This window comes from Arvicola amphibius, chromosome 3 (assembly GCF_903992535.2).
Source record: "Arvicola amphibius chromosome 3, mArvAmp1.2, whole genome shotgun sequence".
Classification (NCBI taxonomy): Eukaryota; Metazoa; Chordata; class Mammalia; order Rodentia; family Cricetidae; genus Arvicola; species Arvicola amphibius.
In genome coordinates this window covers 54,906,135-54,978,013 of record NC_052049.1, presented here as the reverse complement: position 1 = coordinate 54,978,013, position 71,879 = coordinate 54,906,135, and the positions used below count along the sequence as shown (strand labels likewise).

The 71,879-nt window shown below is 46.0% G+C and overlaps 1 protein-coding gene across 1 annotated transcript; it reads right to left on the bottom strand.

The window, feature by feature from the left end:
* Positions 1-11,763: 11,763 nt before the first annotated feature.
* On the bottom strand, positions 11,764-56,567 carry Thbs4 (thrombospondin 4). Its single transcript, XM_038322807.1, has 22 exons — positions 56,480-56,567; positions 52,578-52,781; positions 38,519-38,766; positions 36,162-36,270; positions 35,313-35,395; positions 34,933-34,984; positions 34,514-34,716; positions 33,068-33,205; positions 31,565-31,633; positions 28,516-28,668; positions 24,541-24,645; positions 24,196-24,303; positions 23,790-23,949; positions 21,968-22,086; positions 20,669-20,721; positions 17,885-18,078; positions 16,635-16,813; positions 15,596-15,644; positions 15,316-15,512; positions 14,314-14,486; positions 12,454-12,593; positions 11,764-11,924 (listed from the first exon to the last, which is right to left on the bottom strand). The coding sequence occupies exons 1-22, from the start codon at positions 56,565-56,567 to the stop codon at positions 11,863-11,865; spliced, it is 2,886 nt and encodes a 961-aa protein (XP_038178735.1). The 3' UTR covers positions 11,764-11,862.
* Positions 56,568-71,879: the final 15,312 nt, after the last annotated feature.

The following is a 71,879-nucleotide window of genomic DNA, read 5'->3' as shown; positions in this document are numbered from 1 at the left end:
GAGTAAATCCCTGGAGCCTGGTAGCAAGCAGAGGTCTTATTCCATTTCCCAGATGGTTGAGAGGTAGGGCTGGGATGTTGCCAGCTGGCTGAACAAACTCAGGACTCTCTTCTTCACTCTTCCGGTGCCAGCGGGTTCTTGGGCCAGCTCTGCAAGATGTGCCCAGACACACGTCATTCCAGGTCCCTGGAGACATGCCAGGAATCGAGCTGTTGGTTTTTCTCATCATAGCTAAAGCCATGCCTCGGGGCTTCTCAGAGGCACAGAGACCCACGCCCCTCTCTTTCTTATCCAGTCTTAATGACAGCCAGTACTTCTGACACCACACAGTGCCCCTCGCGCAATAATACAGATAGATGTTGGCTATGGAAAGGCTAAGACAGGGATACAGAGGCCGCAGTGTTCAAGGGGGCTGTACTTTAGACACAGAGAGCTGATGTACTCGAGAGTCTCTTTGGGGGATCAGATAAAAAGTTTAATAAATGCTGAACACAGCGCTGTCAGATGTAGGTCTGGAGGGTGGGCAGTTTGGAACTGCTGGTATGTCTCCTGCTGGTGACATACAGCCCACTTCGAACAGGTATTCAGTCCAAAAGTGTGGCCCAATCCCTCATTGCACCCTTTACTTTCATTTTGGAAGCCACACACCAGGGTGGTCAGAGGAGGAGGTGGTGCCCTTTCCCTGTGGAACTCAAAGGGCTCCTGTCCAGGCACAGTTGGACACTTGACTTTGCCTGGCCCAGTGAACTCTGTTCTGGAAACTGTTCCCCATTTGTGAGTGAGTGCCCATCAGGATGGTATCGGCCTTCTGGATTTGTTACCTGGGGGAAGGTTTCCTTGGCTCTTGTCTTCTTGAAAGAAAATATTCTGCTAAGAAACTGTATAAGCAGAATTTTATTTAGCAAAGCAATAAATAATACACTCCAGAGATCGGAGGAGATGATCCAAAGAGGTTTTAGCAGCCCACTGTGTTCTGCAATGTGGATCTTAAGGAGATTTCTATAAATATTTACTAGATGGTGGCAAGGTGACCCCTTCCCCCTTTCGAACTGTGTTGGACCAGATCACTCTTCTAAGTCCATGATCCTCTTATAAAGCTCCTGAGGTGGGAGTTAAAACCATAACACAAATCATATCATGATTCTCTCGTGGTCTTTTTAGAGTGCAGAGCCCTTTGTTAGGATGTGTGTGCTGCAATTAGGGAAACGCCTGGCGATTAGTTCCTGACACCATAGGAGGAAGCTGGCTGTAGCTTCGAGGATGTTTAACCACCATAGGGGCAGCATGACCATCGGGAGGCAGTTTCCTTGGGTCCTCACGTCTACCTCCCTGCCTGCCTGACTGCAGGCAGATGCTGAGACTCCATTGTAGCCCTGCGGACCCTGCTCAGACTGAATGTCTCTTCCAGTTTTTGTTGTTGTTGTTTATTGGTTATTAATGGATGCTTGTGTTTTATCTTCTACAGTTTCTGTTGAATGCGTTATTTTTGGCTACCCTAATTCTCCAAAACCGTTCCTATCTATCCTCTTTGATGCTGCCTTCTGTTTTTGTGATATAGATGGATGTGTCTCTTTACGTATTTTAAATATTACATTTCTCTATCTCTGTGCATGTCCGTCTCTTTCTCTCCTCTGAGCTGTTTTTATTCTGATTGGTTGATCTGTGGTCTTTTAGAGAGATGAATTAAAGATGGAATAGGAAGTCCTCAGGCATTCCCACTCTATCGCCGCACAATGGATTGTCACCATAACGCTGTCTTTGTCCTCTCTGACCACCTCCCAAGCCTGCTTCATATGTTAAGCTGGTTGATGCTTATATTTAATTATACCTGCCCTATTATTTTGCTGAACTTTTAATCCCTCCCCTTCTCTGGCTCTTTTTTTTCCCCCTTCTCACACAGATAAGCTTGTTGTAAGTCTTTTTCTATGTGTACCTTCTATATAGTAACTTCTTAAAGTAAATACGAACAGATGAATTATCAGGTCAAAGTCTGTGGGCATTTTCAGCACTGTCCTGGTGCTAGCTATCCCTTCCTTAAAGGTAGAGGCACAACGTCAGTGCAGAAACAAATGAAGACGGCTCCCCAGCATGAGGCTTTGGAGTGTTTGCTGTTTCGATAACCTATCATTAATTGCTGAGAGGTTGGACATTCTTTCATATGGAATGTGAGGAACAGAGACCCAAGGAACACCAGGAAATTGCCCAGCCATAGAAAAGAGCCTTAAAAGCCTATTGTGCAAAGGCAAAGCCACCCTGTGTTAGCTGGAGTCCATGACTGAGACAGCTGAGTTTCTGAAGTTCCACACGAAGCGTTGTGTCCATAAGCACAGTCGTCAGGAGAGGGGCCTTGGCTTGCAGTACAGCCTCACAAAGACTGGACCTGAAAAGGCTAAGTGATGTGATGAACCATCCTGCCTCCATCTAGGGAAGAGGGGCGACGTAGTCAGACCCTGGTGGGAGACTGCCTAGCTTGAAAATCTTGGGGCAAGTCATGAATCCTCTGTGGTGCCTGTCAAATGGGGATGAACGTGACAGTGACTATCTCACAGGGGGTTTGCCCCTACTCAATGAACTGACACAGAACGAGCACCTCAGGTGTGCTTGGCACATATCAAGCGTATAGTGAAAGATACCTACCTTTGGAAGAGACGAAGACAGGCTGCTTCAGGTAGGGGAGAGTTCTCTGTGACTTTAGGTTTCCACAAAGCAGGTGACAAATGTTGGGAAGGCTCTGGGTGTTGGGGGTGGGGATCCCGGAGCTGAGAAGGGATCGGATTTGGCGAGCTGAGTGTCTGTGAATTGCATCTGCCCTCTGGGCAGGTGGCACATGGTGAGCCTAGCAGACCTCAGTCAGCCAGCAGGCATGACAGCTGTGCTCGCTGAAATGGAAACACACTTCTGTGCGAGCAGGCTGTTTGCGGAGCATGTTCCTGGCAGCTTTCGCCAGTGTGCAGAGGAACGGGGTGAAACCCTCAAGTGTGGCTCCGTCAGGGAGGGCAGGAATGGGCGAATCCACCTTGCCACCCCTCGACTCGTGCAGGGTGTGCAAAACAGACTCTGGCTGCCTTCCGTTTCTGGCTGTACTGAAGAATAGGAGGAGGAGGAAAACGAAAAGGTCACAGGCAGGGGCTGTGTGTGGTGCATGGGTGGGGGTTGAATGAAGGGGTAAAAATGAGTGAGACCCAGTACTGGTATTACTCCCTTATTCTAGTTTGCATTTACTTATTTCACTTCTAATTATCATGATGGTAAGTTTTAATCATCAAGTTGTGAAGGATTCCCTATCAAAGTGGCCTGCGAGCATGTCTATGGGCCACTGATTTGATTGCAAATGTCAGCTATTTGGGAGGAGCTAGCCCACTGTGGGCAGTGCCATCCCCTAGGCAGGGGACCGTAAACTATAGGGTGGAGGGCTGAGCACAAATAAGCCTGTAAGCCTTCATTCTTTCTCTGCCCTTGCCTGTGGGCATGACTGTCTACTTCAGCTTCCTGTCTTGTCTGACTTCTGCTCAGTGATGGACTGTACCCTGGAACTGTGTTCTATAACAAACTCACCCTTTCCTAAGTAGCTTTTTTTGTTAGGAAATTTTATCACGGCACCAGAAATGAAACTAGAATAGCTATTCTTGCTAATTTCTTTACCCCTTTGAAGGTGTTTTGCCTGACTTCTTTTTGTTTGTTTTTTTAGAGATAGGTCACTGCCTGGAACCCACAGTCTTTGTCTCGAGCTCTCAAGTCCTAGGGTTGTGGGCATAAGTCACTACTCACAGAGGAAAGTCTGTCTGGAGGGTGAGTGTCTTTCTTTCAGAGTGATGCTGGAAATTATGTGTGTATGTGTATATGTGTATGAGTGAGTGTGCGTGTGTGTGTGTGTGTGAGAGAGAGAGAGAGAGAGAGAGAGAGAGAGAGAGAGAGAGAGAGAGAGAGAGAGAGAGAGAGAGAGAGAGAGATATTTGAGATTTCACAAGTCTGGATTAAGCAAAATCTGCGTGAATTTCCAGCTGACTTTGAGTTTTCTTAAGAGACATTGTGTGATCTCCCAAGTTTTAGATGTTTGCTCAAGTCAACAGTACCCCCACCCCCACCCTGGGGCCTAGTCTCTCTCTCTCTCTCTCTCTCTCTCTCTCTCTCTCTCTCTCTCTCTCTCTCTCTCTCTCTCTCTCTCCATTAGTGTCAAACAATCTTTTCTGGATCAGATGCTGCCTTGGTTTCCTTTTTCTTGGAAACACACTGTCTGGGGCAGGGAGTTTTAGGCTGAGGTTCCATTTAGACTCAGCTAAAAACTCATGGCTAAACAAATAAAGGTTCTTCCAATAGATCAACTCATATCTAACTTTAAAAAATGATGTTCAGTTGCTTGTCTGTCTACATTCCATATGCATGTGCATGCTGTGCCCTTGGAGGCTAGAAAAAGGTGTTGGAGTTATAGGTAGTTGTGAATTACCATTTGGATGCCAGGAACTGAACCTGGGACCTTTAGCAAGGACAAGAAGTGCTCTTAACCACTGAGCCATCAACAAAATTCACTTCTGAGAACTCCACAACCAAGTCATACGTGCACACACATAAACATAAAAAATTGTAAAAAATAAACAAAAACCCACCAGAAACAAAACATACACATATAGAGAAAAAAATATTGACGCAAAAACAAACCAAGGAACTCTTAATGTTTTAAATTTGCATTTTTCTGTGGGACTGATTTATAGCTATCTTGTGGTGTGTGTGGCCCATGGGCCATGGGTTGGTTATGTCTGTGAGAGCCAGAGATCAAGGCTTGAAGGCTTCCAGCCTAAGGTAACTAAGTACGAGATGATGAAGGCTTTCCTTGAACAGAGGCCTAGCCTAAAGCCTTGGTGTCACGTGTCATTCTGGCCACTGCAGGGCCTAGCGTGGTGCCTGGTGCACCCCAGAGCCGATTGCTCAGCGGGCCTGGAAAGAATGAATGAGTGAATGAGAGTGGACAGACGAATGGCTCTGTGCTCATGGCGATGAGTCTAGAGAAATAATTTCATACACCGCATTCTTCTTACTCTCGGGGGAGGAGCTTTCCCAGGATGCCTGTGGTATAGAAGGGGTCCTGGAGTAGAAGGGAACATGCTAGGGAGGACAGGGAGAGGGGGAGAGGGAAGGACCTCTCCAAAGGCTCCAAGGCTCACTCCAAAGTAAACTTGTCTGAAATGACCAAAAGGAATAATTTGTTTGCACAATTTAAAAAATTACCTTGAAGAGCAATGAGAACAAGGCTATTTCTAGAGGATTGCTGCCCCCTAGTGGATCACATGCAAAGAGCCATACACTGGCAACCTCTTGGGGACTTGATGCTGTGGGTCTTTACAAGTCCACAAACCTTTCTATTTATCTTCTATCTATCTGTCCTATTTGTCTGTCATCTATCTATCTATCTATCTATCTATCTATCTATCTATCTATCTATCTATCTATCATCTATCTATCATCTATCTATCCATCTATCATCTATCTATCCATCTATCCATCTCTCTCTCTCTATCTCTCTATCTTTCATCTATCTGTCTATCATATATCTGTCTATAATCTATCTATCATCTATCATCCATCCATCTATCCATCCATCCATCCATCCATCCATCCATCCATCCATCCATCCATCTATCTAATCTACCTGTTGTGTGTATTGTGTGCAAGACATACATAGCATGACATGTGTGCAGCAAATGCATGCTGTGTGTGTGTGTGTGTGTGCACTTATGCATTCATGTGCCGTGGTGTGCCTGGTGAGTCTGCTTTCACCATGGGTTTCTGGGCTTGAGCTCACTTTATTGAGCTGATGCACCAAGCACTTTTCAGAGGTGAGTCATTTCACCAGCCTGTTCACAAACACATTATTTAGAGGGGGTGGGGTGGGGAGCATATGGAGTGGAACATGTCCTGGTCCTTATCCTCCAGGGGCTTTCAGAAGAGCCCAGGACTGAGGGACTCTGGAGGGTTGTTTTCTCGTGCAGCAATCCACTGAACGCTGGAGAGGATGAGAGATGTGAGATGTGAGATGTGAGAGCAGATGAGAATGGTGGCCAACAGCATATGGAAAAAAGCTGATTACCACCTAGGCCTACCCCAGCACTGGGAGGTAGAGGGGGAGTGTGAGTTCAAGGCCAGCCAGGCTGCATAGCAAGATATTTCTCCAAACAATACAAACAAGTTGACCAAAAACCCTTTCAACTCAAGCGCTCCTTCCGCATGTTTTTCCTAGACACTAGATATCTGCTAATTTCCGCTCTGGTGAGCATTAGAAAACAAGCAACAAAGAATGGCTGTCGAGGAAATGTGGCGACAGACGCTCACACTCAGCTAGAAAACTCCTTGTGGACATATTTGCTCTCAACAGTGGGTTCCTATTGTGTCTTATGGTTTGAATGTGAAATGTCCTAACTCGGCGTAGGCCTTGAAGGGTGTGCCATCCTCTGGCTCCTGCCTGGCACTCTCTTTCCTGCTCTGGTAGCCGTGATGGACTGGAACTGTGAGCAGATATCACAGCCCTTTCCCCCTAAAGCTCCTCCCATCAATCTGTCACAGTGCCAGTCACACTATAGATTCCAGAAGCAGCCCCTGCACCAAGGCTCCGGCAGGTTAACAGCTGAAGCCAAGGTCCCAGGCCCTAGGAAGTCACAACTTCAGTCTGGTGACCTCTGAAATGGGCCTTGTTTTAAGTCTCCCTTGTGTGACTCTCAGCTTGGACACGAGGTGTTAAAGGTATGCTGTGTTTTAATTTTAGTTACATGTATACATGTGTGTGTGTGGGGGGGGGGGTCTTGCATGTGAGAGCCAGAAGAGAGCATTGGACCCCTCGGAGCTGGAGATACAATTAGTTGTGAACCACCAGACTTGGGATACTTGATTCGATCCAAGGGCCTCTACAAGGGCGATACATATTCTTAATTACTGAGCCATTTCTCCAGCCCCGCACTTAAGATTTCCTTAGCTCATATTCTGCCACTCATTGGTTTTTCTAATTAGTTATAAAATTAGTCAGTTGTTGAGATAGGGGCTCTTATACTCCGGGCTGGCGTCTACTTTGCTATGTAGAATATGACCTTGGATTTCTGATCCTCTTCCCTCCCCTCCCTGCCCCAAGGGCTGCAGTTACGTGTGTGTGTGTGTGTGTGTGTGTGTGCGCGCGCGCGCGCGCGCGCTACCACGCCCAGGTTATGTGATGCTGGAGCTTAAACCCAGAGGGCTGTGCATGCTGGATAAGAACTCCACAACCCGATCCAAACCCCAGCCTCTTACTCTTCCTTGACTTTCATGATCATCACTTCTTTCTCTTGCAATAATAACGAAAGTTGAGAGAGTCCCTCTGGAATGGCAGGTTGCTTTGAAGGCTCCCCTCTCTGTACCCGAATCTGAGACTGTCTGCTTCTACCTCTAGTGACTGGAGGATGGACAGGCAGGGCCCCTAGAGCCACCTTTGAAGCTGGCTGGGCTTTTAGATTTGAAAAGTGCATGCCATTAATAGTTAGCTCTCTCCACCTCATGCTGTGGATCAGGATGTAAATCAGCTATTGCTCCAGTGCCAGGCCTGCCCGCCCGCCCGCCCACCCGCCCACCTGAAGCTGTGCTCCCTGCCGTGATGGTCATGGGCTCCAACCTTCTGGAGCCTTGAGTCCCCAACTTAAATGTTTTCTTCTATAAGTCACCCTTGTCAGGATGTTTCAACAGTCACAGAAAAGTAACGAAGACAATTGACCTCTGAGGTCGTTCAGATGTGGGACCCGTCCCTTGGAGACAGTGACCCCCTTCCTCCTCATGTTTCCCTGAGTTCAACCGTTCCATTTGGATGGGTTGTAGACCCAGGCTTCTCATTCCAGCAATGCTGTGGTAGATGAGCCAGTGACCGACAAGCTCTTCTGACTTTTGTGCACCCCCAGATAAGCTCATAAGAGTGGGAGCTTGGGGCTTGGGGAAGTAAACAAAAGAAAAATAAAAGATGACATAGGTTCAGACAGACTTGAGGCTCCTACATGGCCTTCAAAGTACAGGGTTAGGTGTAACCACAGTCATGCCAGGAGGGATCTGTGGACCTATGTCCCTTCTGGTCCCCCATCCCTCTGCTCCTGTGTTATTCATTGTTTCTTCATTGTAACAACATGTATGAGATGATCTATTTGCAAAGAGTGAAGGCTTGTTTCTCATGCTTTCAGGTGGTCTTAGCGTAAACAATCTACTTCCACCCTAGAGAGAACTTAGTTTGAGGAGAGAAGCAATGCTCTATCCGTGAAGCGTCTATGTTTACTGAGGCAGGCCAGACAGGCAGAGGGGACGGGGGCAGCCACAGCAGGGCTGGAGGCTGACACATCTGTGGGCTGTGTTACCTGGAACACGGGGTGACCGAGAGGAGCACTAACTGACCTTTGCTTCATTGTAACGGCATCTGCATGTCATCAGTGTGACGGGATCACCTGTCACACCACACACTGGATGACACATGCAAGGGCAGGTAAAATGAGCAAAACTTAGTTCAGAAAATGCCGTTGTTGCTAGGACCCCACGTGAGGCTCTAAAAAGCACCTTGCCTCCTTCCGGTTTGTGTTCCCAGTCATGTCGTAGTTCTCAAGTTGCCTTACTTCTGGATCAGGTTTTGGTTTTGTTTATTTATACTTATTTAGTAACTTACTTCCCTATTAGCCTTCTAATTTGGACCATAAACCAATGCTTGAAGGAATTTAAGTAATAGTGACTTTCTATACCTCTGCCATCTTGACTCTGTAGCTCACCTCAGAAGTGGAGCTGTGGGCATTCATTTATGCTGTGAAACACAGGCTAGTGCCCTGGGTGGGAGATGGAAGGGTTTCCTGTCCTTCTTAGGCACAAACAGAATGTCTTCACATCCCTTTCTTTGACTGTCCCTATGCACTGATACCCTGAGTGTCCTCTCTACTCCAAGGGTTCTCCCATATGCTCTGTGCAGTTTCACCCGGGCATGGGCTTTCCCATACAGTCATGTCTCTAATACCCCAAGTAACAGAAGCGATCTGGAGAGAAGATGCATGGGAAGGAATTCATAGAGTGGGTGAACGATTATGACTGCGTCAACTCCTGGAGCCACTCGCATCAAGCTGCGCTTAAAGGAGGATTCTTAGAGAAGCAGAGCTAGAGCCAACGGGAAAATGTCCTGCCCATCAGCCCTCACAGCACTGGGCAGACACAATGCAGGCTTCTGGAGGAAAAAAGACGTCAGTGGTCTTGCATAGTAGTGAACCCAGTGTGATTCAATAGCAACCTGCCATGCAAAATGCTCCCACTGATGCAGCAGGGCACGATGGTTGTGGGGTAAGCAATTGCTTTCTGATCGGGTCTGAGGTCTGTTGCGCAGGAGGAAATTTATGCCTTGAACCATAAACCTGACCGAAAGCTCCAGAGCTCATGTGCTCTATGTGGGGGAGCCTATTGTCGATTTACTGAGTTGACATATTGAAAAACTGCCTTCTAAGTATTTGTGTCTATGCCCATAGACTAAGGCTGCTGTCACCCTTGACCAGGGAGGCTTCGGCTGTAGTGGACAGTGGTTAATGCAGAGACTCATAACGGTTCACAGCGCTGAGGGTAAGTGACTGGTGAATGCTCAGCTCTAAATGAGATATCTATATCACTCCCTACGCCTGGCCATGGCTTAGGGAGCATCACAGAAGAGGGCATGGGGACGATGAAAGAGCTAGAGGATGGGCCAAGGTGAAACCCAGACTCCCCAGGTCTGATCAGGCAACACAGGTGCCTAGGAGATGACTGTATTCTGTGACTTCAGTGATCGGAAATATTTCTTCAGAAGAGCTGTAACCTTCCTCATAATGCCTCATAAAACACCAAGAGGTTCAGGGAAAGATCATCCAAATACTACACAGGTATAATCTACCCGTCATGGACTTGAAAATGTTGTAGTGGCCGTTTGTTAGTTCCCGGCTACTCAGCCCCCAAATAATCACACAGAAACTATATTATTTAAATCGCTGCTTGGCCAATGACTTAAGTGTATTGCTAGCTAGTTCTTACATCTAGTATTAACCCATTTCCAGTATTTTGTATTTTACCATGAGGTTTGTGGCCTACTGGCAAAGTTTTAGCACATCTGTCTCTGGTGGTGACTCCATGGCTTCTCCTTGATTCCGCCCTTCTTCCTCCTAGCATTCAGTTTAGTTTTCCCTGCCTAGCTCTGCTTTACCCTATCAACAGGCTAAGGCAGTTTCTTTATTCACCAATGGTATTCACAGCATATAGAGGGGAATCCCATATCAGGAAAACTCAGAGCACCTTTAGATTCTGGGGGAACCTGAGGGCTCAGAAACTGCCTTTTTGTGAGCTGTAAAGGAGGTATGCCTCAAAGGTGAATATCTCTAGCCATCAAGTTCCCTTCTTTTCCCAGGAGGTTCAGAGTTGAGAAAGATGTGTTTCACCTAGAGATTTAGAGGAGATGGTAGCTGCTACATCAGCAGGTTCCCCCAGGAAGACCAGGTGGTCGGCAGCAGTGAGGATGGACTGACTTAAGTTCTTCCCATCCATTGAGATCTTGATGTCCTGATATAGAAGCTACCACATCCTTCTAGGCTATACAGCCCAGCATAGCTCATACTGGTCATATTAGACGCCCTGAATACTGGAACCATGGTAAAATTGGGATGAATGTTTATAATGTAGGATTTAAGATATTCTAGGGAATTGTGGAAATGAAAACTATATTGCTGAGCTGGGGTGTAGCTCAGTTGGTACAGTGCCTGCCTAGAGTCCAATGCTTAGCACCATATAAAACCAGACAAGATGATTTATGCTTGTAAACCAAGGTCTTGGGAGGTGGAGGCAAGAGGACCAAAAGCTCATGGTTACCTTTGGTTATACAGAGAGTTTGAGGCCAGTTTGGTCTACATGAGACCCCAGCTAAAAAATAAAAAAATAAATAAAAAATAAGTTGCCAAACTTCTTTGGAATTAAATTTCAGAGGGACTTATAAAATTTCTGTGTATCTTTGACTGACAACTGGAAGTAAGAACAGTTACTACAGCTAGCTGGATGAGGTGAATGTCTGCCTTGTACACACAGCAATCGGCCCTACTGCCATTTGGGCACGGATTCCGAGTGGCTTTGAGGGTTGTAGGAGGGCTCACCTGACCCATCTATAACCTATTGTTCTTGTTACTTAAGAGGCAGCGATTTACTGACCCAGTGAATGTTCATTGACTGTTTACTTCATACCTGGTACTATGGGACCCTGAGTACAATAAGATTTTTTTTCCACTGGACTCACAGGACGCTAGGGGGAGCCAAATATATAAGTAAGTGTCTGTGGAAGGTTGTGACGACAGGAAGGGTGAAGGGATGGACACACACACACACACACACACACACACACACACACATCAGGTGTATATATGATATCATGATACACACCATGCATGCACTCACACACTCACACACATCAGGGCAAATTTCCTGATTTCTCAGAATGTGACCCCATCTGGAAGACTTGGGGGGGGTGTCTTGGAGACTTTCCCAGGATGAGGAGGTCCCTAGATAAGCAAAAGACAGGTTTTAGTGTGGTACTATATAAAGTCACCCCAGAAAAGACCTTTTGCCTGGCCATCCCTTTCACACACATGATCAGCGAAAGAACTCCAAAACAACAAACACCGTCAAAACCTGCGCTCACTTTAGAACGACTGAGTGTCGTGGTTATTAGAAATAGTCTCTTTTTTATTTCCACATTTGTATAAAAAGTTGTGATGTATTTGGGCTGGTAAAAGAAAAGCCATAGTAGTATGACGAGAACTATGGGAAGTTTGGAAAAGATAATGTTTTTAGTGTTTGAGAAAGCAGTCGTGAGATTCCCTCCTCAGTTTAATTATCCAAGCGGTCGAAGCTCTGGGTCTGGAACTCCTGGAAGTCCTCTGGGATGGTGTCTGCAACAGGAATGGGCAGCGGTTAGTGGGGGTCCTTCCACCCTGTGGTCACAGCACCGCATGCTGCGAGGCCTCCTGTAGGGGGCACTGTCAGCGCGTCCGAGAGCCCCACAGGCTTGCAGCCATTTTCCACTTCAGGCTGCCTTTGTCCTACACAGGCTGGCTTAAAGCCCAGCAGTGCTTACTCATAGGCCTAAGGAAAATTAGCCGGCAGAGTGCCTTTTCAGTCTATGATTATGTTTGAGCCCTATGAAAAGAAAGGCTGCCTGTAAATTAAACTGAATAAATTTTGCACTGAACCCCTAACTCCAAACCATGCAGTTAAATTCTATGGGTTTCAATTTTCACATTTGGGAAACAGGAAAGCCTGGCTCTGCCTTTCGCTTATGCTATGCAGGGAACGTCAGGTTTTAATGAGCACTCCGAGTGAGTTCCGGGCTTTGGGGAAGGATGCCTGCTACAGAAATAAGATATGGTTCTCTCTTGGTCACTCCCAGCAGTGTTGAGAAGTAAGGAGCATGCAGGTTACCATTGCAGCGGTACTTGAGGTTGGACCAGATGATGTTTTCTTGAGAGAAGCAGAACACACCAAGCCGACCACCACGCATGGTGGTATCTATGGTGACCCCAGAGTCAGCCACCAGCTCCGAGCCTTCGTAAAACCGCACCCTGCAGGCAGCACAGATTCCCGTGGTGAGGACAGGGTTCTTCTGCTGGCTTCCGTACAGACATGTCATTTTCCACTGACTCTAGCTGGTCCCTCCCTACTGAGATTAGAAGTTCCCCCGGGGATAGGAGCCAAGTACCCATGTCTCCCTAACTTGTCTTCAGCAGGCCCAGCACAGTAACCTTGACAGGTACTTGCTGGAGAGCTACAAAGAAAGAGCCTGACATCACAGACAAGAGGTTTTGTGGCTTCATTGTCTTGGGAGTTATTAGGTCTGTATATTATTCTGTGAAGAGCCCATGTTCTTCCTCAGGTGTAGCTGATTTCACTGGGTGGTTTCACTGCCCCAATTCTCATTGAGACAGCACCCCATAAACAGCTTTAGGCAGCTGTGAAGTAATTTCTGTTGTCATAGTAGCACTGAGTGACAGAAGCCCCCTGATGTCTTCAAACATCCCAGAGTAAATAACCAAACCTAATCCCATACTCCATACCGTTGTGGAGTGTCCCCTGACATGCGGGGAGGTGTGGAGCCTGTCAGGGAGCTGGGTTTGGGAGAGGGAATTGCATTTTACCTCTGAACATCAATCTCTTCTACACTGGATTCAAGTTAAACTCAATTTCCCAGGGTACACCGAGAAATGCCTGAGCACTTGTCTTGTTCAGAAATTAAGAACTGGTTCACAATAGCAGCGCTGGCAATGCCCTTGTAATAGTCAGTTCTCCTACACATTACTCCGTGTTTGGATGCCACCTTCATGCGATTCTAGGCATGGTTCCAAATGGCTCTTTTCTTTGTCCTCTGGGGTAGCTATGCCCGAACATTTCCTATTTTGCTGTATAGCAATCAATTCTCATCTGTTTGCAGTTTTAGGGTTCAGGTTGATTTTTTTTAAAAAAAATTATATACATAGCTAGGTCACATTTTCTATGATTTCGTTTTGGGACAAAAGAGGCACACTGAGCTCCATCAGGTAAGAACCGATCAAGCCCGGTCGGTGTTCCATGGAGTGAACAGACATGCAACACGAAGGACAGAACGTGAAGTAGCTGTTGCCACTCAGTTCTCATTAGGCACACCAGATCACCTGGCACCTTCCTGCCCTGGCTAGGACACAGTGATCCATACGTTCGTTCCCTAGGCACTAGCTTTGCAAGGCTAGGGCATGAAGCCTGGCTGCATTTCAAAGGTGCAGCCCTAAGCCACTGTCACTCCCAGGCCTAGTTAAAAAAAAATAGTCCTGTAAGGAAATAAGACCATCACATCAGTCATGCGATGGACAGTACATGCCAGGCAAACCAAAGATGCTGCCCTGTGGACCTTATGACCCAGGAGAGGGGACAGATGGTCAGAGCTCGGCAGGCAGTGTGACTGGGTGTGAAGAGGGATCACACGGGTCCTGGAGGATACCGTCCGGATATATACATCTGGATACCGTCTCAGTTGCCTGTCCTCTCTCCCGTCCCAGTCACCAGGTCCACTCTCGAGCTTTCCTAAGAGTACATCCAAAGCCATGGTGCCCCCTGAGGTATCCCCTGCTCTGCAGCTTGGCTCTGCTGTCTGGGGAGCAGTTAAGCCCGGTATCTTCACCCCACCTCTCTTCTGGAAGCCCTGCGCTGTGGACTCTCAGAGGTTGGGACTGCTCAGGGAAGGGGAAGCTCTGGTTTGGAGAGTGGCTTGCGCGCTTCCCTCTCCCTCCAGGGCAGGAGGGCTCAACCTACCTGATGTAGCCCACCTGGGGCCTGTGCTGAAGGAACCAGCGGTAGGACACCTTGTCCTTCCAGCCCACATTCCTGGAGTCCTTCCACAGCAGCCTGACCTGGTCGCTGGTGTCCCCTGTGTGCCACAGGGAGTTGCGGAGATGTTCCCCTGGGCCAGTTTGAGATTTCACAGCCTGAACAAAGACATGAGTGAGATGTTAGGGCAGTACCTGAGGGTCCTTCCTGTTTCAGGTGTCTGAAGCCAACATGGTGGTGAATCTATGTTCACTTCCAGGTTGCAGTTTTACGCTGGCAAAAGCATAAACTTTAAATGTCATTTCTACAGAGCCGGTCCCAGCCCTGTGGAAATCAGCAGCGGATAGTAGTGTGTTATCCACTCCACCTTTCTTCTGATACAAACAGACTCTGCCTGTTTGCACACAACAAATGTCGGACTGCGGAAGTGTACCTTCTCTCCTAGTAGGAGTGGCCAAGGTAGCCTATCATTCCCACACAGTCCATCTCTGTGATTAAAGACACTGGCCAACTTCTAACATGGTCTGCTGGAAGTATGCCTTAAGCCAGTGGTTCTCAACCTGGGGGTCATGAACCCCTCATCAAAGTTCTAGCCCCCCCCCAAATATTTATATTACGATTCATAACAGTAGCAAAATTATAGTTTTACAAAGTAGCAACAGAAATAATTTCATGGTTGGGGTCACCACAACATGAGGAACTGCATTCAAAGGTCAGGGCATTAGGAAGGTTGAGAACCATGGCTAAACCTCCACCTCTTTGACCCCACTCAGCCAGAAACTTCCAGCCTGAGAGTCACACAGGTTGAAAGGTAGCTGGTTAAACGGAGGGAAGGCCAGGCTGTCACTTTAGGCTCCCAGAGCCCAGTGTCACCATGATAGCATCCATTTCTCAGATTAACTTAGTGCCTTTCTGGAGAACTCTAAATTTAAAGGAAGGTGAGGGGCTTAGAAGAAAGGCAGGCATGGGGATTCAAGCCACCAATACCTTGAGCTGAATGCCAGGTTCTGCTACTGCACGGAACGGTGTGGCCTGCCAGTAGGTCTGCTCCGTCTGCTTCCACATGACCACATAGAAGCTGGAGCTGTCTTGGTAACCGAAAATAAAGCCGGCATAGTCATCATCTGTCTGGGTATTTACGTGGAAGGTCCCTTCAAAGTCAACTCCATTAAACGCCGTGTACCCTGCGGAGTTCAGATGCAATTAGAAGAAGCCGCACTAACAGCTGGCAGAATTCTACACACACAGGCAGAGGCTCAGGACGTACCCACTGCCAGGCCGGGGTCACTGTTCATGGTCTGTACGATTTCCATGCCCTGTGGAGAGAAGGAAGGGAGTTCAGACAACCTTAAGGGGGCCGAGAGAACTGAGGGCAGCCGGGGACCTCAGGCGCCAAAGCGACTGTATACAGTCTGGTATCTAACACGTTGTTCTGTGTGATACCTACTTAAAGGAGCATGCATGGCAAGAAGGTTGAAAGAGAGCTCGGTGTTGGCGGGAAATACTTTTGCTAATACTGTCACATCAGCTAAATTAATAAGTCCTGAGCCAGGTAGGGAACATACAACATAAGTTCCGATGGACATTTGTGGTTGTGTTGTACTGAGCATACAACCACCTGGAAGGGCCACACGACAATGGACTGTCTAGGTCGGGGTGTCCTGTGTGCGTATCCGTGGGGGAGAATTGTCTTGATTGGTGTGGGAAGACTCAGCCCTCTGTGTAGCACCATGTGTGACTCTGGTCTAGGACTATGTGAGTGGAGGAAGGGAGAGGAGTACCAGGCATGCATGCATGCATTTCTCTCCGTTCTTGACCACGGATGTGGTGTCACTAGCTACTTTGGGTCCTGGCCTTGACTTCCCTACAACAATGGACTATAATTTGGAATTCTGAGTGAAGACAAACACTTTCTCCCCTAGGTTTCTTTGATTAGATAATGTGATATGTTTTATGGCTCTGGAGAGTCTATGAGGCCCTGTGCCCTCTTCAGTGGCACAGTTAGGGGTGCACGCAGGAGGCGGTCTACTGAGAGAGATGAGGAACGAGATAAGGGTCATATTGCTGAGGTTCTAACTGGGGACATCACAGCCCCTTGCTGAAGTGCCACCATGAACAGCCACAAAAGTTTGGGGGAGCATTAATTCCATCTTCCATGAAAATACAGTGCCACAAGGACACCAGGAGGAGCATATGGTGAGAGGAGAACCATGTGGTAATCAATGCCCTCAATTTGCTGCCCACCACTCTCAGGACATCCTAGGCAGAAAGGCTGAGTAGAGCTGCTGCCAACGTGTAATGTGTACCTGGTTCAGAACCACCCAGTTGGGGTCAATCTGGGCATCCCCTTCAGGGTCCAGGACCACAGTCTGGTAGGCCCTGAAGTCCGTCAGGGTGATCTCTGCATTCTCGGGACAGACGTCAATCCGATCAATGACCTGGTCCTGGTCGAAGTCAGCTTCACAGATATCCCCTACTCCATCATCTGAGTGGGGGAAGAGAGGAGGCAGGAGTGAGTGATGCTGAGGCCCACCTCGTCAGCAGAGAAGGGGGCTGGGCAGGGTGTGGAAACGTCCAAGTTCCCACCTCCAGGCCAGGATTCTTTCCAGAGTCAGGAGAAGAACAACATTTACTGTGTTCACTTGGCCTCATCCTGGAGCCCTCATGACAGCCAATCAGGTCATCTGAAACCACCTGGAGTTTCTTTTTCTTTTTCTTTCTTTCTTTTTTTTTTTTTTTTTTTTTTTGGTTTTTCGAGACAGGGTTTCTCTGTGGCTTTGGAGCCTGTCCTGGAACTAGCTCTTGTAGACCAGGCTGGTCTCGAACTCACAGAGATCCACCTGCCTCTGCCTCCCGAGTGCTGGGATTAAAGGCGTGCGCCACCACCGCCAGGCTGTAGTTTCTTATAACATCAGTCTAAAAGGTTATTCCCGCTCTTCCCCAGAAAGTTCTGACTTACAGTTACTTTCACTGTCTGGTAGATCTTAAGCCTGACCTTCTGTGGGGCAAACCTTCTGTGGGGCACAAAACCAGGAATTACTATCACCAGAATATCTTTAAGACTCATTTTGGTGTCCCCTAAGTTGAATGTGCCCTGCAGGTGCACTGGGCTCGGCTGGCACAATAGTGGACACATTGCATTTGCTTTACTGAGAGGTGCCCTCTCTGCCTGTGTCATTCCACATCTGGCCTAGTGCACATGGCTCCTTAACTGCCCGGTCCTCAAGGATGTGTGGGCTGTGTGCTTCTCTCTGACTCCCAGGGGCAGAAGCAAGCAAGACCAGAGCTGCACCGAGGGCCTTTGGGGACCCATCTGTAACGTGTGGCTACGTCGTGTTCTGTGTGCTTTCATCCCAGGACAGCTCAGGAAGCAGCAAGGAAGCAGCTCTGACCCAGTTGCAGAGTGCTGTCTACCAGATGTCTGCTGTCTACACAAGCCAGATTTGAAGCAGAAGCCGGTGGGGAGTGGGAAAGCCGAGGATGCCCTGGGAAAGTCTGCAAGGCTTCTCGTGGGTAAAGTGCGTGTCCCAGGCAGCTCTGGGCGAAGCGAGCTTACTGTTGCTATCTTCCTGGCCTGGGTTGGGAACCAGCCGGCAGTTGTCTGGCCCGGGGGGCACCAGGTCTGGGATGCCGTCGTTGTCGTCGTCATCGTCACACTCGTCGCCGATTCCGTCCTTATCAGTGTCCAGCTGGGCGCTGTTAATGACGGTGGGGCAGTTGTCTGTGCTGTCCTGGTGGCCGTCCCCGTCACTGCCGAGGAAAATCAGAGTTCAGTAGAGAGGAGGAGGAGTCTGGGTGGGCTGTCCGCAGGCGGGGTTTTATCAGACCCTATCAGACCTTTCTTTGATAAGGCAGCCTCAGAAACAACTCCCCCACATCTCCCGTCTCCTGAAAGAAGCCAGCCGCTTCCTGTTTGAAGATAAGAGTCTATTTCTGTGATCTGTTAACTCTGGCTACTGTCGCCTCTAAGGACTGCTGGCTGACACCTCACTCCAAAGAAGTGTGACTGCACACGTGAAGGCAGAGAGGGGAGATGCGTGTGAGCCCTTACTCGGGCCTTGGTGAGCCGTGAGCTTGGGCTTGATGCTGGACCTGAGAGGTGCAGTCTTTATCTATAAGATAGCGATAAACACAGCACCTGCCTCAGAGGGCAGCTTGGAGACAGAGTGATTCAATTTTAACACCTGTAGAAAGCCCATCCTATGCACCTGGCTCTAGGGGCCAAGTCCTCTGGTGTTTTCTATTGCGTTGATTTTCATGAGGACTCAGACCTGAACGCCATGGGAAAGGTGGCAGAGAAGAGAGCCACTCTTTTCCCAGAAGTAAGTGTGCACTGGTTGTACCCCAGGGCTGGTATAAAGGATGCCTCAGGAAGCTCCCTCTCTGTCCATCTGACTTTTCTTCTTTCCAGGATGAAGAGCCATGGGGGATGGAGGGTGGGGTGGGAGGGGTGGTGGGTGGCAGCATGGGGGTGTGGTACAACTGCTCTGTCTCCAGAAGGATCCTCTGAGTCTTCTGGGACCTTACGTGGCTACGAGGGTTAAGAATGGATTCTTTTCTAACTTTGCTCCACTCAAGGCCTGTCCTGTCCTAGAAACAGCTCTTATACCCTCTAGGAGAAGGCACAGAGAGAAGCCCTTCTTTTTGGACAGAGGACAGGAGGGCCCCAGAGAGCCTGACTTCAACATGGACATTGGAACACTGTGACTGAGAGAGTCAGTTCCCACACTTTTCACAGCACAACAGTGAACGGGGTGGATCAGCACCATCTGCAGGGCCCTGCTATCTCTATGGAGTTCCTAGCCCCCTCCCAGTGTGGCTTAAATTCATGGGAATTAAAATATTGCAGAATGAGTCATTTGTTTTAGGCAAATATCTAGAGGCTGGCGAGATAGGCTATTTTAGAAACTTCTATAGATGGCAATCAGAGTACATGGTGACCCGCCACTGGGAACAGTCTTGATGCACACAACACCTCATTTAGGGTAGTTGTCAGGGCGCCAGCCCTACCTTCCGCTCTGAGATAGACAGCCAATGTCAGACTGTGTCACTGGCAGCCTTGCCTGTGCTGCGGTACCAACAGACGTCACCATCTTCCACAAGTTGCCCAGGGATGGCCCTGTATTATTTTGAGTCCAGAGATGGAGCTTCCTCTGTATTATTTTGAGTTTTTGCTTAACCTAAAAAGTGCGGTCATTGTCTCTCCTGTCCTGATGAAGCAATGGGTTTCTAAGAGATGGAGGAAACATTTGAGTTCACTAGGCTGGGATGCACATGGCAGGAAGGACGGAGCATGAAGAAGATGGGGCCTCGCCAGAGCCATCCTGAGCAATGCGGGGGGAGCTGAGTCTCTCTGCAAAGTCAGCTGAGTCAGTAACTAGCGGAAGAACCATGCTTTGCTTTGCCTTTGGGGAATTTTTACCCGTTTAGACCCGTCCTAACCACCTCTCCAAGAATCACCCAAGGAGGGAGGGATGAAATGTAGCTAGGGGTAGAGTGCTTTCCCTAGCAGGGACAAGACCCTCCTTAAATCCCCAGGACCTGAATGAAAATTCCCCAAGGTCCGAAGGAATAGAAGGGCCAGTGTTCAGCCGCCCAGGGCTGGGTGACACTCGCTGTGTTTTCTCGTGTGTCCCACAGCCCCCGGCTCCACTCCTCCTCCGCTTCTGTTTTCCTTGTGGTGATGCTGGGGACTGTACTCCCAGCCTTGTACATGCTAGGAAAATGCTCTGTCACTAATTTCTGTCCCCAGCCCTCCCTGGGCTTCATGTAGGACTCCATGTTAGGCTAAGAAGAATGAATGGCAGAATGCCTTCCGTAGACTAATTCCTCTCCATGAAAGAGCAAAGGTGTCAAGGACAATAAAGCAACAGTGGGGTCTTAGCAAGCCCCTCTGCTTGGGGTGATGGTGAACTTTCCCGATAGGATAATGAAGGGGTCTACTGAGTGCCAGCTGTATAACAGAAACCACAAAAGGCACCTTGCCTGAGCTAACTCAGTTCCATAACAGCCTGTGGGCTATATATCTACAGGTAACGAAACAGAGGTACAGAGAGATTAGGTTATGAATGGCATCCGGCTGCCTTACTCCAAAGCCATCCTGCAAGGCTCCATGATGTTACATCTCTTTTGCAAAAGTGCTGGGGGGAACTGAAACCACAACTCCCTTTATAGTACTTTCGGAAGATACAGTGGCCTGGAGCTAAGGTAGAAGCCACTGTCTCCCAGTAACCTGATCCACCCCAAGATCCTCGAGCACAGCGCCAGCAGAAAGCTTTGACAGTTCCCACTCTCCCCAGATCTCCTGCCTGTTTCCCTGCAGCTGGGAGACATGCCATACCTGTCCTGGTTGGTGTCACACGAGTCCCCAACCAGATCATTGTCCACGTCTGACTGCAAAGAGAGCAGAAGGCGTTATTTGCGGCCGGGCCTGCATGCACGAGCTAGTCCTGAGAAGGCAAGCCTGGCCCATCATCCCTGGGTTTCAGGAATTGTTTCTTGAGCTCTAGGGTGGTATAAAACTGCAAAAGGACAACACCATATTGGTGTAGGCACAATGCTGAATTTTCAAAAAAGCCTTTTAAAATATCAGGCTTCATGGAAGGGCTGCCCACACACCAGCTGAGCTGCCTGGGAAGGGTTCTGGGTGGCATAGTGGCAGAAACAGGGGGCTCTGACTCGGTGGGGAGGGAGCCAGCCACAGGCATGGGTCAAAGCACATTGACTCTATGTTGTGGCTGCAGTTTGGAGTTGAGACAGCATGAGCAATCAGTAAGGCACAGTGGGTAACAGGGCCCCTCTTCTTTTTCAGGGCTTCAGAGATAGACTGCTCACCACGCCCAGGGATCCAAGCAGTGGATGTATGGGAAAGGAAGCAAAGTATATTAATCTGAAAAGTCAGACATAGACTTAGGAACTAAAGGGGCCTGTGGTTAGGCTCATATCCGTGTTTCTAGTTTCCCTGACAGGAGAAACGTGGGCATCACTAGGCTCTTGGATTAATATCGTCAATGCTGTGTGGTTGTGAGGTGAGTCCCAAGGGTCTCAGGAGTGCCTGTCCTGACTCAGGCAGCGCCATCTTGTCCTGACACCTCTTTGTGTGCTTAGACACTTCTCGGCCCTCTATCCCCCTTCCCTCAATGCTCACACCTGCCTTGGCAACACATCTGAGATTTCCATGCCCTTGACCACGGTCTAGATGTGTTAACCAAAATAAGCAAACTCTAAAAAATAATTGGCATGTTATGTCTAAAATAATTACTGTGCTCTGCCATGAACGGATGTTTCAAGGTTACCATGACCTTTGTCTAACTTTGATGTAAATTATGGTCTTTGTGCCTTTTACTTTTAAATCTCTGTATCCCTGAGCTTGGGCACCAAGAGACTCTTCAGAGGCACAAGCCCACTCTGGGTCTGGCCATCAGTAATTGGCTTAATCAGTGTGGTTGTCAATAAGCATCTTGTGTGATCATTTTGGTCCCCTCATTCTCAGGCCTAATGCATGTCATTTCTCTATCTGAGCCTTGATACCAGAGCAAAGAACTGGCCAACAGCTTGGCTGGGCTTTTCCAGATGTTGATCATTAGCAAATCTTTATGTGAAGGGGTTCATTCCACAGCGTGAACCCTGTCTTACTAACCTGGTTAGGGTTACTGACATCAGGACAACTGTCACAAGCGTCTCCGACACCATCGCCATCCCGATCCCGTTGGTCACGGTTGGGAACTCTGGGGCAGTTGTCCAAAATGTTTTTTATTCCTGCAAGAACAGAATTCTACCATGGGTCAAGAGACAGCTATAGAAAAGGGTGGAACATAGAGACCTCTACCTGATGAGAAGCCAGGCTGGGCCACTTATTCCTGCCGGGCTGTTGTTACTTTGCCATCTTCAGCAGTATCTGGAGGTATGTGCAAAGGAAGACTACTGTGAACCCCCAGCATGAACAGCTCTCTAAGACAGCTATCCAACAAACTCCAATTTGTCTAAGATGTTAAGGGTTGTGGCAGATCCAGAGAAGGAGGCCGTTATGACTGGGCAGGCTGACCCAGCGAAGGAGGACCTTGTAAGTGTCTAAATTTGAATGGAGACAAAAGGCCTTTGGGCAGTGGTGTGCAGGAGTTGAGCCTGGGCCTATTGAATCCCTGTTTCTCAATTCCATGCCCAATGACATTTGAAACCAACAATGGTGATAAGGGCAATATTGTAGGAGTGGACAAATGCCACAGGTTAGGGTATTTTACGGAATGGGTCTATCAGCATACCACTGCAGAGAGATGGTCACTCTAGCTAACCCAAGGTAGACCTATGCTTTAGGGGAGGAACGTATGTGTATTCTGGAGGGGTGAGTATATGTGTTTGAGAGGGTACTATTTAAAACCAAAAAAAAAAGCATAAAAATGAGGTTCCTCCAGTGGCGTACTATGTTTTCAGATAGTCATATCCTAGGCTGGCATTTAACAAGAGTTATGTGCTGTGGACACCGCGCAAAATAAAATGCTCTTCCTCAGGCTCCATGAGGCTTCTGAGCTGTCCATGGCATGGACCTCACAGAAAGTCTCCAGGGTTGAGTCCCAGAGCTGGGCAGTGCAGCCACCATGACATCCCAGAGCAGGCAAGCAGGGGCTGGCCACATCTTCCTGGCCTGCGTTCAGAAGGAGCCTGTCCCCAGGGTACAGTATCTGACCCTTGCAGCCTGCTTTCTTGGTCTGCCCACCCAAATCATGACACGGAGACTTATTATTAGTTATGAATGCTTGACCTTACTTTAGGCTTACCCCCAAAGCTCTTTTAACTTACATTAACCTGTTTCTCTTATGTACGTTTTGCCTCAGGGCTTTTTACCTTTCATTCTGTATGTCCTACTTTCCTGTCTGTCTGACAGCTGCCTGTCTGACTGGCCCTGGGTGTCTCCCTGTCTTTCTCCCTAGTTCTCTCTTTTCTCCGGAGCCTAGATTCCTCCTCTTACTCTTACTCCCTACCCACAAGCCCCAACTATCCCACTACTACCTCGCTATTGGCTGTTCAGCTTTTTATTAGACCAATCTGGTGCCTTAGGCAGGCAAGGTGAAACAGACACAACCCATCTATACATAGTTAAACAAATGCAGCGTAAACAAATGTGACACATATTTACATAGTTAAAGTAATATTCCACAACAGACCCTACTCATTTCTCCATTTCCAGGTCTCTCCTGTGTTGAGGAGTCGGGGAGTGGGGAAGTGGGAGAGGAGCTAGGAAGTCAGATGCCCTATACACACAGCCCTGACAAGGCACTAGTAGAAAGTACTCAGAGTTCCTGCCAATAGTATAAAGTACCAGAAACATCTAGGGTTACTGGACCAGCAGGCATAGGTCAGAGGGAACACTAGAGGGGATCCTGAGTCAGCATGTCTAGTCCCACTCTTGGGGAGGTCAAAAGGACAAAGGAACTCCAAATAAAAGACCGAGCGAACAAACCTACCGTCTCCATCCATGTCGTCATCACAGGCATCTCCTTTTCCATCCCCGTCCGTGTCCCTCTGGTCATTATTCAGGACAGTCCGGCAGTTGTCACAGGCATCCCCAAAGATATCCTTATCACTGTTCCTTTGGTCTATATTGTGAGTCAGGACACAGTTGTCCTAGATGGCAAGAAGGTGTTTAGGCACTTACACAGACTTATACCTGCCTCACTGTTGGGGCTTCCCAGGGCTGTCTGCTTTATATTTTAAACACCCGTGGCTCTTCAGGACCAGCTGCAATGCTGTGCAAACACGGGCATGAAGACTAAGGTGTGAGATGACTAATCTCAGTGACTGGCTTCACAGGCTGACTTCCACAATCCCTGGTGAGCTGCAATGTGTATGCTCAACCCACAGATCTGGTACCTGCTCATTCAGGATCCCGTCTCCATCAGCATCCTCATCACATGCATCTCCAATGCCGTCTCCATCTGCATCTTCCTGGCCTGAGTTTGGCACATACTTGCAGTTATCCTGATGGGGAAAAGAGCTCAGAGTCACATCCCACACATCTGTCTCATGTCAAAAAATGGATTTCTGACATCAAGACTGAGTGTGGCTCCCTGGCTTGGTTAGTGGATGCTTTGTTGGCTTCATCTGAGGTCCAGCTACTACAAAAATTTTAGGTAGAACCAGGAGACTCTTCCCAAAGCCATTCAAAACACAGCTTTGGAAGTCCACATGGTATTTTGCCCTTCTTCTTCTTCTTACCTTCTTGCAGTTCCTGGCAGAACACGGCAGTTCTTCGTCAGGGTAACTGTCGATGTCTATATCCTTTCCACAGACATAGCCGTCACCAGCCCAGCCAACACCACACTGCAAAGGGAGAGTCCGTTAGAGGCCTGGAAAACCAGCCCCCAAGGAGGCAGGTGACTAACTTGGTCTCTGCTCCTGTGTGAGGGTCCCCAGGGTGAAGAGCCAGGAGCCTCACATCCTGGGTGGGTGGGATTTAACAATTCAGTTGTGTTAAGCATGCTGGACCATGCCTGTAACCTCAGGGCTAGGAGATGGTGAGTTAAGAGTCAGCCTGAGCTATATGAGGTTCTGTCTCCCACAAACTAATCAAGAGCTGGAAAGATGCCTTAGTCTTAGTAAAGTGCTTGTTGCACAAGCAACATTTTGGGTCCCTAACGCCCACGGAAAAGGCTAGCAGTAGCTCATGTCGGTAATTCCAGTGCTGTAGGGGTAGCAACTGGAGCCTCCCTAGGGTCTGCTGGACAGAAAATCCTGTGTCATCAATGAGCTCCAGATTCAGTAGATAATCTGCCTCAAAAAGATATGGTGGCGAGAAATAAAGGAAGACACCTGGCCTTACTTGTGTGCATGCGAACCATCCCTACAAATTGGTTTTCCACTGCGGGCGTCAGGTTTCCGACAGCTTTGCTATGGCTGACCATGTTGACTCAGGTCATTTCAGTGTGTTTGTCCTTCTACGTGTGTACTCTAGCTCATGGAATTCTGGGTCCAAATGCTGATTTATCAATTTAATGTGTATAGTGTGCACCTGAGAGTATATATGTGTTCCATGTATGTGCAGGTGCCCTTAGAAGCCAGAAGAGCAGAAGAGGACAGTAGATCCCCTAGAACTGTAGTTACAGGGAGTTGTAACACACACACACACACACACACACACACACACACACACACACACGTGTTGAAAATTTAACCCAGGTCTTCCAGAAGAGCAGCAAGTGTTCTTAACTGCTGAGCCATCTTTCCAGTTCCAAAGGTATTCCTAATTTGGGGTTGTGCTCCTAGTGTTCTCCACATGACTGTCCAATTCGTCTTCTCTTTTCTGAAATCAAGACTGAGGGGGCTGGGGACTGCAGTGTTCACCACTTTTGAGCCACAGACTTGTATCTGAATCTGTTCTCTTGGGTAGTTTCCACCCAAGTGGGAAACTTTAAGGTGCTCTATCTCTGTTCACATCCCTTTCTTTGAACAGAGATGGTTCCCATGGTGTGGCCAATGCTGGCTCTGTGTACCTTCCCCTCTGGTCTGTTCCCTTGAGCATCCTGCTGCCCAGAAAGCCAACACAGTTAGCCTCACTCCAACAGACGAGGTGGCAAGCAACGATTTTGTTTCAGTTTTTAAAATTACATTTGCAGTGTTGCCTAGAAGGACAGGAGATTAAAAGTGTGTGTGTGTGTGTGTGTGTGTGTGTGTGTACATGCGTGTGTGTTTGTCTATTGTTTGTATGTGTGTACATGTGTGTGGAGGGGTGTGTACATATACATTTGTATGTGTGTTTGTGTGTGTTTGTATGTGTGTATGTGCCTATGCACGTGTGTGTGTATGCATGTGTGTGTCTGTGTGTCTGTGTGTGTGTGGTTGGTGGAGGGTACCTTTGCCTGCTGAGCCATTTCTTTAGCCTATCTGCCAACAGTTTTTCTAAAGTGGATTTTCCCAGCCATTTTCTCCAGTCCTTAAGAAGACACTGCAAGGTCATCATTGTCCCTTTTATGCAAGAGAGTCACATGAGCTCAACCTGGGTCAGTGCCTTGACCAAGCTCTCAGAACTTGGAGCATTAACATCAAGCCTTTCGACTTTAAGCCCTTGCATTTGGTTAATGTACACTTTTGAGTTCTCCCTTGAGTATCCAAGGTGCCCCAGAGACAGGATGTTTGACTCGTTAAGATAGAGGGAACCCTTTCTAAAAGCTGTCAGTTGTGAGGTGGGGCCAGTGCAAGGGGGGGAAGGGATGGAGAGGGGTAAAGGGTGAAGGAGGTGGGAGTAGGGGTGGCAGCGGGGGTTGGGTGAGGAAGAACAGGGAGAAGAGGAGAAAGAGCAGACTGCACGCAGAAAGCCTGAGAGCCACCAATGCGGGGATCAGAGCGCACAGGAGAGAAGAGGTGGGAGAAGCAGTGTGGAACAGAATAGAATAGCAATAAGGTGTTTTCCCGCCTGTGACATACCTGGCGCCCCATGCATGTCCCCCTCTTTTGCCCTCCCTGTGTAGCCCGAGTCAGCCCCATCCCCGTGCCAGAGGCCCCTCCCCAAAGCCCAGGCCCACCCAAGGACTTCCACAGCACCTTGGCAGGGCCTGGAAAGTTCAGCTGTGGGTCCGTCCTCCACTCATTTTAATGGGGAAAAAATTTCCTCTAGGAACAAATACATTTTTAATGAACCATTTTCTGGCAGATTAAATTATTTTAGTAGTCACATGGAGTTTATTAATCCTTTACCATCTGTCGTTTTGCCTTATTACAAATTCAAAAACATATTAAGAGCCCCATCACCCACCATCCCGGAGGAGCCATCAATTTGCTCACAGAAAATGAGAATTTAAGCACAGATATATACTTGCTTTTGAATGACTTTTAAAAGAAGTATATGTATGGAATAGCACAGCCAACCATCAAAATTAGGGGAAGGCTTGGTTCTTTCTCTTTCTCTGACAGAGAATTCTAAGGATCTCACCCTAGAATACTGGTACTGCTACGAAGGCTGACTTTATTATACTGTTTTTTAACCTTTTCAATCTTATTTTCTGATTTGAAAAGTGATGACTGAGGAAGTTTCCAGCCAGAAAGATAAAGAAGTGTAAATTTGAGGAATATGACAGGGAATTTTTCTATTTATCTATCCATCTGTCCATCCATCCATTCATCCATCCACCTATCCATCTATCATCCATTCATCTATCTATCTATCTATCTATCTATCTATCTATCTATCTATCTATCTATCTATCTATCTATCTATCTATCTCAATAGGGTCTCACTCTGCAGTTCTGGCTGGCCTGAAATTAACTCTCTATGACCCAGAGTTTGTGCAGAACAGGCTGGCCTTGAACTCACAGAGACCGGCCTGCCTCTACCTCCCAAGTGCTGGCATTACGTGTGTGTGTGTGTGTGTGTGTGTGTGTGTGTGTGTGTGTGTGTGTGTTTGCGCACGTGTGCCACGATACCTGCCCCTGTCCCTGAGGGAGATTTTTACACTACTCAGAGGAGCTCACCATGGACAAAGCTTCCTTACTGTGTGCCTGGAGACCCCTAACAGAGAAAGAGCAACCCAAGGCAGCTGAGATGCTAATCCGTAAGGTCCCTGAGGACTCTGGTCCTAGCTTTGGGAATGGGTTGTGGGGAAAGGTCTCTTTATAGAGGGTTCAGCTAAGAGCAGATAGAAAGACTGAGCTGTGCCTAGTAGCAGGGTTGAGAAGGCCACAGAGAAGATGCCACCCACCCGTGGGTGACAGTTCCCAGTTTCCATTATTCTTCTCAGCCACCTCTACACTCCCACCCAGCCCCAGAGTGTGAGGCCACATTAACAGAGGACGTTGAAGGTGAGGACAGTTATGAATGACAATAGGGGATGCCATAAAGCATAAACAGGGGGACAGAGCAGGAGGGGAGGCTCTCCTACCTCTCAGTGGTTGGCATTTTAGGCAAAATTTCCACAGAGGGCCATAGGGAACTGGTATGCTGGTAGGGGTCCCACCATCCAGTTGCCCACATGGCTGGTTGCTCCTCGGCCAAGAGGTAGAGAAAGGGCAGAGATCAAGGTCAGAGGGGCCTCAGACTGTCGCTCAGAAACCTAACTGAGCCAATTATAATATATTCTGTGCTGGTCTGGACTACAGCTTTTACGTTTTGGCACACTTTGACCCTGAGGCAAGTAGATACCGGGGAGAGCAGTGTTTCAAAGGAAAGAGGAAAGACGGCCAAGAGCATCAAGAGCTTACCACACATGTCACATCCCCCTGCCTCTCTTCAATGCACTGCGCATTCACGCTGCATGGGTTCAGCTCTGGGTTCCTGCAGTTTCTTTCTGCCTTGCACCCCCTTGTCTGGTCACCAGTGTACCCTGGTTTGCAAGGCCCACAGCGGTAAGATCCCTACAAGGGACAAAGATGAGATGATAAACCAGAATTGGGCGAAGATCATTTGTCTCCACTCAGCAGTATAAGGATTGAGCATAACGACCCATAGCTCTCTGCTCATATACATGTCTCATAACCTCCTGTGCATGCTGGGAAACCTGCCACCAGGTGGGAAGCTGCAACTGGACACACAGCCATTAGAGAAGCAGGACTGGATGTGGAGAAGGCAGGATGGTGACCTTCCAGCACCACTGTAGGAGTAAAGGGGAGAGGCTGAAGGTTACAGTGAGATCCTGGGAGGCAAAATGACAGAGTTCACTCTGGGGATAGGGAGATGGCCTGCTTAAAAAGTTAGGTTAAAAAATAACAGTTCCTTTGGCTTCTATACACACGGTGATGGCTTGCCCTGAGAAGTTCTGATGAGGTAGGTTACCTGGGAAGAAGCAAAGAAGCTGTTGGCTCCACAGAGCACTTTGCAAGCTAAAGAGGACTTATTATTATTGTTATTATTATTATTATTAGTTTTTCGATACAGGGTTTTTCTGTGTAGCTCTGGCTGTCCTGGAACTCACTCTGTAGACCAGCCTGGCTTCAAATTCACAAAGATCTACCTGCCTCTGCTTCCCAAGTGCTGGGATTAGGGAATGCACCACCACTGCCTGACTTAATTATTAAAATATATCAATACACATAATTTTTAGAGTTTTTTTTAAAATCCATTGATTTATTTCATGTATATGAATATTTTGCCTGCACATTTGTATGTGCACCACAGACATGCCTGGTGCCTCCAGAGACTAGAAAAGGGTGTCAGGTCCTCTGGAACTAGAGTTACAGATTGTTAGCCTCTGTGTGGATCCTGGGAACCAAATCCTGGTCCTCTGCAGGAGCAGCAAGTGCTCCTAACCCCTGAGCCATTTTTCAGCCCCTCAAAGTGTTTTTCTTATTAAATATTTTCAGTTTTATTGAGATTAGCATATATATATATATACATACATATATATATATATATATATATGTATGTATATATATATATATCGGGTTTCTTTGGAGGGAGGATGTAGAGTGCCATGAAGTGTGTGTGGAAACCAAAGGACAGCCTATGGGAATCAATTTTCTCCTTTTACCACGTAGGTCCCAGGAATCGAACACAGGATGTTAGGCTTGGCAGCAAGCACCTTTGCCTGCCAAGCCATCTCACCGGCTCAGAAATTGTGCATACTTAAACTTTTCAGTGCGATGATATCTACATTGTGAAATAATTACCACAGTTAATTTACACAGCATGGCTATCACCTCATTATAATGACCTTTCTTTGTTTTGTTTTTAGGTCTTGAACTTAGGTTGAACCTGCTGCCTCAGGCCCCTAGGTGCTGGTATTACAAGTGTGACCTTCCCCCTTCATTTTGAATATTTATTTTACAGATAAATACATCACTTGTTAAGTATGGTCAGCACAACTGCATGATGGCACCTCAGAGTGTATTCACCCACAAAGCTCAGCTGACTGGCCGATCGCCAGTTGGACAATTTTAATGGCTGTGGACCTCTTGACTGTCAAGGCCAATGTCCTTTCCCAGTGATTTTTGGAATAATCTGTCAGTTTGTTGGGCATACTGTAAACTCCTTCATTTTCATGGCTTCTGCTCTTTTTCTCTTGCCTACCCCCTCATCTTGGGGTTCTCTAGAATTCTATCCATTGTCCGCTTTTCCTCTCTCTGGGTGGCTTCTGTAATTACCTTTATATCAAGCTTTGTCGTGGAAAAAGTCTAAAAAGCATAAGTACCACTATGTTCCCAAGCGGTCATAGCATACCGGTGAATGCCTCAGGTTCAGCAGCAGGACAGGAACCTAAGGAGGTGTGTGGCCTCAGAATAATCGCACAACATCCCGGCACCGCAGCCTTAATCCATAAACTGGGCACCACATACTACTGCCCACTCATGGGGCTCTCTTGAGAACTAAAGGAAGTGATGATGTTTATAGAGGACTTCTGCTTGCAAGGGAATGAGATGAGAGTTAACCAGCTTTCCCAGAGAATTATGGTGCGTTAGAAAGCCGACTTTTGTAAACGTTTTGGTAACCGAGAAGAATCAGGTTATTCTTTGGTTGTTATTCTACTCTGCTCCATCTTTAATGTCCACACGGTTAATAGGAACTTCAGGAATAAAGCCTGTGCCAGAGTATTTAAATTACAGACTTCCCTAAGTGCTAAATTAAATTAAATGCAAATGGCTTTTTGAAAAATTTTCTTAAAAAAAAATACTACTGTTTGATGATCCCGTAGTCACTGGTAAAATACGGAACCATTAACAGAACCTAACAGGCTCTTCAGGTAAATGATGCCGAGCTTCGCCATCAGCTTCACTGGCTTTGGCATCCCCGAGCAGACCCAGCTCTTGGTGTATAATATGAGGCGTTTCCAGGAGGGTTTAATCAAGGAAGGGAGCCCAAGTCTGAGCCTCAGAGGTTCCATCCAGGAAGGTGCAGAGGACAGAGCTACCTGAAGACCAGCATCTTTCCATCTTTGCTTCCTGCCTGTGGGCACATGACGACCAGCTGCCACACGGCACAGAAGAGTCTTTGTCATTGCTGCCCCTTCCCTGCCATGGTGGACAGGAGCCCAAAGGAGCTTTCCTTCCTTAGCTGGATTTCGACCAGTAACATTTTGACAGTGATGAGAACAGGAACTAATTGTCAACGAACAGAAACATTTGACAAAGGATGAAGAGCTTGGCTTTTTAATACAAAAATGAATTCTAAAATAACTCCTAGAGTAAACAGGCTTTCAGCACAGACTTTGCCCTCGTTCTGCCACAAAATGTTACACGTGCATATGGCCCGCGTGTTTGGAGCCACGATCTCCACACCCACCCACCCGCTTCTGAACCTGCTATGAGAAATGCTTACCAAAGTGTTGATGCAGACAGAGTTCAGAACACATGCTCCATTTTGACACTCATCGACATCAGTGCATACCTAGGTACGAAAGTTCAAAGATATCTCAGACCACTGCTTAAACAAGAGAGGTGCAGGGTTTTTCTGTCTTGACACTTCAGGTGGAGACACACGGGTAGAATGTCAAGGGAGGACTGATGCTGCTCTCTAGACATTTGCCCACTTAATCTAACTGCAGATGCTAACTGTCCTCCCACAGTTTAAAGCCGTTCAGAGAAGACATAACTTATCTACTCCAGGGTCTTACGTCATATTTCCTTTTCTTCTTGCCCAATATCTAGCATACTTCTGAGGATATCCATCTCCCTTCAGTTCTGGAAAGTTCTCAGCTTCCCTCCAATTCTGCTATTTCCAGTCTGTCTTTAAGTCTACCGTCAGATAAACCATGGGTGTTCCTGTAATGGTTCCTTTAGGTCCATGGCCTCTTGCTTGTTTTATGTACTGTCGCTAAATTCTGAGAGGTGTTTCTGCAAGTTAGTGGGGTCTAATCTTCCTTGATTTCACTGCCCTTGGCAAGCGATTAAAATTTATTATAAAATTCTAGCAAAGTGACGCCTTCATACACGCACACAGTTAGGGTTAGAAATCCATATATATATTCGTAGTCAGACATCTACTGGGAAGTGTTCCTTACTAGCTTATATCAAGCATTTTATATGACATTTTGTCTATTTTCCCTGGCTTAGTCTGAGAGATTTTGTTCTTAGAAGAGAAGCAAAACTTGGCTCATTACCCGCTGGCTGCCTGTCATTCCTCTGTCCAGTTGCTTTCTTTCTCTAGCCTGGAAAAGGATACCCTCCAGAATCCTTTGATAAGCAGCAAGGAAATAATGACCCCCTTGCCCTTCCTCAAAGCTAATCATTTTCCCTAAGGTAGTAAAATATATTTATAGACCAACCGTCTTTAAGGGCTGAAAACATCAAAAAGTATTTTTCAGCCAGTCGGTTAAATAATGACCAGACGGAGTAGAACATTTGGAGATAAATGGGGACCGTCATGCCGTACTGAGGTGCCTTCTGGCAATTTACAGCTTACATTAGGAAAAGGGTAGGCGTCCTCGGGGATTATCTCCACTCGCCACGCCCCTCTCATCTTACAGCTACAGCGGCCCTGTAGAGTGATCTCATCTCCCCAAGCTTTGATTTGCCTCTCCAGTTCTCAATTTATTCCGCAGGACAAGATGTCCAAAGGCGATCGACAGAGGAAGTTTGAAATCACTCTGCACATCTGCTGCTCCACATTTTCTGCTTTCCTAGCAATACTCTGTTATCCCAACCTTCTAGGCTTTAGGGCATACGCTCCCAGAAATGAGTCAAAACTCTTCCTTCTTGGCTTGCCGTATACCACGATATGCCACCAGGCACTGGCTGCTCGAGGTAGTAAAGGGTTATGCAGGGAAGCTGGGAAATTGTCTGAAATGGAAAGTCAATAAAGCCACCATTTCTGCCCACAAACCTGCTTGTTTGTCTTAGCAAAGTTGACCCCGACGCCCTGCACCATAGGCCCTGTGAAGCCTACTGGGCAGGCATCGCATCTGTAGCCCGGAGCCAAGTTCACACAGCGCACACCTGGATAGCAGGGATGGTATTTGCACTGGGGAAAGAAAGTGTTCAGTCTTTAGTTCTGGAACTTTCCATAGTCTACTTGCACATGCTAATTTACTTCTTTATATTCTGGGGACAAAAAATGACAAAAGGAAATTAAAAATTTTCAATTTCATAGTTATATGTTGAATCCTTCATTCCTCTAATTTGGGTTGCCCTGTTCACTATGTTACAGACAGTGCTCAGTCAATATAAAATAGTCTTTAACCAGTCTCCCTCCGGGGGTGATAAACCTCCCTCCCCACTCCCCTACTTCCAACATTCCAACAATTCCCTGCATCAGTCAGCAAGAGACTTTCAAATGACCCATATTTAGCATGTGGGACCCTTTCATAAAAAGACCTTGGAAAACTGAGATAGGGCAGGGAGTTTCTACAACTGAATAGCATCCTTCAGGGAAGGGCTGCCTCTTTGCCTTCTCCAGTCCAGGACTGTTCTGAGGCCACCTAAAAGATGCAGCCTACGAGATGGGTTTTGATATTTATCTATTTTTTTTTAAAAAAGCAAACTTTAACTAATGTAAAAATCATGAGCATTTCCTGCTCTTTCAAGAAGGAGAAAAATCCCAGCTCACCGATAAAAACCAGACACAGTTCTGCAGAACATGTGCGGTTATCAGTTCTCCAACTTGGGTCCACTGGAGACCAGCCTAACTTTGTATTACTTGAGGAGGTGGTCAGCCAAACTGATGTTAGCCTGAAGGACCCACCTGAGAGGGGCCACCCCTCAAATTCTCTCTTTGGCCTTCTTGCGGGTGCAGGCAAAGGCACATTTGGAGCAGTTTTGCTACCAGCTATGGACACCATTACAGGACCAGACTCGGGACTGGATGACCCTTCTGCTAGTTTCCCCTGAAGCTCTGCCTGAACCGCCTGCATGCTCCTTAATGGGGCTGCTTGGTGTGAGATTCCCTCTGCTCTTGTATTCTAAGAAGCTCAAAGAAAGCTACCACAACTTCTGGGACAAGGACCCTTATACCGATTGATGTGAGCAAATTTCTAATATAGATTTCTAATATAGATTGTGTCAGAGAAGCAATCAACACAGCTGTTGGAGTGGGAAGTAGAAACTTCAGCAGTGTAACAAGGTGGCCAAGTAAAAATGCTGGAAACGTGGAGAAAGGTAACAACCATGGCCACAATTGTGTGTTGTGCCTTTCTGCTGCCACCTATGGTTTCTTGGGGACTTCAAGTATCCGTAAGGAAACAGTTCTTTGGAGCTGGAGGACAACTCAGGTAGCCCCTAATCCACAGGGAGAGGCCCCGGAGAGCCCCACTCTGCCCAGCTGAGCCTTTACCTCATCAACATCAGAGCAAGTGATCCCGTTCCCTGTGTAACCATCCGGGCAGGGGCCACACTGGAAGCCATCCCTGGTGTCTGTACATCGGACGCCTCGGAAGCAGGGGTTGGAGTCACAGCGGCGTGTTGGGCGAGTTGGGGGTGCCGGAGGAGCGATGGGCACCAGAGTGTTTGGGGTTGGGGACTGAAAGCTCAGAGGACCTGGAAAACAAGACCAGTTCAATCCATAGGATTATTAATTCATGCGGAATATATAGGGTACAAAACAAAATTTGGCTTTCTCACGGACTCCCCGCCCTCCCCCTCCCATCGATTCTTGCGCAGAACGACCAGAAGCTACAGTCGTGTGGCCGCACTTCAGATCCTTAGTCTGCGCGGTTCCACTCAGAACGAGCCGGTCACCACAGAAGCACTTACCACAAGCCTGGCATTCAGCGATAGTGTTTCGCAAAAATGATGTTTCCTTGACCTTTAGAAGCAGAAGGAAAATATTGCAAAGAAATACTTGCTATAAACCAAAATGAAAGCATCCTTGTACGACTGTCCAAGAAAGGTTCCCACAGTACTCAAGGAGCCTGCGATGGCTTCCCCACTTCCTTGGCCATGGAGGCTCACTGCAAGCATGCTGCTGTTTTCTTTTGACCAAGTCTTGGGCTGGTGGGCTGTGTGGAGCTCTGTGAGGTGTGGCTTGGGGCAAAGTCCCTCCCTGCCTGTGCCGGCCTGCCCCTTCTCCCACCAGCACAGAAAGTTGCTATCATAATGTTCAGGTTTGACTAGCGATGGCCTCTGTTTCTTACCTGCTGCCTCAGAAGATCCTTCACCTCTCCAAGAAGTTGGTTTAATTGTGTCATTTGACCCAAGAATTGTCGATTGAAGTCTCCTGTAGGAACAGCCGAAGGTGAGGAACATTCAGCCAGTGTCACTTGGTTCCGCACTACTAGGGATCAAGGGCTTGGTATGTGCTCTGCAATACTGTATCACTAAGTTACATCCTTATGGCTTTTCTAAGGCAGGGTCTTACTGTATAGCCCAGGCTGGTATCAAACTAGCAATTCTCCTGCCTCAGTCTCCTGAGTACTGGGAATACAGGCATGCACCTCCACGTCACGTTGGTGACACTCATTTCTTTTTTTTTTTTAAATTTATTTATTATGTATACAATATTCTGTCTATGTATATGTCTGCAGGCCAGAAGAGGGCACCAGACCTCATTAGAGATGGTTGAGAGCCACCATGTGGTTGCTGGGAATTGAACTCAGGACCTTTGGAAGAGCAGGCAATGCTCTTAACCACTGAGCCATCTCTCCAGCCCGGTGACACTCATTTCTAAGTGAGTGAAAATCGCTATGACAAGATTATTAAACACATAGGGTATCTGAATTCAATTTATGGCAATTCATCTAATTCTTCTAACAAAATAAGGGAAGTGATGCTGCTGGTTGGTCTAAATTTGTGAGTTAGGAAAATAAAGGAGTAGCGAAGAGAGTCCTTGGCCCGGGCTTTTCCCGAGAGCCTGATTTGTACAGATGCATTCTCTGGGGCCGCCACGCTGCCAGCACACATCTGGGTGAGGGGACCCAGCCCCTTTAGGGGCCTGGACGTGTGTCTGTGTTGATGGGTGTGCATACACTGCCCAGAGCTCGCACCTGTGCTCGTGGCAGCCAGAGGCTCACTCTGCTGCAGGAAACAGTCTTGTAGGCTGGCCACCTGGAACAGCGAGCCGCGCACCACCAGCTTCAGCTCTTCCAAGAAGTCCTAGGAGGAAATGAAAACAACTGCATGCACACCACAGATCACTGCTGCTGCTCCAAAGCCAACGGGCCTGCAGAGCCACACTTTGCTAACAGAGTAGCCCTGTGTACTTGACACAGGCATTTACATAATTTCTGTAGGTTCACATTTGCCCGAAAGCCTTTGTGCCCCACCTTCGGGACTGAAGCAAGTGTGAAAGTAGCCTGTTGCCTAGGAAAGCACTGGCATCTGAAAGGGTGTTTTCCATCACAGTAAACATGCCAGCCTGTGGCAGGAGCCTCTCAAGGACTGCCTGGAATTTGCTTATAGAGTTTAGATTACAATAAAATAATGATTCAGTTTGAAGCAGGGCTGTTCTTAGGGTGTCTGGGCTCCAGGTTGTCATAGCAAGCTTTGACTTTCTTGGCTACGGGAGTGAGTAATGCTTAGTGTCATGGAGCTGCCACGTTCCTTCTGTCAGTCTCTCCTTGTTGGCCACAATGTCGGTCTCCTGATTCTTTCATCTTGTACTCAGGGATTCTATGCAGCTATGACAGAAAGTTCATGTCAGCTGCTAACGTGACGTGATCATTGTTGTTTTGGAAATTAAGCATTTGTAGAGGAATTCTGGTTTTAAAATTTGTCAAGATTCAACCCAGTAACACGTGCTGAATTGAATGTCAGGCTGTGTGATCTAGACAGGCAGGGCTTTAGGTAGTTCTGATTTTGATGGTGTCCTCAATGTCTATAACTGGTCAATTTGTTGATTAACTGGACAGTATGACCATGAAGACCAAGGCTCTAAGGTCCCTGGGATGGTCTAAGAAGGCAGAACTTTTGAGAAAATTCTGAGTATAGTTTGTGTCAACCTGGGGTGACTGGGCCCTGACTTTTAGCAACTGATCTGATTGTAGACACCAATTTTTAAAGTGATCAGTAGCAGAAATGTGACTGTCATTTACTCTTGGATGATTTGGGGGTCTCGGAAATGAAGTCAATCATATATTTCTAGTCATTACCTGTCTTCTCTATATAAATTTAGACATTTTCTTTATAACTTACTAAAAATCAGAACAAAAACCAAAAAAAATCCCAGTAGATTTCAATCTTTTTGAATTTCTTTTTAATAATGCTTTCCAACACGCATGGACAGAGTTCTAGGATCAGCTTAGAGTTCTCACATCACCACCTAAAATGTTAGCACAGTCCTACGAACCTGTGCTTCTTCCCCTGCCTCTGTTGGGCATAGACAGCACATACAACAAAATAACCAAATGGAAATGTAAAGTGAGTTTGGAGGCCCAGGAGACCACGACATGGTGGCCAAACAGAGGAATCTGGTGACTAGTGCTGGTGTTCCTTCCTCTACCAGATCAAGAACTGTGACCAGATCTAAACCATCACAAAGGACAAAAAATGGCCACCAGTTCTTTATAGGAATCAAAGCATCTCACAGCTAAATACATATATACATACATAATACACACATACATACAATACACATATAATACGCACATACATACAATACACATATAATACACACATACATATATGCACACACAATACACACATATATACATAAAACACATACATATACATACTACATAATATATATATATATATATATACATACATACAACAAAAAATGAAAAAAGTGACAATTTCTATAGTAGGTTTGGTGATAGGACAATTAAAAACTCCCACCAACATGGCATAAAACAGAAGACAGAGTTGATAAATTTTTTGAGACTTCATTGAACAGAGCCATCATTAAGCTAATCTTTGTTAGCAAATGGTTTACCAATATCTGTGGAACAAAGATGTTTCTTGTGCTTGGCAATTCTCAACCATTCCTGGTTATTTGCATCAAAATAATAAATAATAACTTTAAAAAGGAATGAAAGTACATGATTCTATTAGACAAAGATAATTTAATTAATTTTTGCTACTCCTTTTAAATTTTACAGTTGTTTGAAAAGCCATTTCCAAACAATTTACTTATTTCACCAGACACAGAAGTTCTCAATTTTGACTTCCTATTAAATATGTTTTTTAAAAAAATATTGATGCCTAGGCACCAGAACGTCAGATTCTGATTTCATTTTTCTTGGGAGGGGAGTAGCTAACAAATGTTTTGCAATTCCACAAGTGACTCTAAACATAGCATTGTACCAGCAGCCATTAGCTGATATGGCTTCCTTGCCATAGGCCTTTGTACCTGGGGCCGTGGAAGCCCATTTTGCACCTTGGAGAATTATTTGTGGGTTCCTACCTGTGGCTTCCTCTGGAATGTTCTCAGTTCAATGGACTCTGTGTTCCGGGCAAGGCCGGAAAATGCTCTGGGGAGGCCGCGCACGGAATCCACCTGGGCACAGTCTAGGTAGAGTTCTATGGAGCCGGCCTCTCTCTGCAAATTGCTCAGTCTCAGGAGAATCCTGTGGCGCTTCCCATCAGCCAGCTGCAAGTTGTTGAAAACCACCAAATGGATCTTCCCATCGTTCTTCAGGTAACGGAGGATGGCTGAGCCAAAACAAGCAAAGACAGATGAGAGGAAGGGAGGCGGTTTGGTCAGAGGGCTGGACCACTGGACAGAATGTAGGTGGTAACCGCAAATACTAATTTACCACCTTTTGTGTGCTAGGCGCTATCCTTGGCATGGTGCGGTACCATCAGGTGACCGTCCTTCCTTCTGGGGGTGTTTCACGAGGATGGAAAAACAGAGGTTGCAAGCAAATCCAAAAATAAACACCACAGCTTTAATGAATAGACAGAGCCTTCCCCCATTGGAAAGTCAGATAAAATTCACCAACGTTCCTAAAGGTATGTCTTCAGTAACTCACCAAGCACAAGTGCCCGCGAGCACTTCGGGACAATGAGTGCTGCCTCAGTTGCTGTGATGGCGTAGGGCAGCCCTATGCGACTAGAATAAGCGAAGCTTAGACAAGTGAAGGCGCTTGCTCAGGTCGGTATAAGCGGCAGGACTGAGCTCAGAGCCCCAGCGCCCCGTGTTTCAGGGCACAGCTAGGGCTTGGTAAGTGTATCTCACATCACACTTTAGATGTAGCATTGCCCCTCAGCGACCCATCCCCAACAGTCTAGAAAACAGAGACTTATGACCGTGACCTTTCTGTTCTCCCAAACGCAGAGCTATCCATCTTACTAAAGACTCGGGGAATTTAAAATTTTCTGGCTTTTCAGCTTTGCGTTTTTGTTTTTCATTGTCGTCTTGAATATGCTACGACCTGAGCTAAAATCTGGTCCTGAAAGCCAACCTTTTGTGAGTGGGACTTGCTGCCTGAGTTTTGCTAGAAAGACTAAAATGATTTGTTTCCAAGATCTTGATGAGCCTTCCAAGATAATTCCAGGTGCACGCACGCACACACACACGCACACACACACACACACACACACACACACACACACACACACACACACACGGGGGGGGGAGAGAGAGAGAGAGAGAGAGAGAGAGAGAGAGAGAGAGAGAGAGAGAGAGAACTAAAATTAAATTCAAACCAAATATTTTAAAAAGGAAAGAACGTTCATTTCAGGGTCATAGAGATGAGTCAGTGGTTATGCATTCTTGTTGCCAAGACTGACGACTCGTATTGTCAAAGTGGAGAACCAATTGTTAAAGTTGTTTCTCCTGCTTTGATGAGCACAGCTGATGTACATGCTTGAGTACACACAATAAATGATGAAATGTAGTAAAAAATGTTAAATAATATTCATTTAAAATCTTTCTGTTAATGAACACTTTGCACAGCATGTGCATCTGAGAATGATGGGCTCCTTAGATTGAAGCACAACCATAAACCAAGTCCCTGTGAGATAGTTCCAGAGCTGGGCAGTCAGCTCAGTAGTTAGGAGCACTGGTTTGGGTTCCCAGCACCCACATGACAATTATGACTCTCTGTAACTCTAGCTCTGAATTCAATGCCCTCTTCTGGACTTTGTGAACGCCAGGCACACATATGGTGCACATCCATACAGATAAACACTCACTCACAGCAAATAAAAGTAAACCTTTGTAAAAAATAAAAATTTTATACAAAAAGAATAAAAAGGTGTTCTTGGTATTTTACTGAATGAAAAGCAAAAGGAAGCTGCAAGTATATCATCTTTCAGAGAATTTATATAGATATAAATTTATATATATAAATGCATATATATATGCATCATTCCAGAGAAAATTGTCAGTGCTAGTTGCATAATTTCAGAGTGTCTCATGAATATTTTTTCTTTTTTGCTCATCTTCAGTACCTAAGTTTTCTACAAGAAATAGATGCTATTTAGATTTTTAAAAAAACCGTGAAAGTGGGGCCGACAGGATAGGTCAGCCGGTAAAGGCACACACTGCTGACAACCTGAGGACCCAGGCTGTGGACTGCGTGCGCACACACACACATACACACATCCCCAAATGTAATGCATTTGTATTAAAGTGGAAACTAGGAGCTAGTACACACATTTCAGTCCCTTTTGCTGTTGATCCTTATGATCTGTGGGAAGGAACTCGGAGAGTCTTTCCTAAGTGCCTGTTCAGAAGCCTGGAGACGCCAACTCAGAGCTGTCACGAAGGCCAGGTAGCCAACAAACTACGATGTTGCCATGTTGCCAAAGGAAATGATATGTGCCCACATTATTTTTTCTAGGTTCAATGTCTGACCTCCTTTGAACTCTACTAGCTTTGCTTTTTCATTTGACAACGGTGTGGGAAAAGGGACAGAGCTGGCATCACGTTCTGTGACATACAGATGCCACGCAGGGGTGTGACAGAGCTTTTCTTATGTCCGTGTGGTCAGCTCTGTGTGTGCTTCCTGTCAGAGAAGACCTTGTATGATCTTCACCTTCTGTGGTAGCTCAATGCTAAGTTTCCTGAAGTATTGATAAGACTTAATAAAAGCAATAAACATGGTCCGAGAAGACAGAAGCTGATGACTGCATGGGGAGAGGGTCTCCCTCCCTTTTCCTATGGTCTCTTTCCTTTCTCCAGAGTTTGAGTCACTGCCTCTGGGAAAAAGAATGAAGATTTACTTCTTTTTTTTTCATGGTTTATTTTTTTATATTTAAAAATTTCCATCTCCTCCCCTCCTCCTCCCCCTTCCCTCCCCTCCTCCTCCCCCTTCCCTCCCGTCCTTCTTCCCCTTCCCTCCCCTCCCCTCCACCCATACCTCCCTTCCCTCCCTCTCAAGGCCAAGGAGCCATCAGGGTTCCCTACTCTATGCTAAGACCAAGGTCCTCCCAACTCCGCCCAGGTCCAGGAAGGTGATCGACCAAGCTGAGAAGGCTCCCACAGAGCCCGTCCATGCAGAAGAATCAGAGCCCAGCGCCATTGTCCTTTGCTTCTCAGTCAGCACTCACTTTTGGCCACATTCTGAGAGACGGGTTTGGTCGCATGATCCATCGGTCCCATTCCAACTGGAGTTGGTGATCTCCCATTAGTTCTGTCCCACCCTCCACCTGGCTATAGATGAAGAAAATGACTGAGCCCCACATTGGAGCACCGGACTGAGCTCCCAAGGTTCTGATGAGGAGCAGAAGGAGAGAGAACATGAGAAAGAAAGTCAGGACCGTGAGGGAACCTCCACCTGGCGATAGATGAAGAAAATGACTGAGCCCCACATTGGAGCACTGGACTGAGCTCCCAAGGTCCTGATGAGGAGCAGAAGGAGAGAGAACATGAGAAAGAAAGTCAGGAAAGTGAGGGGTGCGTTCACTCATGGAGACGGTGGGAAGATTTACTTCTAATCTCAGATGCAACAGAATCTTCACCTCTTTATTTCCTATTTACAGTATCACAAACCAGTTTAAGATAATGGCTACACAGCTGGAAGTGGGAGACGCACAGTAGCTAAGAGAGGAAGAAATGAAGAGCAAACATAAGCACCACTTAAATTTTTTTCAGACTTCAATTACTTCACTGCTTAGAGCAGTTTGCAAATACCTGGTGTTTTACAAGCCAATAAAAATGCCATTTGTCTATTAAACTTGAATTAGGTCACACACAGTTTTAGCCAACAGGTTCTCGGTAGAACGGCTACATCTCCCCGTACTCACAGGTTAAGAGGATAGGCTTGAGTTTAAGACACAGAGTAAAACAAGCACTCTCTGTTTTCCTCCCCAAAGTGAGATGTGTGTGGATTTCCAAGGAAACAGTGCTTAGGCACACGGCCACTCTTAACAGACCTTCGCACAGCACGTGGGTCATGGTTTATTTTCCCAACGGAATAGTTGAGAGGAGTTTTATAAACAGTACGCAGTGGGGTAAAGGCCATCAATATGAACTTTCAAAGAACAATCAAATGACGTCATTTAAAGCTTTCCACACCAATAAAAGCTGACAGAGTGGCACTTCCCAGTCCTAGCCCACAGCAAGCCCTGGCTGTGTGCCCAGCCCCTCCTGAACGAGTGCTGTGTTCGGCCTTGTGTTCCTGTGCCTATGACACATTCCCTCAAGTGCCTAAGGCTTGTGACAAAGGGGGAGAGGAGGTGTGTGTGTGTGTGTTAGAACAATTATCGAGTGCCTTGATGTTTACAGTTCTTCATTCTTGATCCAATAATTTTTGTTCCTCTTATGGCTTTCATTTTTCTCTTTTATGGCAAACTCCTTACTTCACTGCCTCCGTGTTTTTATATGATATCCTCTGAGTCCTTAGCCCATCCCAGAAGATAGTCAGGTGCCTGCTGGGAAAGTCAGCTTGTCCTCAGCAGTCACAGAGACCCCGCAGCCTCTGGATGGGTGCCTCCGAACCTCCCCAGAGGCAGAGAGCACACATGCTCCCTCTTCTCAGAGCTCCCAGCATGCGGAAGCCAGCCCCTGACACCGGAACACCACACCTCGGCCAGGTCAGCACTCCAGGGGAAAGTTCCCTGTGTGTATAGTTCTGTTTCTCCAGCTGCAGCACCATTGGTTCCCATACTCAGCACACTGTCTTGGTGTTCCACTAATCCTGCTGCCTGATACAAAACACACAGCCAGGCCGACTTGGAAGCTGCTGGCAGATGCCCCTGTGGCAAGTGACCTCTGCCTCCCTCTGCTGCTTCTCTGAGTTCCTCTCTTAGGCCTCTGGCTAGCTCACACTCTCATCGTCGGTCCTTTTTGTATAGTTTTGGGATGGGAAGCCTGAGTTTTCTATGGGATGTTCTGATCCTATCCTTGCCTCTTTGTATGTATAATAGTTTGGATTTACTTATATGTGTGTGAAGGTTTTGCACAGATGTATACTATGTGCTCTGTATTTGTGTGTGGCACAGGCAGAGGTCAGAAGAGGGTGTCAGATGTCCTGGAACTTCAGCTAGGGATGGTTGTGAGTTGCCAGTTGGATGCTGAGAAGGGATTCCAGGGCCTCTATGAGAAGGAGTGCCCTTAACCACTGAGTCGTCTCTCCAGCCCAGCTCTTGCCTGTTTAAAGCAAGCACAGGGATGAGCAGATGAATGCCTTCAGTAGCTCCCTAGGGGGTTTTGTTTTTTCATTTTTTTTTTTGAGACATGGTTTCTCTGTAGCTTTGGAGCCTGTCCTGGAACTCACTCTATAGATCTCGCTGGCCTTGAACTCACAGAGATCCACTTGCCTTTGCCTCCCGAGTTCTGGGATTAAAGGCGTCCACCACCACCACCTGGCTCCCTGGTGGTTTCTGATTAATTCTAAACTCTTTATTCGAGGAGAGGTCCCAGCCTGGCCATCACCTTAATTTCTTTCCACATGGCCAAGTCTTTTTCCTCCTCATGTTCCCTGTATCTGCAAGGAACCATGCAGCTGGTTTCCTTTAAAATCAAACCTTTTTAAAAAATGTAGAGGATGTTTCTCTCTAAGCTTAGCCTGTTTGTGTCCTTCACAGTCTGGGGCCTGAGCTGATGGCACACAGCTACGTTTGCTTGCCTGTGTACCAGGTGACACAGCACCCAAACTGCCGATACTGATTAGATGCCATTCCGGTGACTTTTAAGGAAAACAAAACCATCGAACCAAACCTAAGAGGGAAGGATGTGAGGTTCTGCTACATTGAGAAGGAATGTTCAAAAAAGTGCTTTTGGAGAAATGGACCTTGTAGTAAGAAAAACGTTATAGCGTGCTGACTTTTAAAGTAATGAGGCAGGATGCTGGCTTTAAAATCCTAGAAGTGATAGTATTTTGTTGGCCTGGGTAGAGGATTGAGAGGAACCTGGCCTGCAGGCACTCAGGGAGGTGGCATTACGACAAATGACTTTACTCTTCAGTACTTTAAAGTCTCAGATGAAAAGCATCATTGCCAGCTTGGGTCATCATTTAAGGTCATTATGCATTTAAAAATGTCTCCTTGCTATCAGTGCCCTCCATGGTAGAACTCTTTGTTTGTCTTTGCTGATTTATTTTTATGGGTTATGTACTACGTCATGGTCACTCCTATACTTTGGTGCCCCATACAAAGGGAAATTACCAAGCAGCTTTTTTCTAATAATCCTCTGGGGGACCAGGGTAAATGTAGCTTTGTTTCACAAGGGTCCTGTAATGGTTTTCACGTATGTAAGGTTTACAGAGGATGGGTGGAGGGAGAAGTCAGAGAAACCAGCAGTGAAGGAAGGCACAGAAATTATCAAAGCGCTGGGGGAAGGAGTCGTTTCGGAAGTTTAGGAGAGCCGTCATAGTAGCGCTGTGTTTCAGTGACAAGTTGTGAGGGGCACGGAGCCCAAAGGTCACACTCTAGGACACTTAGAAAGCAATTTCTTCAGCACCCTGAAGCTTTCCGAGATTTTGCACAATCTCAGAATATTAACAGGACAGCACATCCACTTAATGTATCTCTCTTCACAAATCCCTTCAATAAAAGTGCAGCTGCCACCCGTGCAGTTCTGGCCACAGGGAACCCAGAGAAATGGGTTCCTAGAGAAATGAACGTACCTTTTGGAGAGCTCGTCATGATTTTCCTAGAACAGAGCGCATAAGTCCCTCCCAGTGGGTTCTAATCTTACCTTTCAGGGCCAGAACAGGGTTAGCCTGATCCCCATGTCAAACAATTTCTTCAAACACTTCCACATCTCTCCTGTCTTTTGTCTGCTCCTTTATTTTTTTTATTTCCTTTAACTTTTAAACTTGGATGTGATTTTAAAAAGTGCGTATGTGTGTGTGTGTTGGAGGGGGTGTGTGTTGGAGTTGTGTGTTTCTGTGTATATGTTGGAGGTGTGTGTGTCAGTGGTGTGTGTCTGTGTGGGTGTCTGTGTGTGTGTTGGATGTGTGTCCCAAATGGACACTTCTCTTCTTGAGGGAGGCTCTGACTGGACAGTATCCAAGATGAGATGCAGCAGTGTAGATGTGGCTCTGTTGATTTAAGTAGCCCAGTTACAAATGTGCATTAATGAAAACCAAAATCTTAAAGAGCCTTTTGAAAGCAGTCACAGGTCTAGAGAACTGGCTGCTCCTCCAGAGGACCCGGGTTCAACTCCCAGCACCCACATGGCGGGTCACAAAACTCTATAACTCTGGTTCCAGGAATCCAACTCCCTCTTTTGGCCTCCATGGGCACGAGACAGGCATGTGTATACAGACATGCATACAAGCAAAACACTCATGCATAAAATAATAAAGAAGGAAAATTTAAAATAGTTGCATCACGGTATCGGACAGATCCTTTGCTTGGCAAATGTTTTTGCACCTCTCCCATGCATCCAGCATGGCGCTCAACACTGGCTCAGTGCTGTCGCCTAGGACACTACGGTCAGCTCTCCCGGGTTCTGCAGTCTGCAATTCACTGTTCACTCCTCGAGAATAGATTTACACTTGTACTTAAATCAATTCAATCTGACTGGCGGTGGCCCACTGAGCCGTCTTCCTAATGTTGATAGCATTCAACGTGTTCGATTCTGCTTCCTTGCTTTGTGCTAAGTGTAAACACAACGAAACACTGTGGCCAGTTAAGACACTGTTAATACTTGGCTGCAAAGTGACTTATCTAACCCTAGCTGTCCTCTAGCATATTCAGTTGCCAATCACTTGGAAAAGAAAATGAGAGACGCCATGAAACTTTTTTCTGAAGTCAGAGTATTTCATTCTCATAGCACGTCGTTGCAAACCTTGGGAATTGTTGGGAAGAAGAGGGAGCTCGCCGCGTCTTAGTCTTACCACCCCTGTTTTGTATTATACAACCCCAGACTCATTTTCCAGGCAGCTCTAAAGTACGTGAATAATAATAATATAAAACAATGGATTTGTTCTAAAGCTCCTCATTCTGAGGCTTCTAGCATCTTCTCTATGAAAAGATCATGTGCCTGTCTGCTTCCCGTGACTCCTCTATGTTAGCAACAGTGGCTACATCCCCCAGTACGTAATCCACCTGGACACGGACAACTAAGTTCACTGAGGGGCTGGTACTCTGCTTAGAACTCAGTGCACACACGTATTCTGATTGCTGCCCTCCTCATTTTTACCTCCATCCTGGCCCTATCAACATCGCTTATCACCCCCGGTTCCTTTTCCAGATTCCTGAAGTTTGGTTTTGTTTTGTGACGTACTTACTGTAGTTTAAACAGGGCTACCTGTGTGGATACCTGTGGGGTCATCAGTGAGCACACAGCAGTGGGAACACAGCTGGGGCAATCGTTCCCCTGTCTCTGAATCTTGTTTGTTGATTGGTTGGTGCTGGGGACTGAGCCCAGACTAGGCGAGCATTCCACCGTGAGCGTCATCTCCAGCCCTCTGTTTTACTTTTTATTTTGAGACAGAGTTTCACTAAGTTGCCCAGGCTAGCCCTGGACTCACTCTGGAGCCTATGCTGGCTTTGAACTTTTGATCCTCTTTACTTCATGGACAGAACTTTGTTGTATTGTTGGTATGCACCAGATCTGAGGTTGTTGTGTATTTTTTTGTTTGTTTAAACAGTTTTAACTATTCTTGACTATTTGAAGAACGTTTCTTCTGCTGAGTAAGGCAGAAGGAAGAAAGCCAACCTCAGCTAATCTCAGACATCTGTTAATCTTGATCATGTTACTCAGCAGTGAGCTTATTCTTCCTTCTTCTTCTTCACTCTGAACACAGCACAAATACTGCCTTTATTACTCAATGTGCAAATCAATAACATCAGCTCAACCAGCTTTTAGCCTTCTATGTTCTAACTATTTAATTTTGTAAAGTTTTTTTTGTTTTTGTTTTTTTTTGTTTTTGTTTTTCGAGACAGGGTTTCCCTGTAGTTTCTAGAGCCTGTCCTGGAACTAGCTCTTGTAGACCAGGCTGGCCTCGAACTCAGAGATCTGCCTGCCTCTGCCTCCTGAGTGCTGGGATTAAAGGCGTGCGCCACCACCGCCCGGCTTTGTAAAGGTTTTTTTTTTTTTTAAAAGGCTTTTGACTTTTTATGTGACCATGTTAAAACTGTTCTATGTACTAACTATTTAATTTTGTAAAGGTTTTGAAAAAGGCTCTCGCCTTTTGTATGTGACCATGTTAAAACTGAGCGCAGGCATGTTTTGAAATGTAAAACGGAAAACGAGTGCTGGACCTTCTCCAACCTTGGCATATTGTGGCAAGTCCACAGCCTTTACCGTTAGTGTGGAGAGACCTTCCATTTGCCCCTGTTCGTTACTGGGTCTGGAACGCTGGTTTCTGAGGTTCTCCTACCTCCCTCAAACTGTACTCATCTTTAGCCTGCAGGTGTCAGAACCTCTAATCTGAGCCACTGGCTACTTCCTATCCTCAGACTGAAGAGGGTGACTGACTGCAGTCATGGTAGCAATGTCCCGGGGTACTCTTCATTTCAATACCACCGAGTTGCTCTTGCTAATAACCAAATGAAGACCAAGGGAGCAATTTTTCCCATTGTCTTTTTCTCACAGGAAAGGTTATCAGCAAGGCAAGGCATTGTCTTTGGAAGATGGTTGGCTGAAGAGCAGACATCTGTCCCATCCATCCATCCATCCCTATTTAAAAACAAAGTTTTTCATTGACCCCCCCATAGCCTAACGGGGTTCAGTACGCACTTCCATTTTGGGGGTTACTTTGAGATGATGACAACTGTGCTGACAGATTCACAGATGTGCTCGTGGTGACCAGCTGGCAGGATTTTTAACCGGGACTCAAATCTGGGATGCTAACAAGAAAGTTGTCTCCATGCCAGATACTAGAATGGTTTCAAAAATCTCCAAGCCCATGGTTTCTGTAAAATAGTCATTTATATAAATATCACACCACCTGCGCTATTAAGAATTCGACAGATCATTTTTTTTACCAGATACACTACCTGTATCTTCTTGTATGCAAAAATTCTCCAACCTGCATTCGTTAAAAAAAACCTCTTTTCAAGCAATGTGCATGCACCAGACACTGTAATTCCACAATTTCCACAAAATGGAGTGTCGCCACTTATTTTACTCAACTCGCACATATGGAGTCAGTTTTACCGTCCTGGCCCTGATTTAATATATACAAGTGGACATATTAGTACAGAAACAGGGTAAGGGATGTCTCACCTCTGCCGAGGAAGAGCTCATAACTGGAGAGACTTGCAAGCAAGTAAAGTACTAGGCAGAGCACAATCGGTACCTCTCTTGGCCAGAAAGCATAAAATCAAAAAAGGAAATCCACAGGATGGTTTAGGAGTCTTCAATAGTAGGATTTTGGTACTGGGAGATGGTGCAGGACATGTAATGGGGAGGGCAGAGGGCAAGGACAAAGGGCAGAGGAAGGAAGATGCATGATTGGGTCCAGAGAGAGAGGGACGGCTGCTCCCTTGCTGAAGCATGGGCTGCGGAGAATCCCATAATGAGGCGCAAATTAGGAAGCACACTCCAGGGTTATGTTTGACTCTATAGCGTACAGCCTGGATAAGAAGGCAACTGCACCTTGTTCATTTTGGAACGGGGAACACGGCAGGTCTCTGTGGTTGGGTATACCTTGACCCGAACTGTTTCGTGAGCAGTAATGAAGTGGCAATGTGTGGGGTGACCTGGAGAGGGGGCGCACTGAGGCAGAGCGCTCACTGGCAAGCTCTTCTGCAGTGGTGTTCGTCACACTCCGGTTTCTTCTGGAGCTCATCTGGGAGCGGAGGGCCTCATCCGGTTCTTGTCAATACCCTCTGTGCAGCTGTCTTCCCGCCCATCTTACACTCACTCAGGCCCACTAGAGGGAGGGAGGGGCTTTATTTCCTGCTCAGATGGTTTAACTCAGCAGAAATACATTTGAATTCCTTCTGATGTGGTACTGTTTTCTTTAAAAACCAACCGAAAGGGTGTCCAGCTGAGCCTCAGCCAGTCGAGGTATGCCTGGCGACCAGCACACAGGGAGATCGTCCTACCATGAGTCTATAAACTAGGTCAGCAAGGCTGCCATCACATGCTTCAACGAGAAGTCACAACCACACGCCACCTCTTCTCCTTGGACTGGGATGGGGGGACTCAGTTCCCTTCAAGGGAACACCCCCAGTGATCCAGCTTCCTCAGCCCCATGTGATACCCTTCCAGTGACACAAAACCTTAACCCGTGGGCCTCTAAGGAGCATTTAATATCCACACCGTAAGCAGAGGGCTGGGAAGGGAGTTTAGTGGTATAGTGCTTGCTTAGCATAGTGAGACCTTAGGCTCAATCTGCAGCACTGGAAAACAAATTAAGAGGAGGTTTAAATCAACGATCTCATCTTCTCCCTAAAATGTTGATCATCTGGAACTTATAGATGCATGGCATTGCTGGAGTCTCTGCAGAGGAAAGAGTACTGAGCCCTCTGCTCATTTCTATTCATGCCAGGGCTCTAGCGGTACTTTAGCTGCACGGCACTACTGGTGTCTCTTCAGAGGAAACAGTAACAAGCCCTTCTCTCATTTCTCCACAGGCCATAGATCTAGTGTTATTTTGGCTTCAAGGGTAAATGGGAAAAGGCAGTTCAGGAGAGATGGCTTCCTGTGATCCCTGGCATGGTAGTCCACACAGACCAGCCATCTTAGGAACAGAGGAAGAGATTCAGTGAGTGGGGATGCTAAGAGCAGTTTTCCTTCTGCTGGACTGAGCAGGAATGAAGGTCTTCCAAGTGCACCCTGAGATAGCAGGAAAGCCAGAAACCAGTTCAATAGATGTGAGGCAAACGGGGGTGGCTCATGGGAGGCAAAGAGTGTGTGTGGGGGATTTCTAAGTTACCTCTTAACATGGAAAGGACAGGGAAAAAGAATGGGAACAGCTGAGCTATCTGTTGGTCGTATACCAGACTCTGTTACCTGAAATCTCACATCACCCTGAGACTCAGCCAGGGATAGACCACGAAAGCCCGTGGGAGAGAGTGTGGGAGGAGGGAAGTAAGAACGTGGCTTAAAGGAAAGGGTTCCAGCCCATCCCCTTCTGCTTTAGTTCCTCCAGTCTGGACAAGCAAAGGCTGTTTGCTCTCTACCTGCAGGTCTAGTCGCTCGGGCATGAGCACATCTGAGAGACACTCTTAAACACTAGGAAGGGTCGAGTTGATAAAAAAAAAAAAGCTGGAATAAATATAAAACCCAGACCCTCCTGTTTTAGAAATACACAAAGCAGCAAAATATGTGTCTGTCACATTCCTTGATAAACAGGGACAGGTGTTGTCTCCAGGGCATGAGTGGAGAGGAAGAAGGTGAAAACCCACGACCTGTTCCTTTGGGAGCCATTTCTCAGTGAACATGACAGACAGCAGTGAGAGACTTGTGTGCACTGAGGTCAGTCAGGCTAACTGTTCATTCTTCCCTGTTGCTTGAGGTGTGCGGGCTTCTGTAAGGCCATCAAAGCGCTCCCTCAGCCGTGAGTGACATCTCCTCCGCTATGGCATCTGAGGGAATGCAGGAACAGTGAGGTGGTCTCACCTTAGTCCAATAAGTCTTTATCTCAATACAATGACACTCGGAGGTGGAGACTGGGAGTTAATAAGTTGGGATCAGGTCCCGAGGGTGGGACCCCATTACAGGAGACACAGGAGAGTTTGCACTGTTTCCACCTTGTGAAGACACCATGAAAGATGATTGTGTAAGACAAGGGAATTGGACCTGAGACTTTAGGGTCTACAACCATGAAAATAAATAAGCGTTGTTTAAACTACCCACTCTACAGCCGAGGATGATAAAGGTCACGGGGGAATTGTCCTAGTCTCATCTGTTTCTGAACTTGATTCAGAATAACATGGATGGAATCATGTCATCTGGCATCTTCATAGCGAGAGAGAGGACAGAATAATGCACCCATAAAAGGAAGGGGTGGGGTGCTGTGTAATGCTATCCGCAGGTGTGGCAGGGTTGCTAGACTTTTACACTCTCGGTAGCTGTGATTACTTTAATAAGATCTGCACAAAACTGAGTCTCTCAATACTCTACCATAGGCTGGAGAAGGGTTCACAAAGATCCAACACTTCCCCAGGGATCTCTAGGTGGTTAGATCTAGTGGTAGCTGGGGGAAGGAGTGACTGAGCCTCTCAATACTCTACCATAGGCTGGAGAAGGGTTCACAAAGATCCAACACTTCCCCAGGGATCTCTAGGTGGTTAAATCTAATGGTAGCTGGGGGAAGGAGTGACATCTTCTTCAGTGGGGTAGCCACTGGCAAGTTGCTCCTGCTCCTCTAAATAACCCCATCACCTGTGCTCCTGTAACTAATTCTAATTAAATGCTTTGGCTTATAACAAACAAACCTCTCAAATGGTGTGGGAGGTCCTTCTGTTTATGTGTTGCTTTTATTGGTTAATGAATAAGAAAATTGTCTTGGCTTATGATATGTTCTTTTGGCAAAAGAACAGAGCTAGGTGGGGGAAAACTAAAGTGAATGCTGGGAGAAAGGAGGCAGGGTCAGAGAGATGCTATGTAGCCCTGCTGGAGACAGATGCTGGAACTTTAGCCGGTAAGCCACAGCCATGTGCTGATACCAGATTAATGGAAATGGGTTAAATTAATATGTAAGAGTTAGCCAATAAAAAGCTAGAGCTAATGGGCCAAACAGTGATTTAATTAATATAGTTTCTGTGTGATTATTTCAATTCTGGGCAGCCAAGGATGAACAAGTGGCCTCTTACTACATTCAAATCATGGAAGAAAAAGGAAGACTCACTGGGAAGTGGAAGGGAACCAGCGGGAGTGGGAAGAGACAAGAGAGAGCAATGTGGTGGCAACTACAATGCGAACACATCCCATACCTGTATGTTACTGACATTATAAAACCTACTATGCATGTAATATGATAATAAAAGAGGTATATTGGCCACAAGCAATTCTACATTTTTCTCTCTCAACCACCTACATAAGGTAAGTGTCCCATAAGAAGACTATAACATCAAAAAGGAATTGAGTAACAGGAACCATCTTAAAGAAAGCAGACCCCAAATCCTGGACCGGGAGGCACATGTCACGAGAATCTTGCAGGTTGGCTTACCTTTGTTCAAGCGTCCCATCACAGTGAATTCGAAGTATTTGCTGTTGTCGCTTGAGGAGTAGAGGCCAAAGATGGTGGCTGAGCTTTTGCTCTGCAGCTTGAAGGTGGAGATCAGGTAGATTTCGTGCAGGGTGGGATCCGTTAGGATTGGCTGCAGGGCCCCTGGGTTCAGCCTCTGGCTGGAGGATGGCAGAAGGTCAAAGACTAGAGAGAAGAGCAGAAAGCAGGTGGTCAGTGCAAGACCAACTTTGGGGCAAACACTCTGGTCGTTGTTGATTGTTGGGGGAACATTTGACAATAAATTACAAAATAACGTGACGTGATCTCGCTGCTTTTTTCCCCCCACATTCCCAATTAACCATTTCTTCTTTGTCTTTAACAGGGGCTAGGCATTTGAGACAGAAGAAATACAGTGCAGTATTTATAACTGGCTATAGCCCTAAAGAGAAGACTAGATTTGCAAACCCAAAATTGGATTTGGTTGAAGAAGTGACTCTGAAAATGCCCACTAGGAGGGAAAGTACTAAGGGCTTAAAGCACGAGGGGGACAAACGAGAGCAGCCAGCTCAGTGTTTCTCTCGTGCCCTCAAGCAGTGAATCACACTTATGGGATCTTTACGGACCTGTTGGACCAGAGCCAATTGCATTTTCTGGGTCCATGACAAATGACTGGGAAAGAGGCAGAGAGCACGCGTGTGGTGGTAGAAAGTACCACAAAATGACTTGTCGCTTTTGTGAGAGCCTGTACAGGTCCCTAATAATTCCTGCCTGAAAAAGAAAACCACAGAGGAAACAAAACAAAGCGATGTGTGTGTGGTTGATTTGACTCAACTGTATCCAGAGGGGTGGAGTTTGTCTACAAAAGCAAGATCTGCATTCGTACAATCCTAAATCGCTTTTCGTCAGTAGGCAGCGCTTTCTGGCAAAAGCTTTCCTAAGACTCACTGAAGGGTGAGGACGTACGTCCATAATCTAATTGCTAAAAAAAAAAAAAAAAAAAGTCACATGAATGACTTATAAAGAGCTCTAACAAATCTGAAAGATTTACAGAAACAGAATCACAAATGGCTTACCTATATAAACAAGTGTCCATGTGCTCATTTAGTGATGAAGGAGTTGCTAATTTAAATAACACTACTTTGCTATCAGATTGGACAAATGAAGAATACAGTAATGCCTAACACTGGAGGTGAGAGGTCAGGGTGTTCTTTCACAGTCTGCTCAGTAAGGTTTAATTCCGTAAAAGCCCAGGGCCTCATGCGTGGAAGGCAAGCTCTCTATCACTGTTCCATATCTTCAGGCCAAATTAGTATAAGCATTCTGGAGGAAGTTTAAATAACACTATCAAAGACCCTGAGACACAAATGTCCCTTGATTCAGCAATTCTTCTTAAAGGAATTTATTGGAATGGAATAATAGATAGGGCAGTAGAGGGACTTAGGTACAATGGTATTTCCCATTACTGGTGATTCTACAGCCTCTGCTGTGGAAGGCATTAGGTGGAGCTAGGCTGAGCAGGGCTGAGCGCTTTGCCCTGAAAACATCAATTGTCCTAAGGACAGAATGGAGGATTCTATTGTTAAAGCAATGGCGGGTGCCATTTCATGCCACTTCAACTGTCCAATAAGATACTAAGTACAATACCAACATACCAGAGACAATGCTTAGTGTCTTATATTACAAAACTGACTAAATTAATTTTGGTCCACACTTTTGAAATGTAGCTCAATTCATGCAGATATAGAAAAATGTTCATGATAAAGTTTAAAAAGTCACTAAATTATAATATGTACAACATGCTATATTTAATAATTTATTTGTTTAGACAAAGATTTGAAACAAAAGATGATTCAGCAACATATTTACATTAAAAGTAGCTATTTCTAGGCCATAAAAGACTTTTTTGTTTCTTTATTTTCTTGCAATTCTGGTAAAAAAAAATTTATAACGAAACAAGTATTGCTTTGTACTAAAAAAAATGAATAAAATGTCTAAGGCAAACAGGAAAAACTCTGGCTACTCAAGAATGTCTATTCTTTTTAATAGATAATTTGTCTTCAAGGTGGATCTATACTGTTTCTTTACCCCAGAAGTCCTCATATACCAGTGTTGGAAAGTAAAATACCAAATGGATACTTATAGTGTCCCTTCCCCAAACTATGAAAATAGTTGCTGACTATGTTTTCAAAAGTGTGTGGGGGGAATAAGGCTTTTAATTTCTAAAGAACTGAAAACTCATCATTCCCACCAATGGGAGTTAAAGCTGAAATAAAGTGTTTGAAAACTCCATCCCAGAAAAGGCTTCAAGAAAGACACATAAATTCAAAGTATGAGAACTGTATTCCAAACCAAACGCCTGGTGCTCGATTCTGGCTTCGAGTTTGGTCAGACCTGTGATTTAACCGGCTCTAAACTCGAGTGCTTCAATCTGTGTGGCTCATCGGATCCATTTACTGCACTCTCCAGAGGCTGAGCTGGGCTTAGTCAGTAATGACTTTAGAGAGTGTTTTGAGAAGGAAATGAGATGCTACCATTTCCTGTTAATGCTATTACACTTCAGCAAAAGCACGGGGTCCATGCACAAGCCTCTGCTGTTAGAGGAGAAATTACTGCTTCCATTGAGCATGGAAATTGAAAACGTGCTAATTTAGGTCTAGCAGCCCAGCTCAGAGGGAAACGGAGATAAGTGAATTATCCAGTTGAGCTGATGATTGCTGACTTGATAACTCTATAAAAGAATCTTCCAGAAACTTGACTTAATCAGATCATCTACAGCAACTAAGTTAACCAGGTAATTTAGGTCACAGTGCCTGAGCTCAAGTCTCCACAGAACTGCTAGGTCTACGAAGCAAAAGCTGTACCTAATACAAAGTTGTGTGCTCCAGTGTCAAAAATTTATATAACAGAATATTATATAACAAAAAGGAACCTCTCAAAAGAAAACTTTTGAAAAGTGTCTTTAAAAATGTCCTTTTCCTTCTTCTTAGAAAAGGGACACAATGTGTGCTGAGGCCATAGAATTCCAATATTCCAACCCAAACTAAAATCAGGAGCACAATTCTGGTTAGACTGTTGGTAGAATGGGTGGCGGCTTTGGTGGGGTGAGCTGAGCACAGACTGCCTGCCTAGGGATGCTCAGCTTCGGGAAGGACAGTTTTACCCCACCCGTGGTTTCTTCCCTGCTTTTCTCCTCCTCAGTCCATACATAGTAAAACCACCCGGGTCCCTAGTGCCAGGAGGAGGGCAGAGCCTGAGATCGTTCCTGGATGGAATACTTTCTTCCTTGTGGTCTTTATAAGACATTTTGCTTAACCTTAAGTGCTTTCTGCCTGAAATCTATTCCCTATCCATGGTCAAATTCTTGATTTTTTTCTTTCTCTTTTTTACTTCTTAATAGAAAAAGATCACTTTCTGAAGAGACTAAAAAAAAAAAAAACTATTCACTCGGGGGAAAAAAGTTAGCTTTTGAATGTAAGGAATAAGCGCAGGACGGCGTGTGGCTGAGCAGTGGGCCAAAACTGCTTTGCTCTGGAGAGTCACTTAGTGCAGGGGCTCGCTCACTAGAGAGAAGGGGCAGCAGGGGACAGACACTGGTCTGCAGACAACTAGGATTTCATCCCCTGCCAGAGGACCAGGGACCGTGTGCCACATTCTGCAGTAAATGATGAAAATAAGTTTGCATCCTTCAAACTTTAGTTTAATTGGCCCCATGGAGAAAATTCTAGACTTTCATCATCACTTCCAATCACGATGAACTTCTATTCGGGCCCAAGTGGAACTGAGAGGTGATGAGGCTGCAGAAACCCAGGCTGACAGGGCAGTGCTCGCAAAGCCAGCATTTCCGGACGATCTCGGGACGGCGGCAGGGTTAGGTGCAGAGGGGACCTGGGGAAGCCACTTACCCTGGGGGCTGGCCTGGGAGCCTGCTCGCTGCCAGGGCTGCAGGACCAGGTGCAGCAGGAGGAAGGCGGCCGCGCGTGGGGCCGGCATGGTGACTCTTCTGCTCCCCGAGGGCTGTGCGGGCGACAGTGGCGTGGCTCTGCCGGGACAGGGCGCTGTCCACGGGCCTCGGGCAGCGAGCGGCACAGGTGGCGGGTGGGGCGGTGCGCAGCCGTCGGTGGGGCGCTGACTGCTTGGCTCCGCTGGCCGCAGCCCGCGCTTTATGGTCCAGCGGCCCAGGGGAAAGGGGGAAGGCGGGGGGAGGACCAAGTCGGGGCGGCCCCCTTGGCCAGGATCCCCCATTTGCCGGGAAGAGCGGGGGCGGCGGGAACCGGGAGCGGGGGCCACCGAGGGAGCGGAGACCAGACCGAACTGGAATGAGGTGGACGGTGGGAAGGGGTGGGTGGGCACTGGGGCGTGTTGAGAAAGGGAGGGATGAGGAGAGGGTAGGGTGCAGAGGGTGGACAGAGAGGACCAAAACGGAGAAAGCCAGTACCCTGATCCCCTATCCTTGGGCACCTCTATTCTTTCCTCCCTTGGTTTTTATGTTTTCTAGAGAAACATCACTTGGAATTGAGTCCAAAGTCTTTGATTGCTTTTCCAACGGATCTTGTCTGCTGAATCACCCACAGTCCTGCTTCCCGTGGTCCAGAGGGCAGTGGTTTTGTATATTTCTACAAGCTTTTCTTGAGTACTTGATATGGTGGATTTCCCCCCATCAAGTTTTGAGACACAAAGAATGACCAGTGGAAATTTTTTGGGGGGGTGAGGAGGTGGGGGTTATGGCGGTGATTGGAGATTAACAAATCTCAAGGCATCTGTGTAGACAGCTATGCCTAGGATGGTGGTTTTGTGCTCCAGGATGATTTAGTTCAGGCCGGTTTACAAAGGTGCTGTGCACCCACCTCCGGCGGCGCAGCCCCCCCCCCCCCAAGGTTCCCCTTGAAGGAATGGGGGTAGGAAGACAGAGAAGGGACAACGGAATAGCCTCTCTTCCACCCAGGCAGAGCCTTCAGAGGATGACATGGATTAACTAAGGGGAAAAACATTTGAAAAGCAGTGGCAAAAATATTCCTCAATGTAACAATCTCCGCCAGTGTAGAGGGCCCTGCAGAGTATTTCTAGTCTTAGCTCATTTGTCTCCAAGAATTCCATTTGTAGAAGCTATCTACCACCAGCTGAGTGGTTAACCCACCGCTCTATTCCCAAACTTGCCAGAATAATCCCTCACCACTTTTGATTGTGTTTACAGCTAATAACCCGGAGATCTGAGCTATTCTAGCAGTCTTCTCTTTGGGGTCTAATAGAGGTCTATCCGGGCTTTCTGTAATGCTGTACTATCTAGGGGCACTAGATGGAATGGGTCACCATATGCCTACCAATTAGAATCGAAGACACACAAAAAAGGTGTGCCTCTGTTCCTAAACAATGAGATGGCTAGGACTTCAGATTTTCAGGTCTCCAAACTGTGTCCCAAGGTTAAAGGGAAGCCAGGGCTCCAGCCTATTCTTTAAATTAAACAACTCTGCTTTTACATGCTTTATATAATGCATTTGGAGTAAATGTTCCTTGAAGCAAGTGTATGGATAGTTACAAGCTTGAAAGCCATATTCAGTGGCTTTCAGCTGGTTGACTGTATTAGAATCTTCTTCATGAGGTTTACACACACATACACACACACCCAGGCATATGCACACATACACACATGAATATACTCACACACACACACACACACACACACACACACAAACACACCAAAATCATAAGGAACAAAACTTGTAATGGTACATGCCTGTAATCCCAGGGACTCAGAGAGCTGAGGCAGAAGAATTGTAAGTTTGAAGTAAGCCTGGGCAAGGCTAGCATGGACTACATAATAATACCCTGCCTCAAAAAAGTAAAAGGAACAATTATTATACTATATAACATCATAGTTTATTCTGACACAAAATAAGACCACTCCCTGAATGAGTCAATGAGCAGCAAGGATCCCAGACTTCCCTGTGAGTTTTTGTTCAGTGTGTCAGAGGCTGCTGTCTCTTCTCACATCAAATGCCATTCCTCCACAGGCTGGGCGGAAGTCTGGGTAAAATGGGAAACTAAAGAACAGTAAGAAAATGGAGGGTGGAACCAAGAGGGTTTCCATCTCTCTGACTGGCATCTCAGGTCTTTTATTAACCATTTCCCTAAGCTAAGTCTGTCCTATTGGACACAGCTAGAGCACTTTCTGTTTTTCTCATGTGACTAAGACTGAATTGTAAATTATTAGAACATTGATAGTGTTTTTTAACTCAGGGTGTTTAGCTGTCTTTTGGAAATCTATTTCTAACAAGTTCCTAGGAAAATACCTTGTGCATCTGAGCACACAATACATTTTGATTGAACTTGACTTGTAGGGATAATGGAGAAATAAAAGGATCAAAGGACGTCCTACTAGCCTAACAAAATTATCTAGGGTTGCTTTTAGAGAGTCTGCACTTTCAGGAGGTTAAGCACCGAGGGGTCTTGGTAAGTTTCACTTCACGCTGTCATAACCAAAAGGGAGTTTGATTACATCAAAATGTGTTAAATTAAGAAATCTATGGTAAAGGAGACAAAAGACTGAATCAGTTTCAGGCCTGTGTCTCTTTGTTAAAATACTTGTGTTTCCAATGTGGATCAGAGACCTCAGGGTAGGGCTGGAAACTGCCAGAGAAGAACCTCAGTAAAAGCTCTTTGAGATACAGGCACAGGCAGGGATTTGGTGGAAAAGACCCTATAGCACAGCCCAGAGAAAGGACAAAGGGGATGGCATGGAATTCGAGAATGAAACAAGCACCAGAGAGAAGAAACAGATTACAAAATGGGGAGAATGTTTGCCAATCATACATCAACAGGGGATTAATATCCAGGATATAAAGAAAACTCCAAAAATTAAATATATTTTCTTTTTCTTTCTCACTCACACTTATATATCATCATCCAATTAATAAATGAGTCAAGTAACTGAACAGACAAGTTGAAAGAAGCATAAGTGGCCAATAGATGATGGAAAAAGTCTTCAATAGTCTTAAAGTACAAATTAAAGCCGTCTTTAGACTCTGTCTCGCCAAGTCAGAATGGCAATCACTAAGAAAACTTGACAACAAAGGCTTCTGAGACCGAGGATAAGGAGGAAGCCTATGTCTCTGTGTTTACTGCTCACAATAGCCAGGGTGGGACCAGACCCCCAATGACAGGTGGACCAATAGAAGGAACAGGCTACATATACACAATGGGATCTTACTCATCTGGGGAGGAAAGGGCAGCAATAAAATTCAGGAAGTGGATGCAACTGGAAATTATTATGCTAAACAAAAGAAGCCAGGCTGAGAAAGAAAATTAGTACTTGTTTATTTCTTACGTGCAGTACCTGGATTTAAAATTGTGTGTGTGTGTGTGTGTGTGTGTGTGAGAGAGAGAGAGAGAGAGAGAGAGAGAGAGAGAGAGAGAGAGAGAGAGTCTGAGGTTGCACTTACATGGAGTTTTATCCTGTTATTGTAATAGCTTCTGAATTTATTTGTTTAATTTTCCCAGCATCAGGTTTCGAGCTCCTGAGGATCATCTCACTATTTTAGAAAGCACGGGTTCTGACTACAACATCCCATACTTAACGATGACAGATCCTTGCATTGATTTCCCTTCCCAAACACTACAAGCTTGGATCACCACTATACTGAGGCTAGTAATCCATGTGTGTATGCAATAATCTAGAGGAATGGCTCGCTCGCTCGATAGGACTTCAGCAAAAGCGCTGCACTGAGGGTTTAAAGAGCGCTGGTGTGGTTGTGTCCGCTTGTTCCGATGCCTCACTTTTACCTGTTCTAGCCTTGTAGAGGACAGGTGACATGGAGCGCCATCACTCTAGGCTGAGGTAGCCAAGATCTGCTGGGTGCTGACATTGACAGCACAGCTGTCCAGCCAACCCCACATGTGAGTCCAGCCATCTATGGGGAGCGTATCATTGTACAATGCTATCATGACAGTGGCTCACTGGTGTAGTCTTCTCTCCTTTCCCACAGTATGCTAGGATATACAGCATGACTCCGTTTCTGATGTTTGCTAACAACTCCCAACTCTACAGCACAGTGCAGACCCAGGCAGGAGACCCATCTTAAAGATCATTCCCCTCACCACCAAATAGCCCCACAGCCGTTCTCCCTTTCCTGCCCTCTTGAGTCACTTCTAGACCAGCAAGGGAGCCCATGTTGCTCCTCCTGAAAACCTCATCAGGCAAGCAATAAACATTTCCATCCAGCCCAGCTTGGTCCTGAAAACCTGACCGGGGCAGCACACCTGCAAGCACATATGCATGTACACACACACACACACACACACACACACACACACACACACACACACTACACAATTGTGCTCACAGGGTGGGGAATGAGGACTGGGATTGTGTGTGCTGCTGTGCTCAGTCTGATGGAGGGGACCTGCTATGCAACAATGGGGAACCTCAGCACAGGAGAAGGGATTGTGTAATCTCAACAGGAGCTCTCTGTAGGAGCATAGACTCAGGCTGTAAACATCCTGGAGGAGGAAGCTGTGGTTGACCGTTTCTGTATATGCTGTCAACATTTGTGCATGGACCAGAGGAAGGCTTTGCCAGTTCTCATGGGTCTGAGGCACTGATGTCCTTGTCAATAAGCTATATTCACTCAGGACCTCCTCTGCTCCTCACACACCTCAACCAAAGCTGTGCCGCATCGGTATTGACCTCGGCATGGAGAGGCTCTTTCTGTAGGATAGCTACACCTCTTCAGAAGCGGGGAAAATGACTATGTATCACTGTTTGACACAGCCAAGTAGATGTTGTATCTGCATTTGTTCATGGCCATCCGTATAAAGTTTCCATTACTTATGCAGATTTCTACTTGGATTCTCGAATGGATTATAAATGGGAGTTATTAACGCAAAAATGGATAAAGCTAATATGGTTTTCATTCTGCTACGTGCTGACATTTATACCACAGTGTTGGGGGTATGTGAATGCCATTAGTTGAATGTTAATAATAAAAGAGGGGACTTGATGAAGTGATGGGAAAATAGCTTTTCTAGAAACTACTTAGCACAAATAATGGTCCAGTAAACAAAGGAGGCGGCTTTTGATTAGTGTGCAATTAAACACAGATTTTTTTTCCTCCAAAATTTAGATGATGCTTTGTTATAGCAATTAAGCCCTGAAGATTAGGGAAACATGGACAGAAGAGTGTAAAATCACTAATTTTCAATCTCACTGGGGGTCTTTGTGGACTCTGCACGAAAGCTTGTCATTAAGCTTCTTTAATACACTTTACTAAATTGTGTGTAAAATGCCTTAGAAAAATAGCCTATGATGCCACTGCAAGCCCATCTATTCAGTTAATAAATATGCTTACTGAACTCGAAGTCCAGAGAGGTTTGACAGCTATCATTTCTTAAGTTTGTTCTCTCCTTCATCAGACCACCATTAATCCATCCATGTGGTGAGTTCTCTCCTTCATCAGACCACCATTAATCCATCCATGTGGTGAGTTCTGCCATCTCTAATAACAATAAGCAATACTAATGGAGCTCCAGGTTCAGTGCCAGGTTTCTGAATGTTTTTGTTAAGAAGCATGGCAGGGAATGGCAGTAGGGAATATAATGGTAATTGATTCAAATTTCTGAGGCAGCATCATGTACCCCAGGAGGTCTCAGGTTTGCTAGGGTAGCTAAGGATGCTCCTAAACTCTAGATCCTCTAGTCTCCTCCTCTCGAGTGTTGGGATTACAGGTGTATGCCACCACACTCAGCTCAAATATGCATCAATTAAAGCAGAGGAGTCCAGAATTTGGGACCATTTGTTTTGATCTGTGTTGAGGCTCAACTATGGTAGACGTTGTATTGTATTGTAACATGAATGGTATTATGTGAGCTTTATGCATATATTTAGCCTAACTAAAGGAACTAACACCTGAGAGGTTTTAGCGGTTGTCAACAGGAAGATTGGTACTATTAACTACAAATGACTCCCCTCACCCCGTAGCTCTAAAAGATATTTAAGTATTTTTCCAACTCTACATTTAAAAGTTATATGCATTTTGCTACCCAGTAATTGATGAAAGTATTGTGTTAAAATGAATGTTTGCCAATTGAGCATGGGATGTTAGTTTATTTTCATTAATGCTAACATAATAAATTGCCCGGCAAATAATTACTATGCATCTATCCAGCAATTCACTTAACTTCTGTTGACATTCTTCTAGAATGTGTCAAACGCTGTTAGGCAACAGACGAACAATGATGACTGGAACACAATTTTCATTCTCTGGCTCATGGCCTTTTCAGGCAGACAGGTAACATGAAGAGTCCATGGGTTATGTGGGAGATCTGTCATGAGAAACAAGGAAGGGCCCAGGGAGAAGGCAAACTGTAGCTGGAGAGAGTTGGGAAGGTATTTCCCAAAGAATTGACTTTTTCTTTGAAGGTTGCATGCTCCAGGTATCAAAGGAGACCCTTGAAAGCAAGGAAATGCTTGTCCCGTGAAGACCATGGAGAAACTATCTGGATTTCTGACCTGGGTGTCATTCGCTGAGCCAAGGAAGTGATCTGGCTTTGCCATGTTGAGCTGAAGGCACTCTTACGATGCTCACACAGAGGTCTATTAAGGTGTTCAGTGCCACACGTCTACCACTAAGGAGGGAAGTTTAGGTTTGGGTATCAATAATTTACATACAGCCATCAAAGCTGTAAAGATCACATAAAATGAGGTTGTAAAACAAAAAAAGGATTATGGGGGATGCTGAGGATCCCCCAACATCATAAGAACAGGAAAAGAAGCAGTGAGTGTAACAAAAATTTACAAAAGGGAAATCTGGAAAGTGGTGTCAGGAAGGTGTTATAGAGGAACCAAGCAAGATACGGAGTAAACAGGACTGGGGAGACTGCTCAGAGGTTAAGAGCACTGGCTGCTCTTCCAGAGTCCTGAGTTCAATTCCCAGCAACCACATGGTGGCTCACAACGAGATCTGGTGCCCTCTTCTGGCCTGCAGGAATACATGCCTGTATCACAATTAATAAAAACCCAGAGACAGATATTGGGGTTCAACCTGAAGGTCAGAAAAGTAAAATAGCCAGCCACTGGCTCTTATCTCTACCTCAGTCCAAAATGGGGATTCTGCCTCCAAGAATCCTCAGAATGAGACTGTGTCTAAGATCTGTCTCCTCCCATCTTATATTGTTCTCTAGTTCTGGGATTAAAGGTGCGCACCACGACCACCCAGTTCCTATGGCAAACTAGTGTGGCTACCGGGATTAAAGGTGTGTGTCACTATGTGTGGTCTGTAAGGCTGATCAGTGGGGCTGTTTTACTCTCTGATCTTCAGGCAAGCTTTATTTATTAAAATACAAGTGAAATATCACTACACATGACAGCAGAACACCACATATGTAATAAATAACTCTTTAAGAAACAAACTATGGAGTAAACACATCTCTGGGTGGGGCTTGGAAAAGCTGGAGTGTATTGTCAACATGCATGAGACCCTGGGTTCGATCCCTAGCACCAAACAAACAATAAATAGAAATTAAAATTGAGTTAATCTTTCTGATAGAAAAAGCGGTTTGATGGCAAGCTGTAAGGTGTGTTGGGGGAGCAGAGATCTGCTGTGTGAGAAGTGAAGTTGAAGACTCAAAAGTGGGGACAGCCAGGGCCACTGTCCATCAAGAGGCTGCCTTTGAGGGGGATGGAGGCTAGAGGACAGTCACTGGTAGACAGATGATGATGTTGATTTAGATGAAGTTGGGGGGTTTAACACATGAAGACTCTTAGTCAAGGGGTGCTCAAAGTACAATCAGTAACACTTAGTGGCCTATGAAATTTGATATTTCATTTTCTTATAATTAAAAAAAACATAGTGCTTGTCATCTTTTTAGCAATGTAAACTTCGCACCAGTTAAGGTTGTCTATGTAACAGATTGTAGTAGCAATCCAGCCTGGGAGTTTCTTGTCTCCCCTGTTGTGCAGTCTAGAGGAAGACCCAGAAATGCTCCAGCCGTTTCACCATGTTATGGGCCAGGAACAGCTGAGCTATCCTCGGGGCTGCAAGAAAGGGGCTAGGACTCCAACCTCACACCCCCTTCTCTCCTTTCCCAGAACGATTCCAACACACGCCAAAGGTCTTTATCTTCTAGCCGTGATTCACAGTCACGTTCATGACTGTTCTTCCACAAACAGAGAAAGTGACACTCCCGTGTTTATATTCTCTGTTATATGAGGTGGAGTGGCCTGGGAAGGGAGAAAAGAACAGACTGTGTTAGCAATTCATCCAGAGGCTCCCGGCCTCCACAGCCACTGCTGGGTACTTCCAGGTGGCTCTCTGGCGAGCGGTCTTTATTGTCCTGGGAGGTTTAGAATGCCGTACAACCCGGATGTGAGGCTCAGAGAGATGGTGTTCTGGTCAATCAGGTGTGAGTGAGAGCACGGGGGAGGAGGGGAAGAAATGAGACAGAGCAAACCGGAGGTCAGAAGGAGAAAACGGCTTCAATCTCTGTCATTTAATCAAAGAGGGTTTAGTGTGGCCCATAGGCCCCAAATAGTCGTCCCTTCTTTTTCCAGGGACAGCAAGGCCATTTGTATGGGTTTTGTAGCTTTAAATGGTTAGGAGAGAGTAATATTTCTGACACGTGAAAAGTGTGTGAGTGTCAATAAAAGTTTAATTGGACCCTGTCATGCAACTCTGTCCATAGCTGTTTGGACAGGATGACAAAGAGAAGCAGTCACAGGAGAATCACTCAGCCTGTGAGAGCCCCTCATCTGTGATTTCAGTCACTCTCTCTGGGCTCCACCCCAATCCCAAGGTATGTAATCCCACCCCAGATGCACATGCACTACTAAGTTTATAGAAGATGGAAAGCAGGTTAAGGAGGGTTTTTCCTGCCATTTTGAAGAAGTTATCACACAGGCTGAGGTGTATATGTGGACTTTTCTTTGGACCGAAAGCTCACAGAAAATGACATAACACTGAGATTTATTATTAACTATGAAAGCTCGGCCTATAGCTTAGACTTGTCCCACTAGCTCTTATAGTTGAACCCATTTATATCAATCTGTTTTGCCTCATGGCTTTTCACCTCTCTTCCATCTTGCACCTCCTGTTTCCTCTCCTTATCTTTTGGCACCTCTCTTGTGCCTAGATTCATCTCCTCTTCTCTCTCTTCCTGGAAGTCCTGCCTAACCTCTTCCTGTCTAGCTGCTGGCCATTCGGCTCTTGATTAGACCAATCAGAAGGTGCCTTGGCAAAGACACATCCTCACAGTGTACACAGAAAGATGATTCCACAAGGGAGGTGGAATTTCTCAGTGTAGTATCTGTGTTGGAGTTACGTGTTCCTATAAGTGACCCTGAGTAAACTCATTGGTTCGCCACACTTGAGTGGAACAGCTTTTTCACCTGTAGCTGGAGCCTGCTCCAGGGTGGTTAGACATTTATTCCAGCTTCCCCAGGGAAAGTCATGCAGTGGTCTGAGTTGGCAAGTGGATTTTCATGCTTGTATGTACTTGTGCTCACGCTTAGCATGCACGCACATGCATGCCTATGGCTAAACATGCACACATGTTTTTCTCCCTTCTGTAGAAGAGTGCTATAGGGTTTTATCCCTGAGCAACCCAGATAATTGCAGCAAACATTGTCTCCTTCATGTCAGGAGCCATCTTGTACTTGGTTTCACTTAGTCTTTAGATCAGACAGACTAGAGAACTCAGAAGTCCTGGAGGTTGACCAGCCTTCCCCACAAATGTCAGAGCTTGACTCAAACTTGGGCCTTCAGTCCCCAGGCTGGGAGCCCTTCTATGCTGCTGGTCTGCCTTCTGTGTGATCTTCTGACATCAGAGAACTGAGGCTGCTTCCTAAGATCCTGAAATACTTCTGAGGATGCCTAGTGAAGCAATGGAGGAGTTTCTAGCTAGGACCACTTCCCGCTCCGGTCCTGACTTTATCACTGTGTGGTCTTGGGAAGACTTGTAATGGTTTTGCTCCCTAGCCTGGTGCATCCAGGTGATGCTACCATAAGTGTTTGTGAGTGGAGATGCTGTTGGCCAAAAGTTGAATAGAAACATGTAAGCCCTGTTGAGATGCATACATCAATCCATCATAGTTTGTTAACTTGGTAGTGTTCAGCAGATGTTTGGTTTGTGATCAATCTTATTAATCTAGCATACATCATGTTAATCCAGCATTCTTCCTCTAAACTGAGAGGAAATGGAGATGATGTGGGCTCCCTTGGCAAGCTTCAAATTCACGAAGGTGTTCTCTGAGGAAAGGGCACCCAACCCGCTCATAAAACACAGGGACTTGGGCAATCTTTGACCTAGTAGGATGTGTTCTCTTAGGGAAGGGACACCCAACCCTCTTGTAAAAAAGAGGGAAGTACATGGGCTTAGAGAAAATGTTACTGCTTGGATCACCAGTGCACAGCACCTTTGCCTCTGTAGAATAAAAACTGCAAAACTGCTCCACACTCAGGGGAGGCTGTTACTGTAGATAGACACACACAAGTCTCACTCCAGGGCTACTGGGGATACATGCACAGCTAGGTATGTTGTCTGATACACAGAGGAGCAACACAGAGACCAGGGGTTGGCTCAGGTCATGGCCATGTGCAACCTGTGATTGGCATTATAGGGTAATCAGTCTGTGATGATCAGGAGCTGCGGGACTTCACAGCATGCGATGGTTCTGATGCTTGACTGTCTAGAATAGATATTGCTTCTTTTTATAGTTGGCTATTTATTTTTGAGGTACTAAAAGTGAGTTCCAGAGCCCTGCCCATGTTAGATGAGTATACTAAACTGCCTTAGAGCTATGCATCACCCCTTCTTTCATTTACCACATATTCTGTCAACAGGGGATAACAGTACAACTGAGGAAACCGCTGGCAACAGCTGTCCAAGGGAAGGGTTGGCCGTAGATGCTTGGCTAAAGGAAGTGTGACATTCTTTTGGATAGTCCAAAGTATCCAAAGATTATGACAATGAAAAACATCATAAAAGATATGGGCTTCAGGAATCCGTCCTGGCAAACGTGAAAGCACGAGGAGAAGGGATGGACTGCGCTCGCCAGCAGTGTTGTGTCCATGGTTCTTTGGAAAGGTGTTTGCTGCCTGAGAAGGTCTTCTGTGACCCTGCCTATCTCTATACCTTTCTGCTAGAGAATCTGGAATTATGAATATATAATAATTTGAATTACTAAGCTTAGTAAGTGAGGGGGGAAGATTGGCATGCTGAAACATTTTTAAGTGTTAAGACAATTGTATTTTGAGCAGGGCATCTTAAAGGTAAGCAGATGGACTTTCTGCTATGCACACTTGTCTCAGAGTCACCGAGTTTTCACTGCTCTCTCCAGCCCCCTCTGTGTAAATGTCTAGGATTTTAATTTTTTTCTTGCTTAGAAGAAGATTTTAAACACAGAAAGTTTTACTCTTAAGTACCCTAGTCGGTACCTCTTAAAGATATCTATATAATCACAATGTCATAATCCCACTGCAGTAACTAATTCTGTAATGCTGTTCAATGTTGCTCACATTCTAAATTCCAAATTGCCCCCAATAAACACCCATAATTTAATAATGTATGTCATGTACATTTGATCGGTTATTCTGTCTTTTTGGTTCCCTTTAATTTAGAAGAGTCTCTCTCTCTCTCTCTCTCTCTCTCTCTCTCTCTCTCTCTCTCTCTCTCTTTCTGTTTGTCTTTGTCTCTCTCTGCAAGTGTGTGTGTATGTGTGTGTGTGTCTGTGTTTTGCACATGTGTATTTAAGTACTTATACATATGTGTGTTGGAGGTTGACTTTGACTTTGGATACCTTCTCAGTTTCTCTTCTTATTATTCTTGAGACAAGGTCTCCCTGTACCTAGAACTCATTGATTTGGGAGCTCTAACTGGCCAGAGAACTTCGGGGACCTGCCTGTGTGCACTCCTCCTCAGCCTGGGGGTGCCTGGCTTTTTACTACGTACTAGGGACCCACACTGGAGTCCTCACACTTGCACAGCAGATACTTGGCTGACTGGGCCATCACATCAGTCCTCCCCCCAAAACATTTTTTTAAAATCTGTGAAAATACAAAAAAAAAAAAAACCCAAAACCAATGCACTCAACCAAAATAGACTAACAAGTGGGGAAGGAAGCAATTTACGGTCTTATGATCTTGCATTTTTTAGGAGCAAACGAAAAGGTTAGATAAACTTACACTATACTAAGCTGTTTGAATTAACCTCAGAAGAATAGCTTTATGACGTGCTCAGACAGCAAAAAGAAGATTAGCAAAGGGAACGCCCTGGTCATTGGCTAGCCAGTCTAGCTGAACTGATGAGCTTTAGGTTCCAAGGGAGACTCTGTGCCCGAAAATGAGGTGGAGCATGATCAAGGGAGATATCTGAGGTCAGCTTCTGGCCTCCACACACACAGGCACATGCATGAACAAGAATAACCACCCCTGTCTTAGCTATGGTTCTATTGCTGTAAAGACACCATGACCATGACGACTCTTATTTAAAAAAAAAAAAGCAATACTACTGTGGGAGCACATTCTGCTCCTTCAGCCAATAGCCTTTAAGAATCCAGCCCACTTGGGCGTGGTCTCTTATACTGTAAAAGCAGTGGTAACCGTGTGCCCGCCCTCTTGATTCCAGCTCCTGTTCTAGCGGTGAGACTCGGTTCCTGTTTGCACAGAGGACTGTTGTCTCGGATGGTGATCTGTAAGTTTTCCCCTTAAATAAATAACCCTTTTATTATTCATAATTCTGTACTGGTGTGGGATTGTTTTGTGACTTATGTCCTCATAATACCCCAAAATTTAATTGAGGTGGTTCGCTTACAGTTTCAGAGGTTCTGTTCTTTATGACCATGAAGGGGAGCATGGCAGCATGCAGGCAGCCATGGTACAGGAGCTGAGAGGGCTACGTCTTGCAGGCAACAGGAAGTAGACTGACCGTCAAACTGAGGGAAACTTGAGAAAAACACCCGAAAGCCTGCCCTACAGTGACACACTTCCAACAGAAGGTGGGGCCCAGGTTAAAGGTGTGTCCTCTAACCTCAAGGTCTGGATTAAAGGCACATGTTACCCAGCCTCCTCCAGAAAGATCACAGTTCCTCCAACAAGGTCACACTTGCTTCAACAAGGTCACATCTCTTAATAGTGCCACTCCCTATGAGTTTATGGGGACCAAATACATTCAAACGACCACAACCCCCATTTTTTTTTAACACATTGTCAAACTACCTTATGAGATAGTGTCTTTCATATCTCTGAATTTTCTCAAATAAAAATGTAAGAAATTTATTTCAAATTCAAGTATAAATTAAAAGTTGCTTATTTGGAAGTGTTTTCTGTATGGGTAAAAGAGAATTTTGTTCTTACTAAAATTTGGTTTTTGCTTTTGCCACAAGATGCCCTCCCTACACACCAATGTTTACTTTAATACCTTGATTCTTGGGGTCACGCCATTGGTTTGGGATGAGAACAGACTTCGTACTGATTTCTGAAATGGCTCCAATCACACTTCAGCCATGTATTATGTTGTGTGAGTTGCCACTCTCAGCATTGCTGATTACAAAATAAAAATACTGATTGACTCTGAAAAACACTGGCGATGTACAGGATTGGTTCTGCACTAGTAAGTATTCATCTGAGATTTAATTTTTATGTAAAATAAGCGCATCCATCTCATTACTTTTAACATGACATGTATACCAAAGAATTGTTTGAAAACAAAGCACGCTATGATTTTAAAAATCAACAAATGATTGATTCATGTGCATGCCTGTTTTAAATACACATAATATGAGGATACACAGAAATTTCTTGGGTGAAATGGGGTCATAAGTGGTAAAAGTTCTGAACCAATTTGTCTTTCCTAAAGTTCATCCAGGTTGGAATAACAACCCACTTGTCTAAGCTTGGGGATTGTCATCGCTGCTAATTTAAAACCTCTAACAAGACAGGCAGAAGGACTGTGTTTCTGGACCACCTCTCAGGGCCAGTAGTAATCCAAATACAATGATAGATGTGCACTCAGTATCACGTATGATGAACAGGACTATACCTATCAAGTAGAAATTGTAATTGATAAAGAACCTGCCCTTCTTTGATATAAAGAATTTGTGATAGATTTCATCTCATTTGATTCAACTTATTCTAAAAGTAATGTTCCTTCTCAGAAAAATTCCACTCGAAAGATCAGCCAAGACATTCAAAAGAATAATAAAAAATAAATGTGAAATGAAATAAACCAGATGAGCCTTTTCAGACCCCAGTGGAGGTGTTGCCAGGAGGAGAAGAACAATGGCGTAACCCAAAGAACGGGCTATGGAGGAAACAGCCCTTTGGCAGTGGAGCACACCGTACAAATTAAAGCGGTATAATGCCCTACTTTATACAACATGATGCTTCTCCTTAATGTGTATAGATTTAAAAATCAACATTTGTAAGGAAAACCCATATGAATTAGAGAGAGAATTGGTCTGTCTAAAATTTGGAAATGAGAGAGTTAGGAAGTATCTGTGAGACAAAGTTCAGTGATGAGTGAGGTCTGTCCAGGAAAGGGCTGTATCCTGACCCTGAAGACAGGCCTTTGGGGTTGAGAGGATTACCTTGTGAGGTTGGGTGTACTAGGCAATGACAGGGGACCCTCATGAAACATCCCCCTTGTTGTTTGTCAAGCAACTTTCCGTTAAATTGATGTTCTTGTCATTTGCCTGAGAATGAGCTGTCCTGCTTGGTGCTGACGTCCACCTTGCAATAAACCCCTTAACCTTTAACAACAGATAGACAGATCGGTTGCTGTTCTCCTGCGTTCCTCAGACACTGACGGGAAAGGCTTCCTACAAGTCCAAGACAGCGACTCTGGCCTCAGTCTCCGGCACTTTCACATTAGGACAAAACACTGCCCACTGGGAGCCATCCTGCCAGTCTTCCCCCCAGGACCTTCTCCACGAGAGTTGACAGTCAGCAATTATTTTTACTAATGATGAAGATGCTGTGTTTCAGAGAAACACATTATCAAAAGGTCCTTTGTTGAGGGGTGGAGGATATTTCAGAAGGAATCGAATGGGCTCCAAACCATGAATTCTCCTCTCCTCTGGCATCTCTCAGAGGACTGGCTACGTCACCTCCACTGCACAGGTCAAGCAACATTCAGCACCTGAGAAGGTGGCTCTCTATCTCCCCAGTTTCCATGAGCCTTTATAGAGGGTTTAACCAACCCTATAGAGGGTGACCCACAACCCAGCTTTCAGCAGGCGTAATCCTGATTCCCAAATCCCTCAGCAGAAGTCCCTGTCTGAGATGAGAAATGCTGGCTTAGCTCCAGCTCTCACCAACA

Bases quoted from the DNA above. Each gene is read 5' to 3' on its own strand.
- Thbs4 (XM_038322807.1), bottom strand. From the start codon at position 56,567: ATGCCGGCCCCACGCGCGGCCGCCTTCCTCCTGCTGCACCTGGTCCTG. The intron at 38,767-52,577 runs GTAAGCCAACCT...GTTTTGGCTCAG, and splicing joins GATGGGACGCTTGAACAAAG to CCATCCTCCGTTACCTGAAG. The intron at 31,634-33,067 runs GTTTGTGGGCAG...TTTCGTACCTAG, and splicing joins TTGCTAAGACAAACAAGCAG to GTATGCACTGATGTCGATGA.